Source organism: Miscanthus floridulus, chromosome 4 (assembly GCF_019320115.1).
Source record: "Miscanthus floridulus cultivar M001 chromosome 4, ASM1932011v1, whole genome shotgun sequence".
In the NCBI taxonomy this organism is placed as follows: Eukaryota; Viridiplantae; Streptophyta; class Magnoliopsida; order Poales; family Poaceae; genus Miscanthus; species Miscanthus floridulus.
In genome coordinates this window covers 71351547-71423635 of record NC_089583.1, presented here as the reverse complement: position 1 = coordinate 71423635, position 72089 = coordinate 71351547, and the positions used below count along the sequence as shown (strand labels likewise).

Genomic DNA, 72089 nt, shown 5'->3' with positions numbered 1-72089 from the left:
ACGCAGGAACCAAGGTGGACTACGCTAGGACCACTGACCGCTCTACCATTACAAGAAGGGTCTGGCCTAGCCATTGGTACCACCACTAAGTGCACTCTAGCTCACCTAGCCCTTCCTCTTGAGCTAGCTTTTCACTCAATCCTCCCTTGCAACCACCCACCAGGGATGGCAGGAGCCTGGGTTAGCAGTTGATGTCTGAACACTAAGGGTTTTCCCAAAATCCTGTATGCCACCCTACAAAAACTTGGAATCAAGGTTCATCCTGAGTATGAGGGCCATGAGTATGAGAAACTTGGCACTAAGCAGTGTGAAGTTACCATCTACATTGGGAAGAGTGAGGAGTTCCCCGACATCACTGAGGCCTAGAATGTGACCGCAACCGGGTTTTGCTTCATCGACACCTACCAAGTTGTAGCCCACAAAGCCTTGTGGCATCTTTGCTAGATCTATGAAGAGCCCATTACTCGTACCCCCATGAGGTTCTTTCCACCTTTGGAAAAGAATCAACGAGTATGGAGGGCTCACATGGAGGCTTTGCAAGGGTGGGATGCGCAAGAAGATAGTCCAACTATGGTGCACTTGACCACGTACCTACTTGCTCTAGATGAGCAGTATGACTAGCAAGCCTTAGATCTAAGGAAGTGCCTTCGGTGAGCCGAGGAAGCCAAGATCTTCTCTAGGATGCTCTAGCTGCAGCTCGCTAAAGCGCATGCCAGTGTGGCAGCCATAGAGAGTCATGAGACTGCCATGTCAGAAGCCCTAATGGAGGCCAAACATCGGTATGCCCATTAGCTAGGAGAGTCCTACCTTGTCACTAGGGCCAAGCATAGGACGCTGGCCGCTGAAAGGCAAAATCCCTTGAGCTTAGAGGGAATCCCTGTCCACCGGTCGAAAAGAAGGAGAACCAGTGTTATAGTACCACCAGCACCCCCACCCTTGGAAGTGTTAGAAGTAGAGTCCTTGCTTCCCCTCACTCAGCCACTGCCAAGAGAGGAGGTAGATCCATAGCTAGGGTAGTTGCCTTGGGAAGATATACCCATAGTTAGTGGTGTCTTTTGTCGCTGTCCTCCAGTATTGTAATCTTTCCATTGTATTTCGTTCGTAGTTGTTGAGATTGTCTAGTCGTAGGGAAGGTGAAGATGTGTCGACAATGGGAGAGTGAGTGCATGTATGTTGTACCGGCATAAGGACATTTGGAATGTGCATTTCATTTATTTCATTATGTTTATTGCGTCCATCTACCCTTAGGTGTCGTTAGACGTGCTTAGGGTTTTCATGGACAACGTTAAGTGGGTTACAAGAGAAGTTACTATTCAGGTGCGAGCAGACCAGCCATGATTGGATAACAGAGGGTATTGTATCAACTAATTGTGGATGTCCTAGCAGAACACTTGAATCTCTTTAAATCATATCCGTTGTGGGATTTGAATTCCTTGTCTCTTGTTGTGAAAGGAACCCTTGTTGTCTAAATCTTTCCTTGCAATACTCCTCTGATTCTGTGGTCTATGACCCCACCATCTTCATTGTGTGTAAGTTGGTAATAGTTGCCTGGTTAATAGCTTGTGGTGCCATGACGAAACCGAGGGCCCCTATGGAACAGCTGCCACATGGTGACGCTGCTCGGCATGTGCTGGTATCAAAGTTGTTGACCAAGTACCTTTGCCAAGTTACACCACCGTACCGCTCTTGATACAAAATATTCTTCTTGGAAATATTCGGGTGTTCGAACAGGAAATCCATAATAGGTTGATGAAATAGTGTTCCCTCAAAGTAACTAAGAGGATGTGGTTTTGGAGGAAGCATGTATGTCGCAATCTCAGTTCATACAAAAGGTTGGCGCATATTGTGAACAAGGAAGGGAAGAAAAAGGAGAACAACAAGGAAAAGTTAGCCCTCGGGTAGTAGGGAGTGATTGGAAAAGCCTGAGTGGACGTCATGTCCCAAGCCCTATATCTAGCTCGACCACGTTATGCAAGCCAGTCACTAATGCCGCGTGCCCTGCGGACGCCATCAGTGTTAGGTACCATTAGCACCCTGCCCTCACTCCGGTACTGGACCCCACCTTTACCCCTCTCCTTTTCTTCTCTTGGGAACATGGCCGCCTACATGCCTCCCCGTCGAGCAAATTCCATCCCCTCTCCCTTATCCTCCATTCGCTCAAGCTCACGCAGGGAGTGCACCATGGCTGACTTTTTTCCCACCCCCATTCACTAGTATAGGATGCCCTTGCTCTCCTCTTGCATCCCCATCCCCCTCGAATCTGAAGTAGAGCTACGAGATCCAGTCGTCGTTCATGGAACTAGGGTCACAAGTCAGAGGTGATTGTGTAATCTGAGAAGAAAAAGGGATTTGGTTTTTGTTGAAGAAGTTCAAGTCCACTATTGGTCAGTTTGGTCTTAGGGTTCATGATGTTTGAGTTCTCAGTCTACTATTTATGGATCAGTTGGACATACGCCATGTTTTGGATAATCATTTTCCTGTTGTTTCTCCATTGTCCCCATCTATCTTGACTCCTAGATTAAGCTTTTGGTTGTACTAGGTTTATTCTTAATCGTGTATCCCTAAATCCTTGCATGGTTTAATGGGTGAAGCCGTGTAACCTCCTATGTACCTTTAGGTCTATGAAATGTAATCATGTTTTCATTTTTAGTTCTTGGTCCGAATCTCAGGATGAGATTCTTTTAAGGGTGGAAGGTTGTAACACCTCAGGTGGTATGAGCTAACTTAGCACCTAAGTTAAGGTCTTGGGGAAATCAAGCCGAATGGATTTTCGAATTTTTAACAAGTTAGAACACGTATGAAACAGGAAAGCGATCTCGGTAAACAAAAATAAGATATAACTTGTGTCTAGTGTTTATGTAAAATGATGAGCGAATAGGGTAGATAAGAATGCAACTGTAATTTTTAGAAGTGAATATTGTAACTAGGGTTTTTCAGAGCTCAAACATCGAATCCATGATTTAAATGCAACTTTTCGTTGAATCAGCAAGAAGTTGAAATTGTAGTTAAAGTGTCATTTTTGGCAAATTATATTAAGCAAAATAGTTAAATAGTGCCTAAGCATTATGCTCCTATGGGTTAGTATGAAGTATGGACTATTGCATGAAATACTTGTTGGTTGGAATTGATAGGGTTTAGGCCTCTTAAAAATTGTGACAAAAGTGTTAGTCGTTGTTTAGTTCTAACTAAACCCTTGCCCTTTTCTAAATCCGAAAAGGATTGTAGACAATGATATTTTAGCAATTGAATTCTAGCTAAAACACTTAAGCACTAGCTCCATGATTTTATATTGTTAGTTGCCTCTAAGTGAGTACTTTAACATGGTGAAGTCCATGGATGAGTTGGAGTTGTCGTGGCATTGCAAAAATTGCCCTAACTTTGTTAGAACGCGCTGTCGATCTTGTTTCGGGCTTCGATCGTGAACTGGCATTCAGCGCGATGAGCTCTTGTTGACACCTCTCTATCTCAATCAATGCTCACTCTCTAGCCATGCTCGTTGCTCGGATGAGAAGCCCTTAGTGGCTACTAGAATCTTGAACTCTTATTTTAATCTCAACCAGGCTCTAAGCGGTTGGTTTTGATGCTTTAAAATTCATGCTTAGCACATGTCTGGTCGTTCGGCCGGGAGTGCATGGTCACTGCATTCGGTGCGCGCCGTGGTTGCCTCTGGCCGTGCACGTGCCTGTGAGTCAGAGGCGAGGGACAACACCACGAGTAGTGGCGTAGCTCGAGACAAGGAGGGCAACGAGTGGGGTAGCCACGCAGCAGGGCAACAGCGGCGGCCGAGGGGCGAGTGTCGAGGCCATCGGCCAGTAGTAGGCATCATAGTCAAAGGTGGCCAAGCCACGACCACGCTATAGCTAGGCCGAGGGCAGCCACCCTTAGCCTGCACAGGCACGCACACGGCCAGAGCAGCCACGACACGCACCGAACGTGGTGACCACACACTCCCGACCGAACGGCCAGACACGTGCTAAGCACAAATTTTGAAGCATCAAAACCAACCGCTTAGAGCCTGGTTGAGATTAGGTGGCGAGGGATAGCACCATGAGTAGTGGCATGGCTTGAGACAAGGAGGGCAGCGGGTGGGGTAGCTACGCAGTAGGGCGGCAGCGGCGGCTGAGGGGTGAGTGCCAAGGCCATGGCCACCCTCGGCGTGGCTGCAGCGTGGTCGTGGCTTGGCCACCTTCGACTGCGATGCCTACTACTGGCCGATGGCCTTGGCACTCACCCCTTGGCCACCGCTGCCGCCCTGCTACGTGGCTACCCCACCCGCTACCCTCCTTGTCTCGAGCCGCGCCACTGCTCGTGGCGCTATCCCTCACCCTCCGACTCACTCAGCCACGATAGCATTTGTTCCTAGCCGCATAACCCACCTACCAAGCCCGAGCTCGACGTCGTACATAGTCTACTACATCACGACGTCGTGCTGCTGCGTGCGCGTGGCCACATGCGGGCACACCTTCAATGGCTCTATCTAAGCGCTAATAGACGCGTCGCCTGCCCCTAACTCGTGCGGTCATATCCCCGCACTGCCATCCCTCGTCGGGTCATGGCCGGTGACCACTGGGATTCTAGGGACCTATCCGTGGTGAGGACAAAAACAACCGAGGGCTTGGTTGCAAAGCCACTGCCGATGGGAACGGTACATATGGTAGTCGTACTATTACCTCAAAGCTCAAGGGCTTCTCTGCAAAACCATCATCGCACGTGGACTCACTAGCCTTGGCCCGCGTTGGGCCGTTGCGACACGCCCGTGCTGGGCTACTGGGCCGAATCGATGGCCACCGGCCCTTTTCCTTTTCTAAGCATTTTTTAATTTAGTTTCTAAGATAAACTTGTAAATTCAATATAAAATTGTGTAGTTAACCAAAAATTGTGAAACTAATTTTGTTAAGTTCCTAAAATCATGATCTATCTGCTAGTATATTTTTTTACATAGTTTTATAATATTTTTAGGAGTTATATAATTAAATTGAGATGCTTAATATTGTAAGAAATAAACTTATAGGTTTTTTTGTGATAAAATGGTAATAGTGTTGGCTCTAAAACTTTCACAGTAAATTCCTCACATTATTAGGTATTCACTGTAATTTTTGTAGCTCCATAATAATTAGTTTGCTAAGGTAGCTAAATGAGCCCTAGTTCGAAAATATATATTTAATCAATAAAATGCCAAAACACCTTGGGATTTTAAAACTAGAACATTTTCCAGAGACGAAGCATTGCTCGACAATGTGGTACGTAGCCTAGTACGTTAGTCGTTAGAGCTAGCTCATTGGCTTGAGAGGCATAATCGTAGAGTTGCGGTTATCGTTGATTAATTACGTCTCTGCGTTGCATCCACGTATATCATAATAGGAACAACGATGGATCATGGAGTCGACCAGAGTAGCAGAAAGGATGGTGCCTTGATGATCATGTCACCATGATGGAGTGCTAACTTTTGGTTATATCTTACCCAAGCAAGCCCCGGTGCATAACCCCTATTATTCTGCGCTTTTATTTTATGCTTGTGCATTAAATTTTAAGGAGTTGAATGAAAACCACTTGCATATATATATCCTTATCCTATGAGTCCTACTAATATGTCAGGATCGTGTAGATTGTTATGCTATAGGATCCGGTAGAAGTCGAGTGATTACCTGTCATTCACGAGAGATAGGAAAGATATTATTGTTGTTATTATCATATTACTATCACATGGAATATATATATCAGGATGATAATTGGAGACCGTGCAGAATGGTACTTAGAATCTAGACTTGGTTAGGCATTCGAGCGAGGCTCGGGTTGTATTTGTTCCTCCTATGTCGATTGAGGACCGTTTGTTGCTGTGGATGGTAATCAGGTCACAGACTTATTATCCTGAACACATACTTGCTTATGGGAGTGGGAAGGCTCGTTACGCTCTTGTCATGGGTTCCAGCTCTTTTCGGACCGACTGATTGGAGGCGAGGAAAGGTGGAGGTCTAAGCACCATATTGAGACCGGGTCTCAAGTGTGGGGGCTTGGAGTCCATGTTTTAATGGGGACCTAGACCCCATGATAGGAGTGGAATGGGTTAGTCTTGCTTGTGCCTAGGCGCAAGTGGGGCGTGTGTTTTGGGGTACCCAGCTGGGATACATTGATTCACGAATCATCATTTTTGTGAGACGATACGACTTGGCTATGGTCTAGCACCGTAGTAAGAACTAGAACTTGAAAGGTGATAAAATAGTTCTGATTGCTTACCACCTGCTTGAAATTAGTAGTGGTGCTTACAAAGAATGGTTAGTTAATGAACTAATGATGACTGCTAATAAAATTGAATATAAGGACGCACGTTTAGTAATGCTTCCGCAGATGCAATAACCCACAAGCCAAATAAGCCTTGCATATCCTTAGAGTCTTTTATTTTCCTCCTGTCGGGTAAGTCTTGCTGAGTACAATCGAGTACTCAAGGTTTTATTCCCCCTGTTGTAGGTGATCGGAGGATATTTAGAGCTGACTCTTGTGTGTGGAAACCTCATGATGGGCTCAGAGAGGATTCCTTCATGCTACGACTGTAGTGTTTATTTATAACCCTCACTAAAGGTTTTTATAAGAAAATATGTAAATTCTGCTAGCATCTCTTGTATATAAATATCCACTATGTTAATGCTCCACCATGTCACTGAATTAATCTTTGCTTCCTCTGTAACTCTGATAACATTATTATATTCCGTTGTTATAATCAATTGAGGTAATATTTTGTTACTGTAATAAAGTGATGTAAGAAATAACTTAAGAATATTGTAAGCTTTATTCTCTCATTTATGATCCTGATAGAAAAATGTGGATTTTTGAGTTCTTCCTTGGGGTGTGCTCGATGGAACTGCATAGTTTAGTGTCCTCTCTTGAGTACTTAGTGTCTAATGGAAGATAAGTACTCCTAGGAGGTATTAGATTAGGCGGTTCTGCCACACAGGCCATACCTTGGGGTTGATTCTACTCACCTCATAGTTAAATATAATGGACAGCTAGCTATAGCAACAACAATTGATGGACATAATGGGATGTACCCGGTGGCGTATGGAATTTTTTACAATGAGACAAAAGCTGATTGGACATGGTTTTTGGACTCACAATACACACATATGCCTGCAAAGGCTTAGAGAAAGCAATCCATAATGTCTTCCAAGGTGACATGAGCAAAGGGAGTGTTTTAGGCTCCGTGACTTCATTTTAACGGAATGGTGATGTAGACTAGGCCCAATCTTTTGAAAGGTATGATAGCTTCGATTAGTGGAGACTCAATGTTCACGATCTAGGCTTCGAACCAAGATTGATTTAGACCCCCGCAACCATTACACCACTGCTCCGTTGGTTATCAACCACGCGAATGCGATTGACCTCGCCGAGAAGGCTTTCCTACAAGCAAATCGAGAACACTAGTAAGAACGGGATGAATGCAATCTAAAATTGCAAATAAATAAGAGGCTTATGAAAATAAGGAGTTCAAGTCTTTATTTGAAAGGACTAATTGCCACAGGCGAACAAGATCAAGAACTGGGGCCCTGGTTCATAGCAAGCGGCCTTAGCGGCGACAGTTGCAGCAAAACGATGTCTGTTTCACGAGGAAATCAAGAACTAAACAAAACCCAAACCCTAAGGAGAGCGGTGGCTGGTATTTATAGAGTCTTGGGCGTCATCCCCCCTAGACGTGCCCCCTAATGGGCCTAAACACGATACACGGTCCAACGGACCAAAAGACGGTGTCGCAGCACCCTGATATATTCTTGATGCTAACTTGTTTTGACAATTCCTATTGATTCCGAAGGGCTTTTAACGTGAAACTAATTGGGTTGGCTTCCTTATCCAATTAGCTTTCCATCCATATGTGGATCATCGAAAACGGAGTCTGGATGCATCCTGGGTGACCAGTTTAAGGCAGACTAGTCCTGGAGCCCGAGCCGGACTCGAATTTGAGTTGGACTGGCCTTCCACCATGAAAAAGATGAATTGGATGCCCATGCTGGACCTTCTCCTCTCCTTGGCTTGCATGCGATGAAGTAGTGATGTCATCATCATCCTCCCTTTCTTGAATTAAAGTCGTCCTCGACTGAAGTAGATCGCCTCCTCCATTGGATGACAGCAACGATGGTTCTAGAAGAAGACGTTCATCTAGGCACCCCATCCTTCACAAAGGCAGCTGCCATGGTGGCTTCCCTATTGGGAATTCATCCTCTTTCTCCTGCAAAAGGTTAGTACCAACAAGAGGCATAGCACTAGAAGCAGGTGTACAAGTTAAAGCATAACAAGGTTCATCATGATCAGTAAGAACAGATTTAAGAGCAAATAAAACTTCTTTCATGTTACTTGATGGTTCATTTGTTGGTTTGCTAAAGTCTTTATCATGGTCTTTCTTTTTCTTTTTAGCAAGTTCCTTTTCATATTGCACAATTTTAGTAGGAGTTAAAGGAAGTAAAGCAATGGTCTTTCCCTTAAATATAAAAGTATATCTATTTTGCCTACCATGATGTAGAGCATTATTATCATATTGCTAAGGGCGGCCTAACAAAAGTGAACAAGCTTGCATAGGCACGACCTCAAAAATAGCATAATCATGGTATGACCCGATAGAAAAATGCACACGAGTAGATTGTGTTACCTTTGCCTTACCACTATTGTTGAACCACTGAACATGGTATGAATGTAGAAGTGCACGTGTAGATAAACCAAGAGTCTTGACAAGCTCAGAACTTACCAAGTTATTGCTGCTCCCTCCATCAATTATAGCATGAACACGGAAATTATTGACAATGAGGAATATTTGAAACAAATTATGGCATTGTAGCTTGTCTACTGGCTCAACTTGTGTACTCAAAACACGTTGAACAAGGATTGATTTATAATCTGCGGTGCATGCCACACTACCAATTACCTCATCAGGATCTTCAGCACTATCCGCAAATTTATCTTCATAAAGATCAGTTGCAAGTGCAAATTCATTCTCTTCATCACTAGCACTAGCATACCCACCATCATCAGTAGCAATATATACGCGTTTGCTGGGGCATTCTTTAGCAATATGTCCCATGCCCTTGCAGCGGTGGCACACAACTTTAGAAGAGCTGCTAGAGGAAGGTGTAGCAGATCCACTAGAAGGAGGTGTGATAGGAGAACTCTTCTTTACAGGCGCTGGTGGTGTCTGCACATTAGAAAATTTACTCACCTCGATTGGACGTGAAGGAATGGATGGAGTCACGGATGGAGTCGTGGATCGCCTAGGTTGTCATCCCTGTACTTTCCTTTTAGCTTTAATAGCATAATGATATAATTGAGAAAATCTAGTCCATTCTTTATAGTCAAGAACATCCTGTATTTCACGACGTAAACCTCTAAAAATCTAGAAGACTTATCCATATCATCCTCTTGTATGTTACTACGCGCTAGACCAATTAAAAGCTCCTGATAATATTCCTCAACAGTTTTACTATCTTGATTTAAACATTGCAGTTTTAATCGTAGATCACGCTGATAGTATGGAGGAACAAATCTCGATTTCATTCGCCGTTTAAGTACAGTCCAGGTTTGAGGTATTTGAGCATTAGCATTAGCATTATTGCAAATATCATTCCACCAAAAAAGAGCAAAACTAGTAAACTCACTAGTAGCAAGTCTAACTCTATATTCTTTAGGTACTTGATGGGAGCTAAATTTTTTATCTACAGCCATCTCCCAATCTAAATATGCTTCAGGATCAGCAAAACCAGAAAAAGGAGGTATCTTAAACTTGGTTTTAGAGAAAGGATCATTATTACCTTGGTTGTTACCTCCCATACCGCGTCGGTTAAAGTTCAACCGATTATGGTTACGTGCATCCTCAGCACGTCATTGAGCTTCGGCTTCAGCCTCCACGTCGCCAACGTCCTCCTTAGAGAGATCATCATCATCATCTTCAGGACATGGTTCAGGATGTCGTTGTTCAACATCTTCAATCCTCTTGGCCAAATTGGTGATTTGTTGAAGGATCTCATTGAACTTGTCATCAAGAACAGCACGAAGCTCATTCTTAGAAACACAGTCATTGAAATTTGTAGGTGCGTCCTCGTTTCCTTGGCCGCTACCTCCGGCTTTTCCTGACATGGTTAGTAGAAAGGAAAAGACAACACAAATAGTATTATCCCTACCAACTACTTAGGTTGTGGACAAGGAAAAATAAGGCACTCAACTCTCAAGCGTCTTACCACGGTCTTACAAGTGTTCTTACCAAAGCAACAGGCGGTGCAATCGGTCGATGATTGTGATACCATTGTAGCTTGAGTGTAACAGTTGCAAGACGAACCTATACTTGGTTAGAAGAAAGTGAAGCTTGGACAGGCATAATATAGTAGCAAGGAAAAACAATATTCGCAACTGAATAGCAAAGCTGAATAAGTATCCCAAGTACTTGTCTTAGTTGCTGGCCTACTCACGTTCCAAGTACCAGATGTACCAAGTGATGTGAACAACAAGAATATGATTAGGAACAAGGTAGAAATCAGCACACGCAAACACAGCTCAAATGGCGCTCTCTATGTGCTCCTCTAGATATTGTTCCACTTTTGCCCCTCTCTTTTTTTCTATACTTTTGGGCTGTCGTTGTTTTTTTTGGATTCTTTGACTTTCTCTTTTTATTTTTTTTATTTTTTTCTTCACTTAGAGCACAAAAGAAGTAACCACAGAAAATATAAGCTTAAACAAGTGAAAGACGTGGCATGTGGAATTTTCAGAAGACGTGCTCGAAATCGACAAAGACCTTGTGACCACGAAAAGAGGATCTTGTGACCACTTTTTGATCAAAATAAAAATCTTCGACCCTGACAAGACAGGGATGAACGGATCCGAAATTTTTTTCTGATCAATTTTGATATATGGAACGTCGAAATCTGAGTTCGTATGCGAAAACTAGATCAGTTTTACGAACGCACTCCGAATTAGAGGACAAAACGGAAATAATGCGCGCAAAATTGGTCACGACAGTAAGGATTTGATGGAAACATTAAAGACAAGTGTAACAAATAAGATGGTATGGACTAGGGTTTGATGAATACAAAGGAAACTCAACAAGACTTGGAGATATTCACGAATTATGATGAAAAACAAAGGGGAAAACACAAACTGAACTCAAAAACGATCTAAAACCAGCAACAAGAACTTGACCTAGGGTATAAACTCAACAACGCAAAACAGAGACAAAATTGCACGGCACAATAAGGCTATAGGACAGAAAATATGTGGTGGTGTATATATTTTTTTTTTACTTTTTGTGGACTATAGGTAATGCAAAAACAGTAACAATCTAAAGGGGAAAATAAAGTTATACCTAATGGGCAACAAGGGCTCTGATACCACTTGACGTAAACTAGGCCCGATCTTTCGAAAGGTATGATAGCGTCGATTGGTGGAGACTCGACGTTCATGATTTAGGCTTCGAACCAAGACTGATTCGGACCCCCGCAACCGTTACACCACTACTCCGTTGGTTATCAACCACGCGAACGCGATTGACCTCGCCGAGAAGGCTTTCCTGCAATCGAATCGAGAACATAAGCAAGAACGGGATGAATGCAATCTGAAATTGCAAATAAATATGAGGCTTATGAAAATAAGGAGTTCAAGTCTTTATTCGAAAGGACTAATCGCCACAGGCGAACAAGATCAAGAACTGGGGCCCTGGTTCACAGCAAGCGGCCTTGGCGACGACAGTTGCAGCAAAACGATGTCTGTTTCATGAGGAAATCAAGAACTAAACAAAACCCAAACCCTAAGGAGAGCGACGGCTGGTATTTATAGAGTCTTGGGCGTCACCCCCTGGACGTGCCCCCTAATGGGCCCAAACACGATACACGGTCCAACGGATCAAAAGACGGTGTCGCAGCACCCTGACAGATTTGGTACGCTGACTTGTTTTGATGATTCCTGTTGATTCCGAAGGGCTTTTAATGTGAAACCAATTGGGTTGGCTTCCTTATCCGATTAGCTTTCCATCCATATGTGGATCATCGAAAATAGAGTCTGGATACGTCCTGGGTGACCAGTTTAAGGCAGACTGGTCCTGAAGCCCAAGCTGGACTCGAATTTGAGTTGGACTGGCCTTCCACCATGAAAAAGATGAATTGGACGCCCATGCTGGACCTTCTCCTCTCCTTGGCTTGTATGCGATGAAGTAGTGATGTCTTCATCAAATGGTACTTTCAATTCATAGTCCAACCTTTCAGCGGTATTTTACGGGGCGTAAACTTCCCGTGGTATTTTACGGAGATCGTGACCTTTCGATGCTACCAACCAATTTTCCCGACAACTAACCACTAACCGTTACACAAAACAGTGTCCACATCCACAATTGCGACGAATGCTAGCTACGACGACGACATGACACACTGGCACACCTATCCCGAGCACAGGTACGTACAGTTAATTACATGTCTAGCACGCTGCTGATGCCACCACATGCATATGTATGCGCATATTGCATATGGCATTCCCTGGTGACAGAACGGTGCGTGCACGGCAGTTGCAGAAGACGAAGCACTAGCTAGTACGCCGCTTCAGCTCGTCGGCGTACGGCGTATCCACGGAACCGACCCAGATCGCGCCGCCCCGCTCGGCCACCTCGTTCACGGACACGAAGCTGAACCCGTCCAGCGCCTCCGTCACGTTGCCCTCGCTGGAGACCCTGACGGCGACCGCTTCGCCCCGCCGACCACGACGCCGTTGCTCAGCGCCACCCAGTACCCGCCGCGGCCGTCGGCGCGCAGGTTTTCTGGGTGCCCCGGCAGCTTCGCGAATGTCTCGGACGTGTGTCTGGGAGCCGCAGACCCCGTACCTCCGCAGCTTGCCTAGCGTCGTGTGTGCCACACTACCATAGAATTGAACATCATTGTTGGTCTCATCACTCCCAGATTTTTAAAAAACGATAGTGATAGCCCATCACTGTTGGTTTTTGACTAAAACCGGCAGTGATAGGACCAACCATATTAAGGTGTTCACTGTCGATTCATATCACTGTCGGGTTTAACCAAGAACCGACAGTGATATTGGGTCATCACTGTCGGTTTTAGCCAAGAACCGACACTGATACTATCACTGTCGGTTCGTGGCTTGAACCGAAAGTGATATGCTGCAAGAAAACTTTATAAGTTTCTCATATGATATTTGATGAAGACAAACTTTATATCAAAGTTGTTGTACTCGACGAGATCTACAGCTTTGTAGTTCAAACTTTTTTAATTTGAGATCGTTTGGATGTTCAAATATTTTTATTTGAAATAATCTATCTAACGAAAATTACGTTTGATTTCTAAAATTTAAAATTTAAATTTTTTAAACGGCCTCGGATGGAGAAACGTCCAAAACAAAAGTTGTTGATCTCGAAAAGTTATGCAACTTTGTAGTTGAAAACTTTTTCATTTGAGATCATTTACTACTTAAAAATATTATTTGAAATTAAAATTTTAAATTATTAAATAAATCCAATTTCTCTTTTTAATATATAGTTAAAACTTGTAACTAGTCTTTCTCCTTCGTAGTAACTTCAAATTTGATGATTGTTTTTCTAAAAAATTTTAAAATTATGCTCTATCAATTTATTGTGTTATTACCGCTATTATTTTATCATTTTTTCATGTGATTATGTTTTATCTATTTGAATTTTGAATTTCAAAAAATGACAACTTCAAACGTCATTTTGGAACACTAAATGATTTTAGCTGAAAAAATCATGAACATAGAAGTTGTAGAACTTATCGAAGATCTACAACTTTTACTTTGATCATTTCTTCATCCGATAAAGTAATAATAACATCGTGAACAAAATTTACATCTCTCTCTTACAATTTCATAAACAATAAGAGGGATATGTAACATTTGTGAACAATATTACTATCACTATGTCGGATGAATAAATGATCAAATGACTAAAATAGAAGTTGTAGATCTTGAAAAGTTATGAAACTCTGTAGTTGATAACTTTTTGATTTGAAAATAATCTTGTCAAGGAAAATTACGTTTGAATTTCTAAAATTTGAAATTTAAATTTTATAAACGATCTCGGATGGAGAAACTACCAAAATAAAAGTTGTAGATCCCAAAGAGTTATGAAACTTTGTAGTTGACAACTTTTTGATTTGAAACCATCTTCTCAAGAAAAACTACGTTTGAATTAAAAAAATGATATTTGAATTTTTAAACGACCTTGGATGGACAAACAACAAAAACAAAATTTGTAGATCTCAAAAAGTTATGATACTTTGTAGCTGATAACTTTTTAATTTGAAATCATCTTGTCATGAAAAACTACGTTTTAATTTCTCAAATTTAAAATTTAAATTTTGTAAACGACCTCGGAGGGAGAAACTACCAAAATGAAAATTGTAGATCTCTAAAAGTTATAAAACTTTGTAGTTGACAACTTTTTCATTTGAATTCATTTAGGGTCCCAAATACTTATTTTAAAATTAGATGAACATAAATTGGTTAGGACGAAAATTTCATTGGGACACAAACAACTTGCATGTAGAGTGGTTCAGGGCCGAAGACGCGAAGTAGGACGACAGGGGTTCGAGTGCCGGTGGCCGCGAAGCACGTGTTTTTTGAGCAAAAAATCGCTTGACTTGTGACTTGCGACGCGCGATTGTGTGGCTGTCCAGTAGGGCCTCTCCTGGTATTAAAAAAATTCCTTATTTTTTCAATGAATTTTTTAGCTTTCCTAGAAACCACGTCACTGCTGGTTCACATCACTGTCGGTTCATAAGAACCGACAGTGATGTCAATCCCACATCACTGTCGGTATACCACTGTCGGTTCAAAATCCGGCAGTGAATGGGGTTTTTGAACCGACAGTGATGTCATGATCTAATTAGACTATGGATGCATGTGTTGAACTACTGTATGTGTTAGCAGACATGTCCCTTTGCTGTCTTAGGACCTGTTTGGCAGGGCTCCTCTCCGGCTCCGGCTCCTGCTCCTCCAGAGGAGCCCTGCCAAACGTTTTCTTAGAAGAGCCGTTTTTCAATAAAAAACAGAGGAGCCGAAGCCGTTTTGGAGGAGCCACAATTTGTGGCTCCTCCAAAACGGCTCCGGCTCCTCCGGAGGAGCCCCTCAGGAGGAGCCGTGCCAAACAGGTCCTTAACTAATACTATTCCACGACCTTATCTGAGATGCTGCAGGTCAAGAATAATAATCAAAATAAAATTAATTGAGTTGATATGACCTTCTTAACGAAAATTGGAGGGGCGGCAGGGGAATAGATATTTTGGGAAAAAAATTGTGAACAAGCCTTTTTTGGAACAAAAAATCTACTAAACAACTCCCATATTTGCTTCCGAAATGTTTTTCATACATCATCACTTTACCGAATATAGGTAAACAAAGAATATTAGCATCTATCGAATGTTGGTGTTGTTATATCCATGCTACGGTGTTGAACGTAACTTTGAGTCATTATCACACAAAGTCGTTGGAGGACCTACGAGGCTACTACGGCACAAATGCTTTATTGATGTTTATTATATGAACTGCGTTTCTAGTTTCTTGTTGCCAGTTAGCTACGGAAATAGAGCACTACGGACTATATACTCCCACCGTCTCAAAAAATGCGTTAGGGATATGTGTAGATCAAACTTTCTTAGCTTTAACTATGTTTGTACAAAATACGTGCAACATTTATATCTTCAAATAAGTTTATTATGAAAGTATATTCAATGGTCTATCTAATGATACTAATTATGTATTATAAATATTAATATTTTTTATATATAATTAGTTAAAGTAAAAAAAAAATTAACTTCTCCAGAAGCGAGAATGACTCCTGTTTTGAGATAGACGGAGTACCTACATTGATGAATAATGGCCCCTTTCACCTTGCTGCAAATAGATTATTTTATAATGTAAAGTCCATTTTCTAACCTCTAGCTTGCGTGGCAATCAATTTTTAACGCTAAACTATGAAATCGGATACTGGACACCCTTCAACTCTTGAAACCAGACAAAAATTGGTTCCGTAGTTGGTTTCAAAGGTGATTCTATATTTCTAAAAATAATAAAAATCTAGTTAATCTCTAAAAAAGTATAACGAATTTATCTTAAATTAGAAAAAATGAAACTAATACCATTTTTCTAAAACTGCTTTACTTATTTTTAATATATTGACAATTAGGTAATTTAGATAGAATTTAGGGGTTGTGGCATTCTATTTTCATTATGGAGGAGGTGGGTAGATTAAAAACAAATTAAATCGAATTGTTACTATTGATAATGATGATTAATGTATACAAAGTTGGTGGTCGGTTATTTGTGTTTTCATAAGAAACTATATTTTTTTCTAGTGCACCTATCGAGGATTAGTGTGAAGGCTCTAAAAATCTTCAATTAGAATGAAACTGGGAGATTTTGTGAAAACTTGAGAACACACTAGCCATTCCATTACCCCCATCCTTATCTATGAGTACCCTTTTTGCATGAGGCTGGCCAGCATGCCCAATTCCCTAAGCAAAAATGTCATTTTTCAGCTACCCATTTGTTAGATAACTTGCACATAATCTTTCAGCAGCCGATAGAAAAGAAACTGATAAAATGTCAACAACAATATGTTAAATTATTATTGAAAATAATAGAATAGCCCAATAAATCACTACTATGTAAAAGATTTGCAGAGGCAGTTGAGAAGCCTCTGTAGAAACGGCTGACCCAACCACCTCTGCTAATCCTCCACAATTGATTTCTAGGAGGGGAATCACGTGATTTTTTTACGCGAAATACGCGCGTGTGCAGCAGTGCGGGGTTCGAACCCAAAATGTCGCATTGTGCATAATCACTCAAGTCACTTGTGACTAGATGGCAACGGGTATATGCCCGTTGGATAGTACCGTCCCATAGCCGCGTCTACCACATGAAATTCTATCTACTAAAATACCCATACCCAGATGGACGTGGCTCAGCATCGAGTGCCCTCTACGTAGATTCCTTGTAGGGAGACGTCAGCATCGGTTCCAATCTTCTCGTCCGCCCCGCCTTCGTCAACACCTCGCCGCCGCCAGACATCCGGACCGACCAGCGACGTGGTACCGCTCGCACTCCCCTCTGACCCCAATATACCGGCATGCGTTTGCATTCCCTTTGTATTTGCCTTGGCCGGTGGATCTTGCCAGATGCGAGCGCTAGTCTTGGACCTATTTTGTTATTGTGCGAACTGGCCCCTCCCTCAAGGGTGTGGGTTGGCTGTTTAGGGTTCTATTTCCAGTTTCTTCGTCATTTGCGTGAGTTTCAATTGATCTTGACGCATATTAGATTCTGTTAAGGCTAGCGCCTTAACTTCTTGCTTATTGTTCTTGCTCGCCCTTTAGTCTTCGTGAGATTGGAGAGCACAAGGAAATGATCGCATTCTGTTTGCTGCTGCAATTGTCGATAATTATGATTGATATATAGATTTGTGGTGTGGCCAGGTACGGCGAACCATTGGAAGAATCATTCGCCATGTCTATGGCACTCAAGGCTTTCCTCAACAGCCCTGTCGGCCCTTTGAGGTAACCGTCGGGCCAGAAACGGTCTCTGTTGTATTTCAAACTTCTACCTTCTTAATACAATGATACGCAATATGCTCTTGCGAAAAAACAGCCCTGTCGGCCCCAAAACCACCCACTTCTGAGGCCCCGTTGCAAACTGGGGTTTCATCATTGCGGTAAGCTGTAATCATATCCTAGTTTGCGTTCCCGTTTCATTACTATGTACTTTCAACATCCCGTGTTTCTGCATTGTAGCTGCAACAACGGTCTCACTTTGCATCAGAGTACTGCTTCTAGTGCTGTGGTAGTTTATCCAACTAAGGAATTCCAATGAATAGTTTTCTCCTAGTTAGATAATGAAATTTAATGATAAATGTCATTAATTTCATGTTTTGTATTCTGATGCCATTGTGATAAATGATAACCTGAAAAATGCTGATTTTGGGACCATCTTCCTTATAGAATATGTGGCTGTGACAGGACTAGTTGTGTCTACATGTGATTATTTTATCTTGTATTAAAAGTGCAATATTGCTGTTAGTTACTTGAGAGCTGAGTCTCGAGAGAGTTCTGCCTTCTTACAAAGATATGTTCTCGATGGAGCAATTTTATCTGATCACAACTATTGGGTCATTCAATGTACAGGATAAAGTATATTAGGTCACTGCTAGACTGATAGTACTTGAATTGAATCAGTGAGGCACAATATCTTCTCCTAAACTAGAGCCACTTCAGATAAAGACATTACTTCTGTAATTGTTCTGCAGTTGGCTGGTTATTGCCTGCTAGGAACGAAATGGATGCAAGTTCCTGTATTCGCAAAACATAATGTAGTGAATTACATGTTCTCCCGCAAAAACAGTGGCACATATTCCATTGGGTACCATACTTTCTTCTATGCACTAGTGACATAATTCTCTTGGGAGTTCACCTTATTGGGTTATTCGTTTAATAGAGCTTTACTAAGGATCACACTCACTGGTAGAGAACCGAGCTTTACTCCCGGTGGGGAACCCCCTCTAGTCCCGGTTCCCCACCCGGGAGCAAGCATCCGGGACTAAAGGGGGGGTCCTTTAGTCCCGGGTCAAGAACCGGGACTAAAGGAGGACCTTTAGTCCCGGTGGGTAACACCAACCGGGACTAAAGGTGCCTCCTGACATGCCACGATGGCCGGCACCTTTAGTCCCGGTTGGTAATACGAACCGGGACTAAAGGTTTTTTTCTTTTTTCTTTTCTTTTCATTTTTTTGTTTTCTTTTCAAAATAGGTTTTCGAAGTCGTATTGTACGCTGCTAATTATACATTTATATGCGCATATAGTATGTTTCGGTTCAAGCACAATGAACGTATTAAATCACACAATTCAAGCATAGAAATATATATATATATATATATATATATATATATATATATATATATATATATATATATATATATATGCATGCATCATATATATATTTACATGCATGCATGCATATGTGTATTTTACATTATATTATTTCATGTGCATATATTACAAAAGATTGCATTATAGTTGTTGTGACATAACAAGTTTCTTGTCATCCTCTAGCTTGGCTTCAATGGCAGTGTTGGGTCGAAGTAGAACTCGCCCTTGGAATCGATGACCTGCTCATTAAAAAATCCGGCTATAGACTCTTGAATTGCTTTGATTTGGTCTTGCCGTATGACCTTTTTCTCGAACCATCGAGTCTACAAGTTTGAATTAAAGGAAAATAAATTAATATATGTACATATATATATATATAAAGACATAGTAACACAATCAATAATAATAATTAAATGAATATATAGTGTATTTTTAACGTACTTTGAGTCTCTCTGTAGGAGTTCTTTGGGAGAGCACCTTGATAAACTTGCAAACATAGTAACCACAGTAGTTGTTCCCCTGTTCCTGCCTCAGACACCACTTTACGAGAAAAAGATTTGTCATCCAATCTGGTGATCCGGTGAAAGCTATATGTTTAATTAATAAAGATGATGCGATTCAGGGGACTTACTTTCAATGGGATTACATTCAGTGGCGCTTTGCATTTTTCCATGTGTTGCTTCTCAATAAAGGTTTTCCAAACACTGCCCAATAAAAAATTTGCCACGTCATCAGATATAGTTAATCATCATGTTTGTGTGTATATATAGTTGCTAGAGATCCCGAAATTACCTCTGGATAATATCTATCATATCTTGGTAGTCTTGTTGTGGTTTTCTCATCGAGTCATAGATTATCAAGTGACTTTTCACCAGATCGATGTCCATCAATATCCAGTGATTGCTGCATGTGTTTATAGGATATAACGCATAACACTCATTAATTAACTAGAATCAACATATGAGCCATTAAGGCTATGATCGACATGATTAACACTCACTTGAAGTTATAGGGAAAGAGTATATCCTTCTTGTGGCGTTGGTTCACTAAGAAGTTCATGATGTTACTCTCTGACTCAGACTTCCAATTAGTCATTGGAGTAATTGGGTCTTTGAATACTATATGGGGATCAACAAAACCAATTTCATTGCAGCCTTCCTTTCTGAGCTCTGTCATTGTAAATCTGCATATATATAGTACTTGTTAGGATAATTTATATGCATATGCACACATATGATGAGTTTAATAATAGATCGAAAGAATTATTACTTACAGGCAATAGCAGCTAATGATAACTTTGTCCAGAGAGGTAAGGTGGCATAGTTGATGAAATTCTGCAAAGTCAACATACATAACATCATCGCCACGGAACCAATGTTCGTCTCTAATTCTGACACCAACGCAGAAGTCTCCACTGGTAGACGCCTGCATGTATCACTTGTTTAGCAGGTACATTTGCGTCCCCAGATCAGATAAGGCTTGAGGGTTGTATAGACTCTGGCCTAGTACAAATTTTTTCTTCCAAATATCAACCTCCGCCGCACTCTCAATTTTTCCATCACCAAACATCTGGTAAAGGTCGAGACCAGTCTCATCAAGAAATTCACCAAGGTGATCCAAATCGACATCCGGAGGTATGTTTGCCTGATGCATTAATCCTAAATTCGAACCATATTCATTACCAACAACTAGCGGGGGGATTGATTGGTGCGCTTGTTGTCCGAGTTGGGCAACTCCTTTCCCTGCCCGCTTCTTTTTCTGTGCCGCCTCAATTGACTTGGTGAGAGTGCGGTCATAGTCTGATAACGTTGATTTGGACGGCTTACGAGATTCCCGCTGTTGATGCTGGTAAGAAGTCACCTTTTTTCTTAAAATATCCGGAGCTACGAAGAAGTACGGTTTCTCTGGGTTTCTCCTTGCTTCTTGATTCATTTTAAGTTTGTCATAGAATCTAGACATGTCTTTTTTATATGCATCAGTTCCTTCTTCCTTCTCTTCAGATATTATTTTGGGAATAGCCCTTGGTTTCACGGTGGCTTTCTTTGCAGGCGGGGACTGATTCTTCGTTTGAGGGGCTGGCCTCTTGCTAGGCTTCTTGGTAGGCGGGGGCGGGGGAGGCGTTGGAGACCTCCTTGGAGGTGTTGGCAGCGGCGTTGGAGACCTCCTTGGAGGTGGCGGCTGTGGCGTTGGAGACCTCCTTGGAGAGGGTGTGGATGCAGCCTCGTCTTCCAACACAATGTCATCGTACAGAGCACTATGATGATCTGGCGATTGAACAATTGGATTTAGGTTGGGGGAGGATCTGCTACAAAAAAAGGAATGACATATTATTATGAGCAGATTGTTAATTATTTAAGCCAATACAAATTAATGATGTAGTGTTTTCATCCGCACGTACCTATGGTGAGGTAGTTCAGAAGGAGGTGGAGCCGACATCCCTGGAATGATGATGTAGCGCTTGCGCCATAGAATGAATGTCTTCTCCGCTTCTCCTAGAGTCTTCTCGCCATCACCTCCAGGAATGTCAAGAGGCAAATCACTAAAACCTTTTTCAGCTTTATCTACCGAGATGGTGGCATATCCTTCTTGGATTATATTCCCATGAATCCTTGGTGTCTTGGTTCGGTCGATATGATTAACAAGACCGATAGCCACCTTGATTGTGGAATTCTCCTTCGGAATGTGTAGCTCACACGTTGTACAAGGTTCAGTGACGTCATCCACAGGGAAGCGCAGTCCTGTGTCCCCTTGATTTGGTATCTCCGTGGAAGCGCAGCTGCTTTTCAACTGAACAGATTGGCTAATGTTGATTCCTGGCTCTGATGCCTGCTTGCTTGCACTCACTGCTATTTGCACTTGCCTTTTGATTTCCTCCTGCATTCTCGCTTCAAGGTTTTTTTCCCGCTCCTGTGCTTCACGCACCGCTTCCTCCAACCTCTGGAGCCGGTGTGCCTCTTCTTCCTTCTTTCTCTGGCGACTTCTGTAGGAAGGTCTGTCCTGAGGGAATCCATGCTCCCACGAGACACTTCCTTTGCCTCTAGTTCGGCCACCATGTTCAATAGTCCCGATGGCGTATGTCAGCTCATCCTTCTCTCTGTTGGGCCTGAACTCACCACTAGCAGCAGCTCTCTGAGCATAAAACAATCTTTCTGCTGCTTCTTGCAGTCTTGCGCCATAAACGCACTTCCCTGTCTCCTGGTCTAGTGTTCCCCCATGAGCGAAAAACCAATTCTTTGCACGTTCTCCCCACTCGAGTGATTCTGGTCTGATACCCTTGGCAAGAAGGTCTGCTTCCATTTTGTTCCACTTCTTAATGGCAGTCGGGTAGCCACCTGATCCCAAGGTATGGTGGTATGTCTTCTGTTGGGCATTACGTTGGTTCTTTATCACCCGACTCACACCCTCTTCTGAAGTCTTGTACTGTACAAACTCATCCCAATAGGGCCTCTGCTTTGAGATCGGGCCTGGGACAGTAAAATCTGGTGCTATGTTCTTCTTGACATACGTCGTGTATAGGTGTTTCTTCCAAGTCTGAAACTGGGTGGCCATCTTCTTCATTGCCCAATCCCTAACTCGCTCCTTCAATTCATCACCATCTATTATATCATCATAATCATCTGTTTGGAGCGTGAAATGTACCAAGACATCATTCCAAATTAACGCCTTGTCACGATCAGAGACAAAACTGATATGAGGAGCATTGGTCTTCTTCTTCCATTCACGGGTACTAATCGGGAGCCGGTCCCGTACAAGGTAACCACAGTGGTGCACAAATTTCATTTTATTCGGCCCCCCCGGTTCTCCTGTATCCACATTGAACTCCGAGATGATGAAGCGACCCTCCAATGGCTTTTTGGGACCTCGAACATTTTTACTCTTCGTTGTAGTTGTTGATGTCGATCCAGAGGGCTACAAAACATAAACATTATTTTTAATGTCATGAGCACACATAAGACATATGATAATATATATATATAGCTAATAATAAAAAATATATACTTGGCCAATATGTTGTTGCTCATTTTGTTCAAGAGCTAAGTACTGACTCCCGTCATCTACATCCTCTTGCACGTTATTTTTAGCACCATCATCGCCGGCAACTTGAGTGCCAGTGTTGATCAAATTCATCATCAACTCCTCCTCATCCATATTTCTCGGGTCGGCCATCTAGCTTCAAAAAACAAAACCAATATATAGTACGTCAAATCTTTGCTTATTACATGCGTAAAATCTACAAACAATATGCATTATTAAATCTTGCCCCTCGATCACGGACGCAATTCGCCACACTAGGACGAACTACGTCGGTACTAGGGCGAATTAGGGCACGAGAAAGGGCGGTGTGACAAGAGTGGCGGTGCTCCACTCCGCCGTATATATGTCTGTACACATGGGTGAACGAGGGCGGCGGTGCTCCGCCGTATACATAGAAACGCATGGACGAAATGCATATGAATACAAATGACGTATATATACGTGTCGGCGCGGTGGCCGGTGTGCTGACGACGATGACGTGAGGCGGGCCGGCGTGCTGACGATGACGACGACGTGAGGCGGGCCGGGGCGGTGTCGGTGCGTGATGTTGTGATCCTATGTACCATGTGATCAACCATGTAGTCATTCATCATATGAGAAAATTCTATGTTAATAATATAAGTATAAGCCATTATGAAATGTAAGTATACGTGTCTTATTGCTCATATAACCATTACTATTTCCGAAATGATAAGAATTTATTTTCTTCTTCTACAGGCGATCTCTGATGCTATGATATAAAGTTTGAAGATAGTCTTCCTGGAAAAAAATATGTAATGCTCATATTACTTTAGCAACATTAATATATTATATATGTATATTCAAAGTTCACAAATGAAGAAACATGTGATATTTTTGATAAACTAAAAAACGCTTAGTTTATAAACTGGGTATCAAAATTGAGTTCCTATTTGACCATTATATATCCTACAACAAATCCTTCAAAAAAAAAGACCCTACATGAATATATTTGGATAAAATTTCGTTAACAAACATTGATCTATGAAGATAGAAAAAATTCTTCTATTGAAACTGCATCTTGAAATAATGGCATATCATATAGTGATGAATATATGGCGGTTGATGGGCTGGATCATTAGCGGATGGTTCGTAGCGTTGTTTCCAAATAATATATAGCGTGTTTATTATACAAGCCATGGATTTACATCGATCTAATTAATTTCTAAAGTAATTTCATTGGTGATCCTTAATTATACTTGTCATTTAGAGTTCCAAATATTCAAAACTTGCCTTAAGATATATTTTTATTTAAAATCATTTAGAGTTCCAAATATTCATTTTTAGTTTCTATAGATTTTGTGATTCAAAATTTGGAATTTTCAATCGACCTCGACCGTTGACATGGCTTACACCAAAGTTGTAGTTTTCGACGTGATCTATAACTCGGCAGTGGAGGGCTCGGACGAATGTACAAAGAGATCGACGAATATATCACCTCGAAGCTCGGCAGTGTACGTACTGGAGGGCCTCGGGCCGGCGCGGTGGGGCAACGCGCGGTGGAGGGCCTCGGGCGCGGAGGAGGGCGCGGTGGAGGGCCACGGGCAAGCGCGGAGGAGGGGCACGGGCTCGCGCGGTGGAGGCCGCACGAGGAAGAAGACGGCGGCGCCGGTGTCACGGAAGGCGAACGGACGCGGCGCGAGGTCGAAGAAGAGGCCGGGCGGCGGTGTTCGACGAGGAAGAAGACGAGCAGATCGATCTGCCAGGCGCTGGAGGTTATATAGCAGAGGAGAATTACTCCCGGTGCCAGCCACCAACCGGGAGTAAAAACCCTTTACTCCCGGTGCGTATTACCAACCGGGAGTAAAGGTTCCTTTACTCCCGGTGCGTGTTACCAACCGGGAGTAAAGGTATACCTTTACTCCCGGTTGGTAACACGCACCGGGAGTAAAGGCTTTTTTTTGGCGGGCCACGAAACTGCAGGCCACCTTTACTCCCGGGTGGGCTTCCCACCCGGGAGTAAAGGTGGCCTGCAGTTTCGTTTCCCGCCTGTTTTAAGCAATAGTCTTGTTAAATACAATAGAAATGCAATAGTTTTTATTAAATACATAGTAAATTAAATAAAAGGCATAAAATTATTTTGTTAAAAATATGAATTTTATTTTTGTTTATTGCACATAGGAAAAATCGATAACCTAACTTTTTTTATTTTTTGTTAGAATTATAAAACATAATGTAACTAATATTTATTATTTCGTTAATGCAAAAATGTAGTGTTTAATTAAAATTATTAAAATTATTGGTTTTGGACAGGAAATTTGTTTTCACATCATTTTAACGTTAATATTTTAATTTTTCATCACTCAGTATCCTAATTTACCTTTTTGAGAGAGAAATCCCACCAAATCAAACATTGATTTAATTTGAAATATGACATAATAAACATCTGAATTCACAATTATTACATAATATCTCAAACACACACTATATTAAATCACTATATCATCAAGTGGGCACAGCAGTGAACTTCTTCTTTACGTATGTCCCTTGGTTATGATCGCTTCGTAACCATGGAGTGTCCTCATCATTTACCAAGATGCTAGGGTCTTTGTTCACTTTGAAGGGCGGAATTCGGTCATCCTTTTCATATTCTTCTGACATGTCCGACTTGTCCTCAATTCCCACGATGACTCTTTTCCCTGAAAGAACTATGTGGCGCTTTGGCTCTTTGGTTGAGTCATTATCGTTTTTCCCTCTTTTTGGTTTGGTAGACATATCATTGACATAGAACACCTGATTCACATCCTTGGCAAGGACGAATGGTTCGTCTTTGTACCCAATATTACTAAGGTCTACTGTTGTCATTCCATACTCGTTGTCTACTGTTACTCCGCCTCCGGTCACCTTGACCCATTGGCACTTGAACAATGGGATCTTCAAAGTAGGTGCATATTCTAGTTCCCATATTTCATCTATGCGTCCATAATATGTCTGCTTATTCCCATTCGGGTCTGTGGCATCTATGCGGACACCACTGTTTTGGTTGGTACTCCTTTTATCTTGGGCTACTGTGTAGAATATGTTCCCATTTATCTCGTACCCTTTGTATGTGACGATATGCCATGATGGTTGCATAGCCAATAAATACAGTTGCTCATGGATGCTCTCATCACCTTGACATTTTTTTCGCAACCAACCGCCGAAAGTTTCCATGTGCTTATGCGTAATCCAAGCTTCAGTCTTGCCTGGAAACTCGGATCGTAAGAGATCCTTGTGTGTCTCAATATACGGATCTACCAAAGAGGAGTTCTGTAGAACTGTGTAGTGCGCTTTATTGAAATAATCATCATCCGTACCAATATATGTTTTCCTCCCTAGTGTCCCCTTTCCGCTTAGTCTCCCCTCATGTCTCGATTCAGGAACACCAATCGAGTCAAGGTCGGGAATAAAGTCAACACAGAACTCAATGACCTCTTCTGTTCCATAGCCCTTGGCGATGCTTCCTTCTGGGCGAGCACGGTTGTGAACATATTTCTTTAGGACTCCCATGAATCTCTCTAAGGGGAACATGTTGTGTAGGAACACAGGACCGAGAGTGAAAATCTCCTTGACTAGGTGAACTAGGAGGTGTGTCATAATATCAAAGAAGGAAGGAGGGAACACTAACTCAAAGCTGACGAGACATTGAACCACATCATTCTGTAGTTTAGCTAGATCAGTTGGATCAATTGCCTTCTGAGAAATTGCATTGAGGAATGCACATAGCTTTACGGTGGCTAGACGTACATTTGGAGGTAGAATTCCTCTTAATGCAACTGGAAGTAATTGCGTCATGAGAACGTGACAGTCATGGGACTTTAAGTTACAGAATTTCTTCTCTGTCACATTTATAATACCCTTTATATTCGAGGAGAATCCAGATGGTACCTTGATGTTGTTTAAGCATTCAAACATGATTTCCTTCTCCTCTTTGCTTAGAGTGTAGCTAGCAGGACGTAAGTAATGGCGTCCATCATCTGTCTTCTCTGGATGCAGGTTGTCTCTTTCTCTCAAACAACGCAGGTCCTGTCGTGCTTCAAATGTGTCCTTAGGCTTTCCATACACACCCATAAAGCCTAGCAGGTTCACACAAAGATTCTTCGTCAGGTGCATCACGTCGATCGAGCTACGGACCTCCAGGACTTGCCAATAGGGTAGGTCCCAAAATATGGACTTTTTCTTCCACATGGGTGCGTGACCGTTAGCGTCTTTCGGAATAGGTTGGCTTCCATGTCCTTTTCCAAAGACGACTTTCACATCATTGACCATATCGAGTACATCCTCACCGGTTCGGTTGCGAGGCTTGGTCAGGTGGTCTGCTTTCCCTTTAAAATGCTTACCTTTCTTTCTTACGGGGTGATTTGCAGGAAGAAATCGACGATGGCCAAGGTACACGACCTTTCGACATTTTTTCAAGAATACACCTCTAATATCACCGAAGCAGTGTGTGCATGCATTATATCCCTTGTTTGACTGTCCTGAAAGATTACTTAGAGCAGGCCAATCATTGATTGTTACGAACAACAATGCTCGCAGATCAAAGTGTTCCTGTTTGTACTCATCCCACACACGTACACCTTCTTTATTCCACAAAATGAGAAGTTCATCAATAAGTGGTCTCAGGTACACATCGATGTCATTGCCAGGTTGCTTCGGGCCTTGGATGAGCACAGGCATCATAATGAACTTCCGCTTCATGCATAACCAAGGAGGAATGTTGTAGATACTTAGAGTAACAGGCCAAGTGCTATGACTACTGTTCTGCTCTCCAAAAGGATTGATACCATCTGTACTTAAAGCAAACCTTAAGTTTCTTGCGTCATTTGCAAACTTCGGGAATTCTCTATCGATTGCTCTCCACTGGGACCCATCAGCAGTGTGTCTCAACATATTGTCTACCTTACGGTCTTCTTTGTGCCATCGTAACAATTTTGCATGTTCTTTGTTTCTGAACAGACGTTTCAAGCGTGGTATTATAGGAGCATACCACATAACCTTGGCAGGGATTTTCTTACGTGGACGTTCGCCCTCAACATCACCAGGGTCATCTCGCCTGATCTTATACCGCGACGCATGGCATACCGGGCATGCATCCAATTTCTCGTACTCTTTGCCACGGTATAGGATGCAGTCATTAGGACATGCATGTATCTTCTCTATTTCTAGCCCCATAGGACAGACAACTTGTTTTGCTTCGTAGGTAGTGGCGGGAAATTCATTGTACTTCGGAAGCATCTTCTTTTGGATTTTTAGTAACTCTCCAAATCCCTTGTCAGATACACCATTCTTTGCCTTCCATTGCAGCAATTCTAGTGTGGTTCCCAACTTTTTCTGCCCTGCATCACAAGTTGGGTACAACAATTTCTTGTGATCTTCTAGCATCCGCTCGAACTTGATCTTCTCCTTTTCACTTTCACATTCTCTTTGTGCATCACGAATGACCTGACAAAGATCATCAGCCGGCTCATCTTCTGCGGCTACCTCTTCTTCAGCTTCTCCCATTGCAGTATCATTGAAGCACGCACCATCAGGAATAATATCATTGTCGTCCCATTGTTCTTCTTCATCTTCTTCCATTACAACACCGGTTTCTCCGTGCTTTGTCCAACAAATATAGTTTGGCATGAAACCCGACTTGAACAAGTGTGAATGAAGAGTCCTTGAGCAAGGATATTCCACCGTATTCTTACATATGGCACATGGGCAGCACATGAAACCGTCGCGTTTGTTTGTCTCGGCCGCACGTAATAAAGAATGCACGCCGTCAATGAACTCTTGTGAGCGGCGATCAGCATTATACATCCAATGACGGCTCATCTGCATTACATGACATAAATATCATATTAAAACCTAGATCATAATTAATTATTTATACAACATGCGTGCCACCACAAAAGATACAAATTTATGAAAGCATCGCTACAATGTAGACAATCCCAACTACCACTAAAAGAACTAAAGCTAAAATACATTTCAGGAGCACAAGGATTTCGCGACCAATCTCAACTAAAACAGACAGATCCCCCGATTGTGCAACATCTTTGGGCTTCTTCGACTGGATCACTGCCTCATTAGCCGCCGTATCTGCCTGTTGTGCAAGATATTTTTGCACGAGTTCAACATACTCTTCCTCCCAGTAGAAGCCTAAACATCGTCCACTGCCATCCCACTGAAATTAAAACAAAAAACTAGAACTTTAATCACAACCATCATGAAAATAGGTATAAACTAACCATAATCATTAAATACGATAAAATAACTCACATTGCGATCCGGACACTTGTAGAAGATACGATCCTTGTTGGGACCCTCCTTCTTCACTCGGTACTCCATCACAATCTTCATCTCATCACGACACTTGCCGCATGGAATGAGAGGAAGGCCCGGCCTAAGTCGCTTTGGAAACCCATGAGAGGCCGAGGACCCGGAAGCAGTTACCATCTACTCTCTATACTCATTTTTTAATACACTATAAATTTCTTCTTTTATAAACAAATAAAATTAACAAACTATAAAATTATCTAGATCTCTAAACAATGATATTTTTAATGGTCATTGTGTTCTCGTCTTTTACTGCGGCAGGTAAGTAATTCATATGATATTTCCGCAAATTAACAGAAGAATGGGAATGTACACACATAACAGACTACTACGACGATATCGGGACGTGTGAATAAATAACCATCCGTACTAGTTGACCTTGCTTACGTGATCATCTCGGCGAGCATTTCTCCACCGGACAGCACCGTACTTGGTCAAGGAAGAGCTCCGATTCTATGAGGAAGGGAACACGGTCTCCCACGACCGTTGTCGCTCTCCCTCGTAGAATCAAAGCTCCTCCTTGATGTCCGTTACCGCTCGACAGAGAACATGCTTGCCGAGCTGAACACGGTCCGCAAGTTCAACTAGTACGGATTTTCTATAATTTTCTAACTATTTTCTAAGTTTTTATTTATATATACTACGTTTAGGTACGGTGATTGACAGACTACTACGACGATATCGGGACATGTGAATAAATAACCATCCGTACTAGTTGACCTTGCTTACGTGATCAGCTCGGCGAGGATTTCTCCACCGGACGGCACCGTACTTGGTCAAGGAAGAGCTCCGATTCTATGAGGAAGGGAACACGGTCTTCCACGACCGTTATCGCTCTCCCTCGTAGAATCAAAGCTCCTCCTTGACGTCCGTTACCGCTCGGCAGAGAACATCCTCGCCGACCTGAACACGGTCCGCAAGTTCAACTAGTAAGGATTTGCTATAATTTTCTAACTATTTTCTAACTTTATATTTATATATACTTTAACCTTCTTTCATGTAAATATGCAAGCTTAAAGTGATTTTGAGCTCAAATTGCTTACAAATGAAAAAAAACCACAATAAAGAACCATAAATATATATAGTGAATAAAATGGTATAAGAAAATGGTAAAAAATGAGAGTATGAGATTGGTAACCTTTACAACTGAAGAATCGACGGAGGAATCGAAGAATGGATGGAGGAACAATGGAGGGAGGGAGGAAGCAAGAACACTACTGCAGTGAGCTTCAAAATGTGCTGAGCTCGGGCTCGGGGAGGAAGGAGGAGACGGCCGATTTATAAAGGGAGAACATTTAGTCCCGGTTGATAGATCCAATCGGGACTAAAGGTAACTTTCCAACCCCGGGCGCAGCCACGGCCCGGGAGTAGACCTTTACTCCCGGTTGGAGCCACCAACCGGGAGTAAAAGTATACCTTTAGTCCCGGTTGGTGGCTCCAACCGGGACTAAAGGTCCCTGCCACCTCTGTCTGGCGCAGTAGCCGTTGGGCAGGAACCTTTAGTCCCGGTTGGAGCCACCAACCGGGACTAAAGGTATTTCTAGTCCCGGGGGCAAAAAATTCCGGGACTAGAGCCCATTTTGGCCGAGGATCAAAGGTCTGTTCTCTACTAGTGACTGAAATGACATTAGTGGTCAAGGGATCATGCATGTATTCATGTCCATTCTAAATAGAGTAGAACTACATGTGCTCTTTCATGTAGTAATTAGTAAATACATGGACCAATGGACATGGCACCAGGATTGATCATTTCAAGAATGCTCTTTAGAGTTCTCTTTATTCAATAAAAGAAAATAATTATTCGGCACATTTCAGATGTACTTGCCCTGTTCGCTTGGCTGATAAGCCATGGCTGAAAGTACTGTTGGCTGATTTGTTGTGAGAGAAAAATACTATTCGTTGGTCGAAAAAGTACGGCTTATAAGCCAAGCGAACAGGGCGATGCCTGCTGGTTACTAGTCTTTTAGACATGGTAGCTTCGTGCTCTCTTGTGTTGGGGGCAAACACATGCTTTTAACTTCCATGTTACCTGTTGATGACCTGTGTACCCTTTAACTCTTGGATGATATCACTTGGTGAAGTATATAACATTATCAGTCAAGTGGACATATGCTCACTCTTAAAAAAAAACTCCGCGTGCTGTGGCTTGAAGGAAGTCACTAATTACGTGGCAGAAACGTATCCTGTTCGGAGTTATTATTCTACTGAATAGAAGGAAAGAGCATTGAACCCAACTCATACACTCTTCTAGGTTGACCGTTTGTCTTGTAGTCCTAACTAACAGTTTATGTGGGCCCAAACAAATTTCTGCACCTAGTATTTTCAGAAGGAAAATTATGATGGGATCACACAAATCTAAGTTCTATAATTTTTTTTTGTGAATGTCAACTAGATAAATGTTTTGCATGTAGCTTCAATATCCTGTCTGAGTTGAATATGTAAGTACCTTGATCTTTTGTACTCTCATGACCCATCCTCGGCCATGTTGTTAAGTGTTCAGCACAGCAGTATTGCCCTCTGATGAGCTATATTTGTTGCATTACCAGGGTTTGGTTGACATGAACAAACCTCCTGAAATGATATCTGGCAATATGACAGCAGGTAGATGAAAATAAAATAATTGAAAGTTTTCAATTACAGCAGCCATATGTGATGTATATACTAATCAAACAGTTCCATTTGGTGCAGCCATGTGCGTGTATTCAGGCCTTGTTTAGATGCCAAAAAAATTGGCAAAATGCACTGTAACAGTTTTCGTTGTTATTTGGCAATTAGTGTCCAATCATAGTCTAATTAGGCTTAAAAGATTCGTCTCGTGGATTTCGTCTAAACTGTGTAATTAGTTTTATTTTTTATTTATATTTAATGCTTCATGTATACGTCTAAAAATTCGATGTGACAGAAAATCTTAAAAACTTTGGCGAAATTTTGGGAACTAAACTGGCCCTCAGGCCTCTTTATGAGGTTCGCATGGATGGTACAGCCACGGAACTACTTGCTTCTCGCATGCCATGCCTCCAATGAATCAGTCCAGCTCTACCAGTTATCTCGGTGGGCCAGGGCGCAGGGGTAAGCTTATCATTTTTGTAATATAAATAATATTTCTTCCCCTCTAGCCACAGTAAAACAATTGTAACTGAACATATCTCTTTGTGATGATGGATTTGTATGCTAATCATATCATATTAGGCCCATCCCTTTATGCAATACTGAATGTAATACAAAGCATGGCTTCCATCTTGCAGGTACCTGGAGAAGAAAGAACCAGAGGCTCAGCAATCAAAAGAGTGGAGTGTATAGGCCTGCATTCACCTTCTCAATCAATGACAATAAGAGTGATCTGCCGCTGCAGTTTTTTTTTTTTTTTTTGAAACGAAGCCGCTGCAGTTTTGAATCCTCACTCTGGCAGACAAATCCCAGAAAACCTCTTCTATAGTTATATACGCCATATATGCCGTGTTACAGTGCTTTCCCCCATCATGCTATGGTCGGTGCTCCTATTGCAGAATCTCACTTCACTTATGATCAGAGTTCGTGTCTCGTTTTTCTTTCTAATTTGATGGTTGTAAAACACACACATCACATGCGTTTGAAAATGGTGATCCCAGATTCTGTACCCTCATATCGATGTTCGCCACTCCTTCCCTGCAGCCCATACCACACATATATATCTCCATTTGGCTGGCAGAATTTTGGCTGAAACTGACTGAAAAACACTGTTCTGGCTGAATTATTATGAGAGAAAAATACTGCTCCGACTAAAAAAAAAAAAGAAATCGAATAAACCGAATATGGGGTAAGCTGAATGGGGACACAAGTGATGAGTTTTGCTGTTAAACAGTTCATCATCCTGTATGCAGCCTGTATCTCTGCCAGCCGAACGGGGATACAAGTGATGCGGTGCGAGGCTGTAGCTCTGGATCCATTGGGCGCCCCGTCCGTTTCAGGCTGTGCGGCCACTCCTGCCCTTGCAGTTGCAGCTCGTCTCCGTTTCTCACGAAAGGGACAGGACCCGGGCCCCTGTGATGTGAAAGCGTTGTGAGCGGCGGTGCCAGCCGAGCCGATTCGTGTGTGATGGCCCAACCCAACTTGTGTGCTGCCTTGCGAGTTGCGACGTTGTCACGTTGCTTCGGTGTCGGCGCTTGGGGGTGACTATCTGTAGATAAGTAGATCCTATGCCCATTCGCATTCATCGTCGACCCACATGGAGGTCGGTGTCCCTAGCAAAGTTGCAGGAGCAACCTGGGAGTGAGGAGGTGACAGCTGTGGCACCGGCTGTTGCCTGTTGGTGTTGGACTGTTGGTCCAAGCATGTAACGGGCCTTTTTGTGTCTCCGAAAATTTGATGAAATCTACGTGAAGTTGAGGGTCTTTGTGATTGGAAGCCTATGCCAGAGAAGCCAAATGAAAGAGGACAATATATTTTTCTTATGCAATGTAGAGGTAAGTGGATAGTTTTTATTTTCATAATCGCTGAAATTTAGCTTATGTTGATTCGTTGTGAGAGTAAAACACTATTTGTTTGCTGAAAAGTATCGCTGAAGTAGTTCAAGCGAACAGAGAAACACCTTTGATTTAATAAATAATACGAGGATAAAATATTGTTTCAATAAGCAATATAAAAAGAGTCATAATCTAGATTCCAAAGTGAACTTTAATATAGATGAATGGTAAACGATCATTTCCCTGCCCTGGCGAACTTTGTTTGTGGGCAGTAAAAACAGTACATCAACTACGATAAAAGAATCAGTACAGAGCAGTGAATTTTATACAAATCAGCACAATTCATCATTACATGCTCAGACAACCTTCACAGCCATCCAAGAGTATACTCTATTCATTCAAAAAATATATATATATATAGGATTTATACCGGTCAAACATTTTAAGTTTAACTAACTTTATAAAATAAACTAGCAATATTTGTATCTTAAAATAAGTTTATATTATAAAAATATGTTAATTAGTTCATCTAATAATACTAAATACGCATTATAAATACCAATATTTTATTATATTTTTATCGAAATTGAAAATGTTTTGATTTCTTCCTCCTCGGTCCCATTCTACGAGGAAGAACTTGTCACGGTCACAGCCGAGCACAGCACGTCGGCATCACCGCTATGGCGCTGTCGCGACGCCCCTCTCCGAGTCTCCGAGACGTCGTCAGGACCTCTCCTTCTCTCGCTACGGCGACGACAGCGACGCAGCGGGCCCGGACCCAAGCGCGCACCCACAGGCCACAGACCCCACATCCGTCCGCCGGCCTCGCGATTCGTGTCCCGCGCCACGCTCCCTCCTCCTCTCCTACCGCGTCGACACGGCGATACCCCCGCGGCAGTCGGCACCCACCTCACCCAAATTTCCGTTTCTCGTTCTCTCCCCCCACCCCGACCCCTTCCAAAACCAACCGAACCGAAGCCGGCTAACGCGACCGAGGATGCGGAAACGGGTGGAGGAAAAGGGCAAAGTCGCCCCCCGCCGCCCGCCGCCGCCGATTGGTCGGTGAGCCCGATGCACTGTCCCGCTCGGCGCCGTCGTGTACCTCCGCGTTGATCTCCGCCTCGCGCCACGCCCGATTCGAGAGGAATCGCTTCGGTTTGGCCGGCCGGTAGGTTGGTCGGTTGGGATTCATATCATTTCTTTTCATACTTGCCAACAAGAACTCGACACCGAGTCGCCCGCACCTACCATGTGCTGCTGAGTTCGTTGGGGCCGTGTGGAGCCGCTGTTAATTTCGCTGCTCCTGGCAGGCAGGTGCGGGGGTTCAGGAGGCGCGGGGTCTCGGCGGCTGCAATGCAGGTTCGCATCTCGTGCCGGCGTTTCATCGGTTCGGTTCGTTTGTTTTCCGGCTTGTTGCGCTGAAATTGTGCGATTTGTTTCTTGATTCAAGGACTACTAGGGGCCGGTGCATTCCTGCGAGGTGGCTGTGGCTGTCTGGGCTGTATGATAGGTATGGGATTCTTTTAGTTCCCACACATAAGGACCATAGTTCCTTGCGGATTTCTATTGTTGCTGTATGAAAGTAGTGATTTTTTGTGCAGAAACTGGAATCTTGGGCGGTTGTTTCGTGGATGCAAAAACCAGCGGGCGCTGGCGGTTGTACCGTCTCAGCTAGCTCCGGACCTGTCTTGGCCTAGCGGGGAATTGATGGAGCACAAGAAAGCTAGAGCAGTGGAGGATCCTGCCTGGTTGATTTGCGACGATGCCCTCGCTGAGGTCTTCCGCAGGCTGCCTGCCCGTGCGCTCGCGGCTTGCAGACTGGTGTGCAAGTCATGGATGTCCGTGCTCACAGATCCACACTTCATCCATGAGCACCTGAGCCGCGGCCAGCAGAAGCTGCTGCTCTTTGCGAACGACCGGGCAAATGACAGGTCGCTCGCCATGGTGCTCGCAGACGACAACAAGTCCATGTACCAGCTGTCGAGGCCCGTGGTGTCTCGGAGCGTCTTTATGCACAATTCTTGCAATGGTCTGCTGTGCCTAGGTGACAGCACAGGAGCTGTGGAGGTTCTGAACCCGACGACCGGTGAATCTTTAATGTTGCCGATGCCAATGTACACGGCAGGGAGCAGCCAGTTCTCATCCTGTAATTGGCACTGCTTGGGGTTTTGCCCACAAAAAAGGGAACACAAGGTTGTGCATTTCTATCCAGGAGCTCACATTGATTTGTTCAAGGTACAATGTGAGATCTACACAATTGGAGCTGGTGTCTGGAGACAAGTTGGGAGCTTTCATGGGGCTCCGACGGACAGAGGGGTGCATGTTAATGGGATGGTGTACTATCTGACAAAGTTCCGCTACATTGCTTCATCGCGTATCAACTGCTTGAATCTTGAGAGTGAAAAATTTGATGTGATGATGCTTCCCCCGCGCAAATCTTATGGAGGCCATTGCTCTTTGACAGAGCTTGAGGGGAGGCTATGCTTGTTGATTGTGGATGGTGCACTGGAAGGCCCTCCTCGTACAATGGACATCCTGATGCTCAATAGCCATGATAAGCAGGACTGGACTCCCAGATACCACTTCACCTTGCCTTGGTTGATGCCTTCATGTTATTTTACTCCGAAACACACACTCTTCCATGACGGAAAAATTTGGGTGCAGTTGTTGGCTAGGAATCTATACTGTTTTGACCCAAGTTCATGTTCAGAAGAACTGACAAAAGCCTGGCCAGAGCTTGACTTTTCATTTAGCACACATACTTTCATTGAGAGCATAGTTCCACTGCGTAAATACTACTACTTCAAGCAGATACAATGACAGACTGACAGTGGTGTTCTGCCCCTTGCTTTCAAGGTGGTTTTCAGTTTACATCATTACATTGTCTTATTATTTCTTTTTTCTTATATGAACGACCAAGCTGTTACATGTTAGTCAGCTTAAGATGGTGTGTGTTCTGGATTCTAATTAGTTATAATAATTGCAATTTCCAAACATCTTAACTACTCATTCTTCTAGATTCTAATTGATCTCTTTATGCTGAGAAGTTGATAGGCCAAGTTCAGAGGAGCATTTCATTAGTTCTTATTTCATAGCTTAGGTGATTATTGATGTAAACACTGAACCTGTTTTTGTACTGCCTCCAAAAAGTTTCTTATAATCTGGTGGTTTGTAAATTAAAAATTCTATGAATACCGTGTGATGTTTTCTGCTACACTTCAACAATTCGTGTTGATAACAAATTTTCTAGCTGTGCGTGTTAAAAAGTTTATGAATACCATGCTTCTGATGAAATTAGTATTTGCATGGAAATATTTCCATTCTAGGTAGATGAAGTCCAGTACCCGTAAATAGTATCTGAAGAATTGTGAAAGGATCCAGGTGCCCAAGCGGAGGTGAATTGGGCTAATTCTAAAATTCTTTGTAATAATTAAACCCTACGGTTAGCTCAATTAACCCATTGTGTCTAGAAAGTGTTTTTATTGATCTACCGCATAAAAGTTTAACAACATATATTCTAATCCTACTCTAGCATGACAATTCTATGAATATAAATGACAAGAATTGAATTGCTCAAAGTAAAGAGAGAAGGAGGAACGCGACGATGTTTTGCCGAGGTATCGGAGAGTCGTCACTCCCTACCAGTCCTCGTTGGAGCACCCGTGTAAGGGTGTAGCTCCCCTTTGATCCGCGCAAGGATCAAGTGCTCTCTACGGGTTGATTCTTTGACACTCCGTCGCGGTGAATCACCCACAACCGCTCACAACTTGAGTTGGGTCATCCACAAGTTCTGTCGGATTATCACCAAGCTCCCAATCACCAACAAGCCGTCTAGGTGATGGCGATCACAAAGAGTAACAAACACGAACTCTCACTTGACCACGACAAGCCTAATGAGAAGGATGGATGCACACTTTGCTACTCTTGCTTTCACTGATGAGGGCTCTCTTTGGAATTCTCAAATCTCAATCACCTCACTAGGACCTTACTCTTCTTGGCACTCTCAAGGGTGTTTCTCAGCTATTGGAATAAGTAAAAGTACCCTCTCACACAAATGAAGGAAGTATTTATATATCCATGTTCAAAACGAACCGTTATGTGCCTCTGCTGGGTGACCGGACGCTTCAGTCATGTTGACCGGACGCTCCGGTCGGTTCTCCCCGAACTTCAGTGTTTAAGTTATGACCGGATGCGTCCGGTCATGATTTTCCCTCTCTGGAACCTTACTGGAGTCGACCGGACGCTGAGACTCAGCGTCCGGTCACTCACCTCTCAGCGTTCGGTCGCGCCAAATGATTTCACCTTGATCAAATAAACTGACCGGACACTGCGCCAGCGTCCGGTCACTCCGGAACCAGCGTCTGGTCAGCATTTGACCCTCCATTCACTTCCAACTCTCGATCATACGTGAATAAAGTTTGCTCCAATGGATCTAAGGACTTTTTAGAAGCTACCTAGTGCTATATTTAGCAAGTGTGCACCACACCTAACTCACTAGACTCACCTAGGTCAAGCTACCCGTCCATACCTCCCTTAATAGTATGGCCAAAGAAAAAACAAAGTCCTAAACTACTCTAAGTGTCTCCTCAACACCAAACGACACTTAGAAATAGTATATCCTTAATCTTATCGTCCATCCTTTGAAAACCGAAACGATTTTCATCGTAGGGGCATGACCACCATGATAGCCCAATCGATCTCCATTACCGTGACCTAACTTAATTGCATCTATAAAACACACGTTAGTTACAGTAATCATGTATTGTCATTAATCACCAAAATCTAACTAGGGGCCTAGATGCTTTCAATCTTCCCCTTTTTGGTGATTGATGACAATACCACCTCAAGTATGTGAAAGAGATGAGGTTTTTAACATGCTTGGATCATATAAGCTTTTGACAATAAGAACAAAAGAGTTAGGCAAGCTTATATGACCTAAGCCAATATGATGTACTCAATAGATATAAAATAAGCATGAGTACAAGTGATAAAGCTCATTTGCATCGGAGTAAAAATACGAAAGCAAAGCAAATGAGCATAACACAAGTGATATGACATATAAATAATTCAAAGTAGAGAGCACACATGTCACATATCACATAAATATCATGATCACATTAATATCACGATTATGATCACACTTAAGTAGTTCAATGCATAATGTATCACACATAAAACTTCAAATGTAATAGATAAGTTATAAGCTAATAGATAGGATCCCCCTAAATGTATCGCTCCCCCTAAGGCTAACATACTCGATCCCTCTTCCCCTTTGGCGTCAAACACCAAAACCTAAGGGTCGGTCGGCGGGGCTGCAGCGGATAAGTCGGGCGCTGAGGTACGAGGAGCGAGCTGGAACTGTGTGCCATCATCATCTGATCCTGAGCTCTGAGCAGTCTGACCCTCTATAGCTGGAAGCGATGCTGAAGCGGTCTAGGTTGGATCTAGAACTGGCGCTGCCTGCTCTGATGATGCAACTGACGAAGGGAGCGTCTCTATAGTCCCGGTAATAGGTGCAACTGTGGAAGGACCTGGGACATGTAGCTCTGGCGGTGTAGGCTGCCCTGTCAACTCACTAAATGAAGCACCAAGGCTCCTGGAAACTGGGGTGAGCACTGACGAACTCTGAGGCGGAGTAAAGCCCATATGAAGAGGTGTGAACTACGGGGCTGGCACTGGCGAAGCAAACCACTGGGACACCTGCTCTGTAGGTGAAGAAAACTATGACGCTGGCTGTCCTTGACTCTGAAGCCCACTGGGCTGGAAAGCTGGAGTCATAAAAGTGGTGGCAGGCTGACCAAGTTGGGGTGAAGGCTGTGGCGGTGGAGCCCCAATAGCTGTAACTACATGCTGCATAAACCCAAATAGCTGCTGCTGCATGAGAAGTTGCTGCTGATGCATGACCTGCTGCTGCTGTTGTATAGCTTACTATTGCTGCTGGATCGCCTGCTGCTGTCGCTGGAACTCATCCTGGCTAGTCTGAAACAGTGCAAATGTAGCAGCTATCTCCTGAGCCTGGCGAGCCTAATCCTGCCTCATCCGCTCAAGTATGGCAAGTAGAGCGGGGTCTGTCTGCGGTGCAGGCGGAGCTGAACTGGAGCTACCGGCTTCATGGTCATGTTGTCGTGGAAGCATCTAAGGGATATCGCGGTAGTCATCATCTGAGCTATCACTGGGGTCGCTCTCGACCATCCCCTCCTACTGAGTATCTAACTGCTCCTCCTCAGTAGCTGCTATGCCTCTAATGGTCTCATCCTACTGGGCTGTAGTCTCTGCCACCTTTGGACGACGGCGCGGCTGGCTGGGTGTCCTCACTGCACTATGGTGGATCATCTGAGTCATGTTGTATGCAGGGAACTCTGTAGTAGCACCACTATACTCTGTTAGCATCTCAGATGGCCTCATAGTAACTGCCCTATGGATCAAGAATGTAATCCAGTGAGCATATGGCAGCTGCCTCTGACCCCTGAACCCCTCTACAATAGTATCCTACATCTCTGATATAAGGAGATCCCAAATGTCAAACACAGTCTGTTGCATCAGAGAGTTCAGTAGCCATAACTGTATACGAGTCAAGCCCTCGTGATACCCCATCCTCAGAAGCAGGGTCCTCCTCATAATAGCATCAAGCACTCTAGCAGGAGTGAGATCATTGGATGTCCTGCTCGACCCCTCATCGAAAGGCTCTGTGAAGTACTGGCGGACTAGATCTGTAGGGGGCACAAGACCGCCGTGAGGGCATCTGAGAGGCGCTGTCTGTCCATAGCATACCTCATGTAGCCGGATGGACTGCTCCTGAAGTCTGAGTATCTCTCTGACCCTAGAGCTCATCAACCTATAATCTCTGTCTCTGAAAGCAAAGTGAATGAATATGTGCAGCAGGTCAATCCAAAGTGTAGCATAGAACTCACGGACCTAAGATGGCACATATAAGCCTGTCCGTCCAAGTAAATATGTCAGCCCTAGCAAGTAAGATAGGTAAGGGTGAATATGCTCTCCAGCTACTGCTACAATGGACTCAATGTTGCACACCCTCTGAGATCTGAATACTGCCCCATTGTTAAGATATGCATTATAAAAATCTTAGTGCAGTAGTGTGTAGAAGCCCTCTGAAGCTCAGTCATCCCTCCTTGGTGGGAACCACTGCTCAAAGTCAATAAATCTGAGCTGCTGCACCTGCTTGGCTGTGGTGGCCTTCAAATCTAGATGAGTCACTGGAGGCGGACTTTGTGGTCTAGGAGGCGGACGAGAACCCCTCTGCTGTGTCTCTAGCCTCGGTGTGACTGGAGCACGGGTATGACCAGAGCGGCATAACTATGGCTGAGGTGCCTGCTCTGTCTCCTCGGCCTATTCTCCCTCCTGAGTCTGCTCTGTTGGCTGTGCCTGCTACTGTGGCACCCCCTGAGACTGACTCTCATCAATAACGACACGTCGTCCTCCAACCATGATAGTCCTAGCTGGACCACCATGACGGCGCTCAACCTGCTCAAGTGCAGCCCTCTATGTTGGTGAAAGCTGATCTGCAATAACAACACCACTCCTAGCACCTCCTCTCTCTGCGCGCTCTGTGGCTTCTTCAACTGTGGCTGCTCTCGCTGTATCTGCATCAGGGTACTTGCGCTTCCTCGTTGCTAGCTTCTTCGTTGCTTTGCCTTTTGTATCTATAGGCAGGCGAGGCGGGGGCCTTAGATCCTCATCACCGGGACCTCCTCCGACATTCTTGACACGAGCCATCTAATGGAGCTGAAAAGAACAACTACCGCTGACAAAGATCAACTATCAACTATCACTTCCGAGGCTTGGCCTCGATCTGTACTCGCGAGCTTGGCCTCGAGTTGACTGACAATTGTCAATGTGACCTCAGAAACACCGACTCGCTGCATGATGGAATAGATCGGATATATATGAATATTTTAAATAAACATCTAGAGACACGAAACCCTAAGAAGCAAACATTAGGTACGAAATTAGAATCGAGGGCTTGCTACCTGACGAACCGGCGATCCAAAAAGAAGAGGAACGACAATCGGGGAACCACCATAAGGCACTGTGAAGCTAGGGTTCCAGTGAGGCAATGCGGCGTGGATCGGTGATGCACTTCGGTGAAGAGGCGTGGTGAGCAGTGGCTAGGGCACCGCTGGTGCTTCTTGCTGGCATAGAGGCGGCTCTGGTGAAGGGCTCAGGCACGTCGGTGCAGGTAGGGCACGGCGGTGCGGACTTGGTGGCGAGCAGGGCGAGCGGCGATGCGCGGGCTCGGGAAGGCATGGTGCGGCGGCGCTAGCACGTCGGCGGTGCGTAGCCAAGGCGCGAGTAAGGAAGCAATGCGGGAAGCGGCGGCGTGGAGCATGGCGTGGCTAGGGTTCGATGATGTCGACGTGGATGCGGGGCTAGGTCAAGGCGGCGCTGCGGTTATATGAGGTGGCCCACCATGACAGATAAGGAAACAGAGAAAAGAGTTGGAATCCCACACGCTATCTACTGACCGGACGTTCCGGTGGCAATGACCGGACGTTGCCACCCAGAATCCGGTCGATTCCAGAGAGGTCCAAAACCCCTGTAATCATGACCGGACGCGTCCGATGAACCCCGACCGGACGCAGCCAGAGTCCGGTCCTCACTGCCTTGATCGCCTTTGCTTGATCAGACGCTGAACCACCATCTAACCGGATGCTGAACAGTAGAGTCCGGTCACTCCATCGCAGCAGGTTCACTCCTATGAACTGATCGGACGCTGGACTTTAGAGTCCGATGCAGCGTCCGGTCATTCTTTTCCAGCGAATCTTTAAAGTCTTTCGTGCTGCCTGTTCCCAATCAAGTCTCAACTTCAATAAGATTCAAATAAACACCAATTGGGACTGATGTGAGTGATCTCTCTCAAACCCTCAATTTTTTTAAAATATTTTGCCTTAGGCTATAATTTTTTTTAAGAAAATAGGCAATAAGAGCACAATTGAAGATAAATGACAAAGCAACATTCAAGCATATGCAATGCAATCCTTGAAAGTAAATCTAGTTGCTTGTCAAGTTTGATCCAAGGTTAAGCTTCTTCACACGCTTTACGGCGGTTATCTTAACCATGTTAGACAAGCCCTATATGCATTATCAAAGATTAAACATGTTGTATATTACAGTGCAATGTAAGGGACAACACAAACTCATTTTTTAGTGAAGTTACTAAAATCAAGCACATTGAGCTCATTCCGCAATCAACAAAAAGTCACCTTATCTAGCGGTTTAGTGAAGATATCTGCTAATTGATCCTTGGTCCTTACACCTTCTAATGAAATATCATTCTTTGCAACATGATCTCTAAGAAAGTGATGGCAGATATCTATGTGCTTGGTGCGAGAGTGTTGAACCAGATTATTTTCAAGTTTTACTGCACTTTCATTGTCGCACAAAAGAGGTACTTTTTCTAGAACTATACCAGAGTCTAGCAAAGTTTGTTTCATATAAAGAATTTATGCACAACAAGCACCCGCGGCAATATATTTCGCTTTGGCGGTGGGCAAAACCACACTATTTTGTTTCTTGAAGGACCAAGACACAAGTGATCTACCAAGCAAATAGCACCCTCTGGATGTGCTTTTTCTATCCACTTTGCAACCAGCATAATCCGAATCGGAATAACCAACTAATTCAAATATGGCTCCTTTGAAATACCAAAAGTCAATGCTTGGTGTGTGCTTAAGATACCTAAGGATTCTTTTAACGGCAATCAAATGAGTTTCCTTAGGTTTAGCTTAAAATCTACCACACATACACACACTAAACATGATGTCGGGCCTAGATGTGGTTAAATATAACAAACTACCAATCATAGAGCGGTAGAGAGTTTGATCAACTGTGTTACCTCCCTCATCTAGGTCGAGATGTCCATTTGTTGGCATTGATGTCTTGATTGGCTTACATTCATCCATCTTGAATCTCTTGAGAAGATCATTTGTATATTTCTCTTGAGAGTTGAAAATCCCTTCTCTCATTTGCTTGACTTGAAAACCAAGAAAGAATGTAAGCTCTTCAAACATTGACATCTCGAACTCCTTCGACATCAATTCACCAAACTCTTTGCAAGAATCTTCATTTGATGATCCAAAGATGATATCATCAACATACACTTGACAAATGAAGATATGTTCATCAAGCTTTTTGGTGAATAGTGTGGTGTCGACCTTCCTAATGGTGAAGTCCTTCTCAATGAGGAAGTCTCAAAGACGCTCATACCAAGCTCTTAGGGCTTGCTTAAGCCCACATAGCATCTTGGACAACCTATAAACATGATTAGGATATCTAGGGTCTTCAAACCTGGGAGGTTGATCAACATAGACTAGTTCATTAATAAAGCCATTTAAAAATGCATTTTTTATATCCATTTGATATAGTTTCATTTCATGATGTGATGTATATGCAAGGAGGATACGGATGGCTTCTAGTCTTGCAACTGGTGCAAAGGTCTTTCTAAAATCCAAACCATAAACTTGAGAGAACCTATTTGCAACTAGTCTTGCCTTGTTCCTCACAACAACGCCTTGATCATCTTGCTTGTTGTGGAACACCCACTTTGTTCCAATGACTCTTGCACCTTATGGTCGCTCTTCAAGAGTCCACACTTCATTGCGATGAAGTTGTTCAACTCTTCATGCATGGCGTTTATCTAATCCAGATCTTGAAGAGCTTCTTCTACCTTAGTAGACTCAAAGCAAGAGACAAAAGAGTGATGTTCAATAAATAAAGCAAGCTTTTGAGAACAAGTCATTACTCCCTTTGATAGACTTCCTATGATAAGATCTTGTGGATGAGCTTGTAGTAGAGGTGAATTTCTTCTATCAACCACTTGAGGGGGAGGTTGTGGAGCATCAACATCTTGTTCTTGTACCACCATTTGCTCATGGGGAGACATGAGTGTCTTTATTTTCTACTCTCTCATCTTTTCACCATCTTGTGGCACACTTGATGAAGAAGGTGAATTGATCTCTTGTACATTATCTTCATCATCATTAGGCTTGATGTCTCCAACCGAAATGTTCTTCATGACCTCCCTTAATGGTTTATCACCTACATCATCAAGATTCTCATGTGCTCCTTGGGAGTCATTAGATTCATCAAATTCCACATCATATGTTTCTTCAACCAAGCCAGTGTTATAATTAAATACTCTATATGCTTTGGACTTTGATAAGTAACCAACAAGAAAACTAATATCACAATGTCTTTAAAACATCCCTAGGTGTTGCCGCTTATTGTAGATGTAGTATTTGCAATCAAACACCCTAAAGAAGAAGACGTCCGGCTTCTTCCCATTGAGCAACTCATAAGGTATCTTGCCAAGAAACTTTTAAAGTAATAGGCGGTTAGATGCATAGCATGCGATGTTGATAGCTTCCGCCCATAGAGCTTCGGGAGTGTTGTACTCATCAAGCATTGTTCTTGCTAGTGTGATTAATGTCTGGTTCTTTCTCTCAACTACACTATTTTGTTGAGGAGTATATGTTGCGGAGACCTCATGCTTGATCCCAACTTTATCACAATAGGCTTCTATGTTTGTGTTGTCAAATTCTTTGTCGTTGTCACTTCTAATCTTCTTGAGCTTCACTTCAAATTCATTTTGTGCTTTCTTGGCAAACTTCTTGAAGCATGATGCAACTTTGGATTTATAATGAAGGAAGAATACCCATGTGTATCTTGAATAGTCATCAACAATCACAAGACAATAAAGATTTCCTCTCAAACTCTTATATGTTGTTGGTCCAAAAAAATCCATATGAAGGAGTTCTAGCACTCTTATGGCTGACATGAAAGCTTTTATTGGATGAGTATTTGCAACTTGCTTACCGGCTTGACATGCACTACAAAGCTTGTCCTTCTCAAACTTCACATCCTTCAACCCTCTCACTAAATCATTCTTCATTAACTTCTTGAGTGAGCTCATCTCAACATAAGCAAGTCTTCTATGCCATAGCCACCCAAGTGTTGTTTTAATGAATAGTCATGTCTTCAAGTTAGCATCTTTGGACGTGAAATCCACTGAATATAGGTTGTTGTATCTAAATCATTTGAATATCACTTAATCATTACCCTTTTTAGATACAACAACTTCCTTCTCGGTGAACAAGCATTGGAAGCCAAGATGACATAAATGTCCAACGGATAGCAAGTTGAAGCTCAATGAAGCAACATATAGCACATTTGAGATAGAATGATCATTTGATATTGCTACTTTGTCCAATCCTTTAACCTTGGCCTTTGAATTATCTCTAAATGTGATTCTTTCTTGTCCATCTACTTCTTCATCTAGTGAGGTGAACATACGAGGATCACTGGTCATATGTTGTGTGCAACCACTATCAATAACCCAATGACTTCTACCGGTCTTGTAGTTCACCTACACATAAGAGATCAAGCTTTAGGAACCCAAACTTGTTGAGGGCCCTTCACCTTCTCAACAAGTAACTTTGCTACCCAAATTTTCTTAGGACTATTCTTGTTGGGAGGTCCTAAGAACATGACTTTTATCTTTCCACTAGAATCCTTTCTAAACATGTAATGAGCATTGAAAGCAAAATGTCTAGCATACTTGGGCAAGGGTTGTGGTGGTGGAGTTTGGCACTTATGGGCAAAGTGTCCTTCTTGTCCACACTCAAAACATCTATTTGGCTTTGGCTTTAACTTGTGTTGTTATTGAGCTTGAGCCTTCTTCTCTTGGTTTGCCAAGTACCCAATACCACTTCTATCCATCTTCATGACGGTATTCATTAGTAGCTCACTTTGAAGATGCTTACCTCTTATGAACTTGCTCAATCCAATATTGAGATGCTCATTCTTCAACTTGAGCTTCTTGTTCTCTTCCTTGAGTGCATCATTGTTTTTCTCTTTCTTGAGTTTTTTGTTCTCTTCTTTGAGCTTCTCATTCTCAAGAATCAAGTCACCATCATGATCAAGAGTTTCTAGCACTATAGTGTTAGTGGTTTTGAGCTCTTCAAGATCTTTCTTTAGCTTTTCATTGTCACTCTTGAGCTTGACATACTGTCTTAACCACTTGCTTGCCCTTGCTACTAGAACTTTGCTCAATGCTCTCAATGATCAAATCATCACATGATGTAGCTATATCAATCTTAACAACATCGTTAGTAGCATTATATGGCTCATTGGATAAATATTCTTGAGCAATGACAAGATTATCATGATTAATCTTGAGAGTTGTATATTTGTCTTTTAGCATATTATGGCTAGTGATGAGCTCATTATGTATCCTTCCAAGTTTATCATGTTTTTCTTTAAGCTCTTTCTTAGAAGATTTGAGCTCTTCGAGTTTGAATGATATAGCATCATTTTCTTCTCTAAGCTCAACAATAGCCTTTTCGGCTATATCACATTTAGCTAAAAGAGAATTATTCTTAGCTTCTAGCTTGTCATTCTTAGCTCTAGTCTTTCTAATGATTCTAGTATATATGTTTAGTAATTTGACAAGTTCATCATATGAAGGTGATTCAAATTCATCACCATCACTATCACTATCACAATCATCATTGTTAGCATGATCATCACTACTACTATCATCATCATTTGATACCTTTCATTCACCCTTGGCCATAAGGCATAGGTGTGTAGAGGATGATAGCGGTGGTGTCGGTGAAGATGATGAAGAGTCAATCACAATGGCGACCACCTTCTCATTATCTCTATCATCATCGGATGAGTAACTTAATGAATCAATGTCCGTGAGCCAATCACCGATGATATAGGCCTTCCCATTCTTCTTCTTCTTCTTGTGGAAGTCCTTCTTCTTGCCATATTTCTTCTTGTATGGCTTGTTGTTCTTCTTCTTCTCATCTTCTTCTTCATTACTTAAGTCATCTTTCTTGTCCTTGTACTTGTTCTTGTACTTGTCTTTCTTAGGCTTTGTGCATTGGTGTGCTAGATGACCAAGTTCTCCACAATTCTAGCAATCCATTTTCGAGATTAGCTTCCTTCTAGAGCTAGTGAAGAACTTTTTTTTTTCTTACCATCAAACTTGATGCCACTCTTATTAAGCTTCTTTAGCATCTTGGTGGTTTTTATCACCATGAGAGCAAGACTTGCATTATCATTTTCATCATCACTTGAGCTCTCATACTCAAGCCTTGCTTTGCCCTTCTCTTGGCTAGCTTTGAATGCTAAGTCCTTATCTTTCTTCTTAGTAGAGGATGAGCCATCTTGTGGTGTGATGTGCATGTACATCTCATGAGCATTGATCTTTTCCAAGATTTGTGTTGGTGTAGCGGTGGAAAGATCACCTTGATGAAACACGGTCATAATATGTCCATATTTATCAATGGGGGGACACTCAAGATCTTTCTTATAACATCGGATGGTTGTATTTGAGTGAGTCCAAGCCCATTGACTTCCTCTACAAGAACATTCAAGCATGAGTACATTTCATTAGCACTCTCTTTAGGAAGCATTTCAAATGAATTTAGTTGTTTCATGACAAGATGATAGCGTTCCTCACGCTCGCTCTTTGTTTCCTCATGGAGTGCACAAATATCCGACCATAGTGCATGGGCGTCTTTGTGGTTCCTCACCCGGTTAAACACATCTTTGCAAAGGCCTATAAAGATGGTGTTTCAAGCCTTTGTATTCCATTTTTCGTAATTCACCTCATCGCCTGGGAAGCCTTGTGAGGTGGCTCTAAGTATTTCAATATCTAGAGCTTCTAAATACGTTTCCATGCAAATTTTCCAATAAGAAAAATCATCCCCCTCAAAGATAGGAGGAGGACCATCCCCGTGAGACATCTTTCTCTAGACGGTTAAGTCTAAAAACATGAGCACGAGGCTCCGATACTAATTAAAAGGATCAAGATACCTAAGAGGGGGAGGTGAATTGGGCTAATTCTAAAATTCTTTGCAATAATTAAACCCTATGGTTAGCCCAATTAACCCGTTGTGCCTAGAAAATATTTCTATTGATCTATCGCACAAAAGTTTAGCAACCTATATTCTAATCCTACTCTAGCATGGTAATTCTATGAATGTAAATGATAAGAATTGAATTGTTCAAAGTAAATGCTCAAAGAAAAGAGAGAAGGAGGAACACTGCGATGTTTTGCCGAGGTATCGAAGAGTCGCCACTCCGCACTAGTGCTCGTTGGAGCACCCGCACAAGGGTGTAGCTCCCCCTTGATCCGCGCAAGGATCAAGTGCTCTCTACGGGTTGATTCTTTGACACTCCGTCGTGGTGAATCACCCACAACCGCTCACAACTTGAGTTGGGTCATCCACAAGCTCCGGCGGATGATCACCAAGCTCCCAATCACCAACAAGCCGTCTAGGTGATGGCGATCACAAAGAGTAATAAGCATGAACTCTCACTTAACCACAACAAGCCTAATGAGAAGGGTAGATGCACACTTTGCTACTCTTGCTTTCACTAATGAGGGCTCTCTTTGGAATTCTCAAATCTCAATTACCTTAGTAGGACCTTACTCTTCTTGGCACTCTCAAGGGTGTTTCTCAGCCGTTGGAAGAAGCAAAAGTACCCCCTCATACGAATGGAGGAAGTATTTATATACCCGTGTTCAAAATAAACTGTTATGTGCCTCTGCGGGGTGACCGGACGCTTCAGTCAGTTCTCCCTGAACTCCAGTATTTAAGTTGTGATCGGACGCTGGACAGCGTCCGGTCAGCACTGACCGAACGCGTCCGGTCTTGATTTTCTCTCTCTAGAACCTTACTATAGTCGACCGAACGCTTGGACTCAGCGTCCGGTCACTCACCTCTCAGCGTCCAGTCACGCCAGACAATTTCATCTTGATCAAATGAACTGACCGGACACTGCGCCAGCGTCCGGTCACTCCAGAACCAGCGTCCGGTCAGCATTTAACCCTCCATTCACTTCCAACTCTCGATCATACGTGAATGAAGTTTGCTCTAATGGATCTAAGGACTTTTTAGGAGCTACCTAGTGCTAGATTTAGCAAGTGTGCACCACACCTAACTCACTAGACTCATCTAGGTCAAGCTACCCATCCATACCCCCCTTAATAGTACGGCCAAAGAAAAAACAAAGTCCTAAATTACTTTAAGTGTCTTCTCAACACCAAACGACACTTAGAACTAGTCTATCCTTAACCTTGTCGTCCATCCTTTGAATACCGAAACGATTTCCATCGTAGGGGCATGACCACCATGATAGCTCAATCGATCTCCATTACCATGACCTAACTTAATTGCATCTGTAAAACACACATTAGTCATAGTAATCATGTATTGTCATTAATCACCAAAACCCAACTAGGGGCCTAGATGCTTTCAAATTGTTGGCTGGCTGCATCATTTGTTGTGATGCACATAAAGTTACTTCATTGGAGTATTCTTTACAAACATGAAAAAAACATTTTCCGTAATTGCGGTAGGTTTGTTCTCGTTTTCCTTATGAGCTTTTGATTACCTCCTTGAGTCAGATGTGCTTTGCTTTCCAAAATTTTCTGCCCCAGATATCTTATTTAAAATAGATAGTATGGAGCACTACCATTTATTCTGTTTTTCATGTGTCGGGCCTGTTTGGAACACAGTTTTGGAGGTTTTCATTCCTCTAGAAAGAAAGCCTGTGACTGCGTTTGGAACGTAGGATTTGTAGTTTCCTTTCTGGAGGAAAGGCAACAAGTTATGTGTGTTTCACGGGAAATAAAACATCCACCGTGACTCAAGGGAAAACATCTTTCTCGTTCTTTTCTCCCATCACCTCTCTCTCTCTCTCTGACTCCTCCCTCCCACCATGGTGGTTGAACCCTAGAGAAATTTGGCGCGAACAGGCGGAGATCGCAAACCACCACCAGCGAATCAGCCAATCCCCACGAAATCCCCTTCTCCCCGCTTCGTCTCTCCCTGCAACTCCATTGGTGCAGGGGTTTGATGTCCACCAATCTGGGGGAAGTCAAGAAATCCACCAAGAACCCGGTACGATTTGATAATGATATGATTTTCCTCTTCAGAAATAGTTTTATTTTGCCCTTGTTTTGGATCTGGATCCGAATTTGTGGATCCGGCAACACATGTTCTATTTAAAGATCTGATCTATGGAGTCCTTTTATCTTTTCCCTAAGTTTCTATAATAGATGTTTTTTTAGAGAAATAATAGATGTTATTTTTTGTGTGCGTGTAACTAGGAAGCACTCTCTCCAATTACTTAGCAGTTAGCACAAGGAGATAGCACTTACGTTTTGTTATATTATGCCTCTAGATTTTTTTCTCCTAGTAGGATCTCTAATATCCGTTATTTAACTTATTTTAAAATTGGAATTTTCATCATGTTTGTCATAGGCACATCAAAGAATAGAGCTAAGTGGGATCACCAAAAGAGGCTATATCTTAATGAACTCTTAGAAATCCATGATGTGCCTAGATTTTAGACACACAATGCATGGAGTAAGGAAGCTTGGACTGGTATTGTGGCTCAGTTTAATAAGAATTTTTCTTTGTCGTTCTCTATTGCACAAGTGAAAGAAAAAGGAATATCGTACCATAAAAGATTTGGTGGCAGAAAGTGGTTTTGGCTGGGATTCCGATAGAATGATGGTGACAGCACCACCAGATGTTTGGGCAGCAATGGAGGCACGCAGGAAAAAGGACGCTCTGTTTTGGCGAGACAAGTCATTTCCGTACTATGATGATCTGTTTGCTTTATATGATGGTGAGTTGATATGAGCCTGATTAGTTATTATTTTCACTGGATGTGATTACAGTCCTTAAGACTACTCTAAAATATTGTCATATTTTTTACAAGTCGTTATGTTGAAGGAAGAGTTGTCGTGGTATGGATCATTATGCCAATAAGGCAATATTGCCTTCACAAGTTTCTCCTGATGTGCACCTGCAGTCACCTTCACCTAGTATACCTGCCCCTGGTTCTTTCAGTTTTGATGCTGAAGAGGACAGGGATGATACTAATTGGTTTGGTAATGATGCATTTACTCCATTGGGAACTTTCATGCCTCAAGAAACACCAGATGGACCATCTTCCATAAATCTAGCACCACATGTTCCTGAACAATTTGAAGAAACTCTTCGTCACAGTGCCCGGCCATCTAGTTCAACTCCGGAGGCAGTTGATGGTACGCGTAATAAAAAGCAAAAGACCAAGCACACTATTACAACTGAAGATTTTCATGAGAAGTACTTGAAGCTAAAAAAAGAAGAGATCGAACGATTCGCTGCCATAGAGGAGAAGAAGCTAGATGATCCTTTCAGTATCAACAAATGCATCACTGTACTTGAGGGGCTTAGTGAGCTACAAACCGGAGATATGCTAAAAGCAGCAGACATCTTCAAAGACAATCCGTCAAACAGGGAAGTTTTTCTCTCATTTGGTAGTGATGCATTACAGGTAGGATGGTTGCTTAGACAAATTTAGATTACCTAAGCAAACTGATATTTTGGTACACTTTTGGTTCATGTGCACATATGCTCACATGATTAGGATTAGCATCCTGTAGTGACTGGTTTACAGTACTTGTCACTGTCTTTTGTAAAGTACTAAACTGCAGTACTGATAATTATCAAGAAATTTCAGTACAAGCTAACTAGGTATTCTAATGCATACGAAGGTTAAATAACATTGTAGTACATCATTGTCGCCGAACTGTAAGTCTTGCAATGTAATATTCCCACATCCTGTTTGCTATGTCATCTCTCATCTCATTTCTAGCTTGTCGGAAGTTGTTAAATGTTGGCACATCATTACTGTATTGGTCATCTCCTTCTGGTACATCCATCATATTACTTTGATTGATATCTGTGGTAGCACCATGTACCAAACCAGCAGCTCCATTGTGTAACCGAATGAAATTGTGTGTTAAACAACAAGCTACAGAGATATTCATATGCTGAAGCAGCTCTTATTATAGGGTACCTCATTTTTAATACACCAATAGCTCTCTCTATATGATTCCGTAGTTGTGCATGCCGAAGGTTGAATAATTCCTTTTGATTTTGTGGTTTTTGACCTGCTCTTGTTCTTGTAAGTGATATCTAGTTCCACGGTATGGAGCAAGAAATTGTGGTGTATTTGCATAGCCTGCATCTACAAAGGTAGAATTTACTAGGGGGACACTAAATCCATGGTTAAGTGCATCCTGTAGAACTCTTGCATCAGAAGCAGACCCCTCCCAACCAGCATGGACATGCACAAATTTTAGATTGAAGTCACATGCAACCATCATGTTTTGTGATAGACCTTGCTTTCTATTTCTATATGGTTCTTGTTTTTCAACAGGAATAGTCGATAGCTCCAATACAGTTCTGTATATATATTAATGGTGAAGTCAATATAAAAGGCCCACTTTATATATAGTAAATATAACCAAACTGACATGAAAACGAACTATTTTTGAATTACTTGAAAGTATGGAGAAAATTTGGGCTGCCTTAATATACGATGCGGGTGTGGAGAAGGCAAGCATATACAATGGCATGTGAGTTGTGTAAGTGCATTGAGCATTGTTGCAAAGTGACGGCTAATTGTTTCCCCACTATATTGGAATTGATCTTGTAATACTCGATTGCTTGCATTTTTTGATACTGCATAAAGGAATATAGCTAATTGCTCTTCCACCGAGACATACCTTGAATCAACAAGTCCTTTTCCACGCAATCTTCAAATCAGAGCACGAAAAATATCTCTCTCCATATGGAATCGCCTTTGGCATAAGACTTCATGCCCATCTAGTGTTTCATCAATAAATGTGGCTCTATTCTAGACTGATGTATGTATGGCTTGCCTTTGTGATGATTGGGATGAACTAGCTTTTTGTAAGGTAGGAAGTACGAAGAGAAAAAGTTCCTCTTCAGTTTTTGATCTACGCTGGTAGCTTGAATCCATAGAAAGAAATGCTATTGTCTGTGATGGATGGATGGATGAGAGAATGGCAAAGCTATTATATTGTTGGACAACACACAATGCAATATGCTGCTGCCCCGACATGCTTATATATATAGCAGGAGCAGCAGGGTGCTGTAGCAATGCCATGGTACCAAAAAAATGCAGACAAGTACAACTTGCTCAACGGCTATTTCCTCATTGCATGGGAAAACATGAATACTCAATTTTCGTGCAATTCAAACAACAAACTTCAAGTATTCCTCTGTTTTAGATTCCCGTGGTTTTTTGCTTTATATTGCATCCTATTCCTATGTTTTTTCCTATTTCTCCATTTTTCATTCATGTGTTCCAAACATGCCCAGTGTTGAAGGAAAATACTTTTGTAGTTTGGGTCGTATTCGGGGATAAAGTGGCTAAGAAGCTTGAAAAAGGTATTTCTGAACCACGACTCCACAAGGTATCTGATTATCCACCGATCCACATTAGCTGGTGCTGCTTCCACTAGGATGTTGAAAACTGCTAGGTTGACTCTAGTTAAAGCCTGCTTCAGAGTTGTACTCTTTGAGTCAACTGTATCTCTGTAATACTTTAATATTTCTATTACTCTTTCAGAAGTTGAAAGTCTTCTTCTTACTTTGTTTGCACAAATATCTGGAACCTTTCTGTTCTCGTTTTGAATAAACCAAAACTAGAGCTCAGTTTTGGAAGGGTGTCAATCTGGTTTGTGCTTTTAGAAGATGTTTAACGGTTACAATAATAATGAATCAATGGCAAGAAATTATGCACATTGCTTCTTCCCTTGACTATGATGGTGGTGAGTATTGTTCAAAATGGCAGTTTACTTGTGATCTGTTTATCTCGGTGCTGTATAGTGTATAAAACTTTCAATCGTTGAATCACTCTTGAATGCTTACAACAGGATGTTTTGTTCAAAATGGTAGTTTACTTGTGATCCATCTATCACAGTGCTGTATAGTGTATAAAACTTTTAATCGTAGAATTGCACTCATGAATGCTTACAAACAGAAATTTCTTACAATAGGAAGGAATTGTCTTGTAACAGACTAAAAATTATTTATTTCAGAAATAGATAATAGAACCTGTGAATTTAGTTGAAAAGGAATTAATTTATCACTGGAAGTTTGTCTGCTATTCCTCATTGCTGATTGGTAGGCTAATTAGTTTTGAGCCAAAAGTTTCTCTGCGACCCCTGCTGCGGTCGTCAAAAGCATGCACAGGTTTCTACTTTCACGATGCAATCTGTAGATAGACAGGTATAAAGATGGCCCGGAAGACGACTATCCCGACGCCCAATTTCTGTCACTCTCAGCAATGTGTGCTTTTAGCCTGAGTATTAGTCTGGTCAATTGTTGATCCTCCTTTTATGAGCAAATAGCACGATATTAACTTGTTTGAGGTAAAGATATTTGGATTTGTGTTCGATGGATAGTTATTTGCGTGGTTATATTTGAATTGCAAGGAACCGAGGAGCAGCCATTAGCCTTAGCCAGGACAGTTGACTTGCATATACTTCCTCTATTCCAAATTATAAGTCATTCTAATTTTCTTAGAGAGTCGAAGCATCTTAAGTTTAACTATTTTATTTTCGTTTAAAAAAATATAATAAAATAATAATATTTATGATACCAAATAAGTATCATTAAATTTTTTATTAATTATATTTTCATAATATACCTATTTGATGTTATAAATCTTTGTAATTTCTTGTATAATTTTGATCAAATTTGAGATGTTTTAATTCTCTAAGAAAGTTCAAATGACTTATAATTTAGAATGGAGTAAGGACCAAACAGATTGTGCAATGCGTGCATGAATAAGTAGAAGCACATTAGCTTCAGTTTCAAGGTCCACACAATCACACGTGAACATCCTCTACACGAACCATCCACTTTCTCACTTTGAATCTCAACGGAAGTTCATAGACTGTGCTACTATTATATTTTTCTAGCAAAATCGACTCTGATTATTGATCAAAAGTGGTTGACAAAATGCTTCTACGCTGGCACTTAACGGTTGCTGCATCTACCAGAACAGGACCTGTTCGCTTGAGCTTTTCAGCCAAAATCAGTCATACTTTTCAATCATAGAGATATTATTTTTCTTTCACAACAAATCAGTCTTAAAAATCAACCGTAGCAGCAATAAGGCATCCTGAACAAGGCCTTATTATCTTTTGTAAAAAAAAATTGTGGAGTATCTTGGTGGATGTGCCAACGTTTGACTTGTGATGCTTTTGATGAGCAAGGAGTGTCAAGTTGCTAGCAGTACTACGCTCGAAGACGGAATTTCAGCATAGTCGTACAGGCCAACAAACTCCAAACGAAATTTCAAAAAGAATAATTGAGCACCTTAATTAACGTTTGCGTCTAATGTTTGTGTTTTTGACGGAACGAATCGCGTACATGCTTAGACTTCAAGCAAAACAATAAATGGCCCACTTGCAAGCTTGGACATGAAGCAAATTTAGCACCGGGACAAGTTTCACAAAAAGAACACGTTGAAATTAATGATTTAATCTGAGTTCATCGCATCATCTGTTGATGTACAACAACGTGGAGATGTTTTGTGTGTTTGTTTTTTAAACAAAATTTAAACTAATCCAATCACATAAAAAGAAATTTAGGCCATTTTTAATAAAGGACGAAAAGGCACAGTGTCCATCGCTGGCATAAGAAGCAGGAGCCTGGAGTCAGTGTCCGCGTGGACGCGGCTGACTTGCGAACCCACCGGACCAACCACATCAGGAGTCAGGACTTGGGGGCGTGCGGCGTCGGAGTTCGCCGGCGGTGAGAAGCCGAAGAGGAAGGGGGGAGCCGAAGATGGGCTGCTCCATCTCGGGGCTCAACGCGCTCTACGACGCAGCCACGGGCGGCGGCGACGTCTGGATCAACGAGCGCCGCTTCCGCGTCCTCCGCCAGATCGGCGAGGGCGGCTTCGCCTTCGTCTATCTCGTCAGGGAGCACCAGCCCGCCTCCGATGCCGCGGTCGCCAGGCGTGACACGGCCCACGTCTCAGGTCCCCTCGCGAGCTCTTGATTTCATCTCAGTGAGCGTCCTTGGTGCGCTGGATTAGTTGGTAAATAAATGAATTTTGCCCGAAAGGGAGGAAAGTAGGATTTGCGGGTGGTTTTGTAGTTCGCGAATTTCCCATTCCTTGATTTGGCTAATGTATCTCGAAGGTCTTTTCCACCACGGTTAGTAGATGGTGTGATTAAATGGGAGGAAGTTATTCAATTCCACGTCTCTTAATACAAAACTGAAGATGTTTCCGTTGGTGTGTTGTTCAGAGGATGGAACGTATGCCATGAAGAAGGTGCTGATACAGAGCAAGGAGCAGTTGGATCTGGTGAGGGAGGAGATCCGTGTGTCGTCGTTGTTCAATCACCCCAACCTTCTGCCACTTCTTGATCATGCCATAATAGCCATCAAGGTAATTTCTTCTGCCTTGTTTTTATGTTTTATATGCGCCTAGGGATGCTATAAACAACTGAGTATTGAGATGCCAAACTACACATGTATTCAATTATTGACTAATTTCATCATGACCGCCAGGCATTATAGAAGTGTCTTTTTTTTATATAAAAAAACGAGGCCTTCTTTTTGCATCTGATACATATGTGAGAGATGTAGCAATAAAAATGTATTACAAGTGGGTAAAGTCTGCTGTAATGTTGTATGGTTGAATATGTTTTTACTCAACTGATGTTTTCAATGTTTACTCATGTTGAGAAGGCGTGTTGTCTTGATATATTTAGAATCAACAGGGAGATTGGAGCCATGAAGCATACCTACTTTTCCCTGTTCATTTGGATGGTACTTTGTTCGACAACGCTAACATCATGCTGTCCAGAAAGGAATTCTATTCCGCAGCTGATGTCCTGCAAATATTCCGGCAGGTCAGTTATTTGAGGAGACCAGAAGGCTATTGTATAATTGTGCAATGTTCTAATGGGTTGCTTTCATGCAACTACAACACTATTTGCTGAGACCAATGTTTAGTTTTCACTATGAAATAGGCTATCATGCAAGTCCCTCATAATATTTCTAAACTCAAAACTTGTTGGCGGGAAAACTACGATGTAAAAGAATCATTAGAGTTGTGCTTTGCCATATTGATAGTAAATTTGTTGATTATTAGCTCGCGTGTTTCATTTTTCCTTGAGTAGAATCTTGCCCATTGGTACCAACGGGGCTGTCTGTTAATGTTAAATTGGGATGTCTCTGGATGTTGTACGATGTGTAAAGCATTTCCTCATTCCCATTGGTTCCTGCTTCTCATCATGAGAATCTCATGTCAAAGTAAAATTTGCAGCATTGCAGTTATGTTGCTGTAGTGTTACAATGGGATATCATAACTTGCATTGAAAATGGTTACCATTGTTCTTTTTTCATCCTACTACTTTTATATACTGAGGGAAGGCTAATCGCAGATGTGTGAAGGGCTGAAACACATGCACAGCTTTGATCCTCCATACGCCCATAACGATGTTAAGCCTGGTAATGTTCTTATAACCTGGCGTAAAGGACAAGCACCTGTTGCAACTTTAATGGATTTTGGGAGTGCAAGGCCTGCAAGAAAGGAAATCCGTTCTCGTTCTGAGGCATTACAGTTGCAGGTTTGTCAGTGTTACCTTCTGTTTTTTCCACATAAGAGATCTCTTTTGATAAATTGCAGTTTTCATTTCTTTTCATAATTCATAATCTTATAGAGGTGTCTCCATAGTCCATTTTTTTTTCTGTTTGCTACTTGCAGAATAATTTAAATGTTTCTGCACCAGAAAACATACTTACTTTAAGTTCTATTGTTCCCCTAGTTTTTTTCATAATCTCATAGAGAGTTTATCTTACTTTAACCTTAGTACATTAAAAGCTAAGTATTATTGATCCATATTGTGTCTGTAGGAATGGGCTGCTGAGCATTGCTCTGCGCCTTATCGGGCCCCTGAATTATGGGACTGCCCAAGCCATGCTGATATTGATGAGAGGACAGACATCTGGTCTCTAGGATGCACCCTTTTTGCTATCATGTAAGTCTATCCGTGGTTTGCATGAGAAAATTTGACAGATTCAGTTCCCTTGTTTATTGATTGTAATGCTAGTTTAGTTCTCAATAGTTACTGTGGTTCACATTTGCCTGAACCTCTTGTTCTTGGGAACATAATTTAATTTTAATTATTATGTGTGGCTGTTTGTGACAACTCTATAAGGTTCCTTCTGTCCCGTTTGGTTCATTTTCCTTCTTTTCAGCAACACTGATAACATGCTCATAAGTACTAGAAGAGTGACTGTCCCATCAAAAGCTTGAATTGGATATTTATGGACAACTGTCAATCATGTGCTTCTGCGATACTCTTTGGGTGGCTGAAGGGTTCCAGGATGAATTGTGTCTTCAAATCCAACTATGTTTCTGTGTACAGCTATACCATTTTGCAAAAGAAGAATTAGAGTTTTTAAGTGTTCGATAAATCACTGATATCATATTAACTATTTCTAGGTACAATGTTTCACCATTTGAGTATGCTCTTGGTGAGTCTGGAGGAAGTCTGCAACTTGCCATTGTCAACGGGCAATTGAAGTGGCCAGCAGGACCCATACCTCCTTATCCTGATGAGCTTCGCCAGTTTGTTATCTGGATGCTTCAACCTCAAGCTGCAATGCGCCCGCATATTTCCGATGTGGTTCTTCATGTTGACAAGCTCATTGCAAAATACTTGCCCTAGACCAGCTTGTAGTTTCGATTGTCTCATTTCTTTGTTATACACTACAGAGTGAATATGATGTAAAATTGGCTCATGTTTGACGTCATTCAGTCCTTGGATAGGTTCAATATTGATTCTTTGTAGAACTTTCAGGTTATTACATCCTTCTAATGTTTGGGTATCTTTATTACTCAGGGTGTCATGTAAAAATATGTCAATTGAACATCATCAACAACAACAACAACAACAACAAAGCCTTTTTGTCCCAAGCAATTTGGGGTAGGCTAGAGTTGAAATCTAGCAGAAGCAATCAAGGTTTAGGCACGTGAATAGCTGTTTTCCAAGCACTCTTATCTAAGGCTAAGTCTTTGGGTATATTTTATCCTTTCAAGTCTTCTTTTATTGCCTCTACCCAAGTCAACTTCGGTCTTTCTCTGTCTCTCTTCACGTTACTATCCTGATTTAGGATTCCACTACACATCGGTGTCTCTGGAGGTCTCCGTTGGACATGTCCAAACCATCTCAACCGGTGTTCGATAAATTTTTCTTTAATTGGTGCTACCCCTAATCTATCACGTATATCATCGTTTCGAACTCGATCTCTTCTTGTATGACCGCAAATCCAACGTAACGTACGCATTTCCGTGACACTTATCTGTTGAACATGTCATCTTTTCGTATGCCAACATTCTGCATCATATAACATAGCAGGTCTAATCGTCGTCCTATAAAACTTGCCTTTTAGCTTCTGTAGTACCCTTTTGTCACATAGGACACCAGATGCTTGGCGCCACTTCATCCACCCTACTTTGATTCTATGGCTAACATCTTCATCAATATCCCCGTCTCTCTGTAGTATTGATCCTAAATATCGAAAGGTATCCTTCCTAGGCACTACTTGACATTCCAAACTAATATCTTCCTTCTCCCGAGTAGTAGTGCTGAAGTCACATCTCATATACTCAGTTTTAGTTCTACTGAGTCTAAAACCTTTGGACTCTAAAGTCTTCCGCCATAACTCCAGTTTCTGATTCACTCCTGTCCGACTTTCATCAACTAGCACATACATCCTCTGCGAAAAGCATACACCAAGGGATGTCCCCTTGTATGTCCCTTGTGACCTCATCCATCACTAAGGCAAATAGATAAGGGCTCAAAGCTGATCCTTGATGTAGTTTATCCTAATCGGAAAGTCATCCATATCTCCATCACTTGTTCGAACACTAGTCACCACATTGTTGTACATGTCCTTAATGAGCCCGACGTACTTCTTTGTGACTTTATGTTTGTCCAAAGCCCACCACATAACGTTCCTTGGTATTTTATCATAAGTCTTCTCCAAGTCAATAAAACCATGTGTAGGTCCTTCTTCTTCCTATACCGCTCCATAACTTGTCTTATTAAGAAAATAGCTTTCATGGTTGACCTTCCGGGTATGAAACCAAATTGGTTCATAGAGACCCGCGTTATTGCTCTCAAACGATGCTCGATAACTCTCTCCCATAACTTTATAGTATAGCTCATCAACTTAATTTTCTGGTAATTAGTACAACTTTGAATATCCCCTTTATTCTTGTAGATCGATACCAATATACTTCTCCTTTACTCGTCAGACATCTTGTTCGATCGAAAAATATGGTTGAATAGCTTGGTTAGCCATGCTATAGCTATGTCCCCGAGGCATGTCCACTCTTCGATTGGGATACCATCCGGTCCCATCGCCTTACCTCCTTTCACCCTTTTCAACGCCTCTCAGACCTCAGATTCTTGGATTCTCCACACAAAACGCCTATTGATGTCATAAAAAAAGTCATCCAACTGATAGGTTGTGTCCATATTCTCACAATTGAACAATTTGTCAAAATACTCTTGCCATCGATGTCGGATCTCATCCTCCTTCACCAAAAGATACTCCCTTTCATCCTTAATGCACTTAACTTGGTTGAAGACCATTGTCTTTCTTTCACGAACCCTAGCCATCCTATAAATGTCCTTCTCTCCTTCCTTCGTACCCAAATGTCAATTGAACATCAAAGCTGCTATATGATATATGTTATTGCCTTTGCACTTGGGCTCCTTCTCTATGCTCTTATTAGAATAATTAGGAGCTTACCTGTGTTGGACAATTGTAGCAGAAAAACAGGGTCGTCAAGAAATAAAAGTACATAATGTTACATTCTTGTTGGGAACTTCTTCCCAGGACTTCCATTTCCATCATAATGGATGATACACCAAGTAATCAACTAAGCTGCTGTAGCAAATTACATGATTTGAAATCAAATCAACTGTCTAGTTACAAGAATGGATGAACAAGCGATTATTCTGTATCTTTTACAAATGACGGTTGAGTGAAAAAATACAATGGACTTCTGTTTTCATACAAGCATCCGAGAGCACAGGTGGCTTAAGTGGCAACTCCCAAATGATGGTTGTCATCTTTGATGCTGAAAGAATGAAATCTAATATCTGCATATCTTCTGTAAAAGGAAAAAGGGGTTTCAGAAGGTGTGCCTTGCTGTAGGTACCACACAACATAGTTCTTCAGTTAAGCATTCAACCTAAAATGTTAATCTTCATGCTCATCTTCGCCTTCAGAATCTGTGCAACAGTATATTGTTTTTAGCAAATAAGATGCAGCTGACATAAAACATCTAACATCATGAAGGAAAAAGAGACAAAGGTCACTGACCAGATCGAACATCATCACCAACATGCCCTTTTGATTGAATCTGTTTAACTAGCATCCGCCATATCAGTACCCACCAATATATGTGAAGAACTAGGAGTGAGAACAGAAGACAGTTGAAAACATAGTAGTATATGGGGCCGTAAAATCGATGCTTCTCCTTGTCCAGGGTCAGCAGTACTTCATAACTGAACAAAAGAAAGAAGAAAAGATAAATCAAATCATCAATGACAGAATATGCCAGTGATTTTAGTGGAGTAACGCTTCTTTAAGGTACAGTGACAAATGGCTAGAAGTAGCACTGGATGCCAGAAAGCCTACAAGATATAATTGATGTTTACCTTGTGCTTCTTAGGATCCAGAAAGGGAATATAATGAGCCGAAGAAGTATCCACGATGCCACAAAAAGAAGAAATGCCACAACTGCTAGCCACTCGCAGCTACTGTACTTGGCCATCTTCCCAATCTCTAGGAATATATCACTTGCGTCATGAAGGGCTAAAACAACAGAGCCAACACGAGCAAATCTGTTTGATAGGCACAATAACAATACAGCTAGGTCATGATGCTGGTATCAGTTTGCAAAAGAATGGCAATCACCCTCTCCTAGGATTTTTATTAAAAAATACCTGAAAATGTAGGAAAGAACAATCAGAACAACAGTTGCTATATGGTGGGACATTGATACTCCAAAGTCTGAACGTCTTGTTTCCCAGAACAGGAGAGCGAAAATTGAATATGTGTAAAATCCAGCAGCATACATGTAGACAGCTTTGAGCTTCAGTCTGGAAGAAGGAAAATTCAACGTTGAGGATGGATCTTCTTGGGGGAAAACAAAATTTGAACGAGGAAGAGAAGGCCTGCTTTCTTACTTTATCATTTGATCAGGCCAGATCTGGTCACCAGGGCCTATCCAAAAGTATCTGGTGTTCTTAAACCATGGCTCATTGTATGTTACAGATAGTGAAAGGAGTTCGCCAGAAAGAAAATAAACAAACTTCCATGCTGATTCCTTAAATTTATTGATTTTCTTTCTACTATCATCTGTTTCAGCAAGCTTGTCATGTCCCTTTCCAAATATAAGTTTTCGTGCTAAAACCTGCAAATATTATGAGAAAGTACTATGAGATTTTGATGCAAGGAAATAATGGTATAGCACAGATATTGCACAACAATTATAGCCATGATTGTATTTAGCTAATTTGAAATAATTTTGTCAGATTTTATAGTTGTAATCTGATATCACAATAAATGGATGACACATAGCTAACAACTAACAAGGCAGGTACTCAGTGCAAAATTAATTTGTTTTGGCTTCTTATTTAATATACCACAACAACACTGATTGTGCAATAGAGGATGTAAAATCAAAACAATGCTTAGACCCCCTCAAAAAAAAAAAAAATCGAGGCATGCAAAAGAAGTCATGGTTCAGTCCTTTTAACAAGTTACTCAATTATTCCTCCTTCATCCTCCCCTCCTACTGATTTCCCAACCATCTTATTTTTTTATAGATGATAAATATCCTTTTAACAAGTTCCATCCTTGTTCTATAATAAGATCCACAGCCAGATTTTTTACTCACCCCACATTTGGTCAGTAATAACCAGTAAGCAGGAAGTTTCCATAAAAGCACAACACATGATGTCTAGATTCTACATCCAAAGGATAACACACTTTACAGCAGAAAAATGCTTAAATATGTTAACCTTATGCAAAAGAAGATGCAAATGGCATCTAAAAACGGGACTCCTAACAACCAAAGGCAGGTGGAACATATCGAAAGGAAGACATCGTTGGTGCACCAAAGGAAGTCAATACTACAGGAAAACAAAATCTAACACATTGTGAGCATACATTTCCCAAACCCACTCAAGCACAAATCTAATAACAAAAGGTAGACCATGCAGTACTTTTCAGTTTCTACTACTTAATTGATCCACAAATAATTTGGTATAACCTCCCTCAAAAAGAAAAAAAAAAGGTATAACGGTGGCATGTCACTTGCACAATTGCAGAAATGAATGCAAAAGCAAATTCTTTTATGATATGGAAATCAATGCAAAAGCAAATTCTTTTATGGTCTGATTCAATCTAACTGATCTATGAACAGTTCCAGAAGCACCCGTACCAAACCAAGTTAACCCAAAAGAATGCCGTTCATCCGCAACAAACAATCCGAGACAGTGGATGGCGCAACCTGCACGGGCATTTCGGATCCAAGAACCTCTAAAATGCAAGAAAGCAGCTGATTACCTCGAAGACGAGTCGGTCGAGGAGGAACCGGACGGCGGGGAAGAAGGCGACGAGTAAGGGGAGCACGGCGAAGTCCCCGTACGCCGGGTAGGCCTCTGCCTCCCAGTCCACCGGCGCGGACGAGGAGCCCAGGAACAGCTCCAGGAGCGCCGCCATTGCGGGAGGAGATCCAGCCAAGAAGGCCTACTACTTTCTTGGATCCAAACCACTGCTCCGGGGCAACAGTAGCGCGAAATGGGCGCAAGATTCGGCGCCGACACGATCCACTGGTGTGTGTCCCTGAGCCGATCCAAGAAGCCAATGAATGGAGGAAGGGGCGTGTCAACGCGACAGCGGTAGCTGGAACTGGAAGGAGGTGAGATTTGGGATAGGAGGAAGGGAACAAAGAGGTCGACTTCTGGCTTCTCGGTGGCGACGGGTGAGAACTAGGAACGGAAGCGGATGAACTGGCGCCTTTTTCTGTGGGGGCGGCAAACAAAACAACGCAACAAATGGGAGGAGGATCTGGATGGGGTATGGGACTGTGCAAGGTAAGATCTCGGAGCCCATCTATTGTAGCATTACACTTGTGTCGTAGCAAGCTAACTTTTTTTTTATGCGGTAAATGCTTCAATGCGAGCGGGCGAAAATTGGTACTACAGTAGTATACAAGATTACAAGTATGCACTTGCATTGTAGCTAAATTTATAAGGAAGTAAAGTACTGGTTAAAAGTCTAGAACAGCTCGAAGCAAAACTTTTTTCTTTGACAATTCGTAGAGTTTCTAGAAAGAGTAAATTTTACCCGTGGCCTTTAAATTTTTTTTTCAAGTTGTCATCCAGATTTTGGTACTTATAGATTCCATATTCGGCTTCCTAAATTTGTATCAAGTTTTCACCCCGGTCCCCATATTTGCAGATGGCACATATGGCTCCGTAAATTTACACATGCGTCACCCTAAACTTGTCTTAAGTTTTCAACCAGGTCCTAGTCTACAGAATACATATTTAATTTCTTAAACTTATATTATTGTACCATCTCGATCCACCCCCTCTCTTACATTGTGTTGCACGCGCCCACCACACCCATACTGTTGTGCAATGCTACCACATTCATCCACCCACAGTAGTCTAGCGCACTAATGACGGGACGTGTGGTGGGGCTTAGGCGGGACGTGTAGACCTAGCATTCTAAGACCTGCCACGCTGCTTGGCCCACCGACGTCTCGGACGAGAGTTCATTGTCATGGCCCTCCTTGCTCCTACTCCATCTCACCACGACGCTGGCCTCGCCTTGCGACAGTCGCACTCGATCGACACTGGCACCGTCACAGTCCTTCCTCTCCCCCGTTGCATCGGAGCTCATATTGTTCTCGTTATCTCCTCGCACCCGTTCCCTACCCTCTTAATTCTCAAACGATAGCCTCCCTCTGCAAGGGCAAGGCCACGGTTGCGGTGTGTTAGGGCGAATGTAGAACACAACAATCAACAGGGCCTATTGCGGCAACGTGGGTGTGGCACCGTGCCAACCGCATGCAAGTTTAGGGAGTCAAATTTATAATTTTGCATGTATCAAAACCAAGATGAGACCTCGGAACAAGTTTAGGAACCTAAACATACAATTTGCATGTACTAGACATGGATAAGAAATCGGGACAAATTTAATGATCGTTAGTGAAATTTACTCTTTCATAAAAGTGATTATTCATTTTATACGCCAAACTTCCCAAACATGAGAAGTATTTTTCTTTTTTTTGAGAGGTGACAATATTTACTTATTGTTACTGATTTAATGGCGGTTCTATTGCTTATGCCAAGCGATTCAATAGCCATAGAAACTCAACGGTCCCACATGGTTTAGCGATTCAGTAGCGGTCTATTTCTTACAGTTACATGGTCATTCACGTGGATCAGACCGATACAAGTTACCCCCTAGCTTTTCCGGTCTCACTACAAGTCCAAGCCGGTATCAATAACTATAGTAATGTCCCCTCTAGTATCAAGGTGATGGTTGACAAGCCTCAAGATGGTTTGTGATGTTACTTGTTGCCTCTGGCTTGCACACTATCTATCACCTATATAAGCGACATACTAATCAATCACACCGCAGATGCTTGGTGGCTACGCTGACTCTGCCGAACACACGAGAAGAGTGAGACATGCAAGAGGTAACAACAGAGGGTATCGTGTGTGTGTGTGTGTCTGTCATGTGGGGTCCATGGGACCAGTGGTTGTAAACTTGTAAGGCATACTTCATATATTGCTAGAACTTGTGTGCTGGAACGATAAGACATTTTCTATTCAGAAGAATGCATTTAGAGGCTCGGAAGAATCCTTCCTCCTCGTTACCTAGATATAATCGTTGAATTCTATATGCTCTTGCTCACCTTGGTGAATCGATCTCTTCACCAGCAACAAGTGTGACACACACACACCATGGAATCCAGTGGCGGTATCTTGTGCATGGAATCCAGCGGCGGTATGCTACCCTGTGGTGGATTATGACGTCTAGGCGACGCGAATTTCCGTGGTTGTTGCTCATGGAACAACATGGTGTGGCTTCGACGGTGTATGAGGAGCTTCACATTGCGGCGCACGCCGTAATCGTGGGGTGATGGCCGGATACATTTTTGATCAATTTGTTATTCGACTGAACATCTTTGCTCTTTGCAATTGTTCTAAGGACAACGAGGGTTGTGGGGCATTTATTCTCATGTAAAATTCCGTAGTCACACACTCATGAGAGTTGTGGGGCATTTATTCTCGTGTAAAATTCCATAGTCACACACTCAGAATCAATCACGGTGGCATTGGAGGGGAAGTATTTGTGATGACCCGACTTTGCATTTGGGTTTAGCATGTGCATCATATACTTAAGTTGCATTAAAGTTCATATTTTAGGACTTAGCTCAACAAAAACTTCATAATCTAGGCTCTATATCGTTTGTTGGACAGTCCATCCAATCCTACCAAACAATCTGTCAAAGTGGTTTGCACAACTAAGCACCACAAGCAATCCATCATTGCACGGCGGACAGTCCGACCATGCATGGATTTTGAGCTGTTGAAGCTCTAGTCTCTCTTGGCCCCACATGTAAGTCACATTTGGCATTTCCCGGCGACCCTAAAGGCCACCCAGACAACCATCTCTCTCACTCTCATTCTATCTCCCACTCTCTCTGTAGTTCTTGCCTTCACCACCCCATATAGAGCATCTCTCAAGCAAGGTGGGAAGGAGGAGAGGAGAAGGAGACAGCAAGGAGGCCCAAGGAGATCCCCAAGGCCAACCCGAACCAGCCCTTGCTACTAGTGATTGAGCTAGGAGAAGCTCAACTTCACTTGCAAGAGAGGGTCTTTCAAGAAGGATGAATAAGGGGGTGACCAAAGACGAGATCGAGAAGGCGATTTAAGTCCATAAGACCATCACCCTGCTTCTTCATCTCTTGTGTGAGTTGAATCTCGAGCTTACCTTCTTTTACATTAGAGCTTGCCAACTCATAGAGTCAGACAATATATATATATATATATATATATATATATATATATATATATATATATATATATATATATATATATATATATATATATATATATATATATATATATACCCAGGAAATCTAAAAATACACGTGAAGACAAAGCGTGATAGAGGACAGCCCAAAAGAAATATACAGTCACTCCACTATAGCCAGGACAATTATTGAAGACCGCAGCACCGTCCAGCTGTCCAGGTAACAGTAAAGAAGAATAATTGAAGACACTGGACGCTTCCTTAAGCACGAAGGCTCCTCCAGAAGATAAGTGAAAGGATCAAGATGTCTAAGCAGAAGGATGAATTGGGCTAATTCTAAATTTCTTTCAATAATTAAGCCTTACACTTAGCCCATTTCACCCCCTTGTGCCTATAAATATTTCTATTATTCTACCGCACAAAAGTTTTGCACCCTAGGTTCCAATCCTACTCTAGCATGACAATTCTAAGAATGTAAAGACATGAATTGAATTGCTCAAATGTAAATGCTCAAAGTAAAGAGAAAGAGAGGAACGCGGCGATATTTTTCTGAGGTATCGGAGAGTTGCCACTCCCCACTAGTCCTCATTAGAGCACCCGCGCAAGGGTGTAGCTCCCCGTTTATTCGCGCAAGGATCAAGTGCTCTCTACGGGCTAATTTTTTGACACTCCATCGCGGTGAATCACCTACAATCACTCACACCATGACTTGGGTCATCCACAAGCTCCATCAGATGATCACTAAGCTTCCAATCACCACCGAGCCGTCTAGGTGATGACGATCACCAAGAGTAACAAGCACAAACTCTCACTTGACCAAGACAAGCCTAATGAGAAAGGTGAATGCACACTTGCTACTCCATATGCTCTAATGAGGCCCTTAATCTTGGATTATCAAATCTCAATCGCCCCACTAGGCTCTTGCTCTCCCTTGCACTCTAAAGATGTTTCTCAGCTAAACAAATGTGCAAGAGTGCTAAGTTGGACGAGTGGGAGAAGTATTTATAGTCCTCACTTCAAAACATACCCGCTAGGGTCCAACTTAGCACATTTCGGGTGACCGGACGCTCAGGTCAAAGTGACTGGACACACCCGGTCAGTAGACAATGGACGCTAGCACAGTCATCAGAGACTGGACTCTGACCAGCGTCCAATCGCACCCATCTAACGTGTCCGGTCAGCAATTTTCTTCTCTGGATGCTTACTGTTGTTGACTGGACGTGGCCTCTAGTGCGTTAGGTCATAGCATCTAGTCCTTCATGAGTGCTGCTCGCTCTACAGTTGCGCACATGTGTGCGTCCGATCCTAACTAGGAGCCAGCGTTTGGTCATCATCCAAGTCTCCATTCACCTCAAATTCTACCAACTTTGTGAACAACATCGACTTCAACTGATCTATGGGCTGTTCTTGAGCTACCAAGTGCTAAGTTTGACAAGTGTGCACCACACCTAAACCATTAGACTCACCTAGGCCAAACTACTAGTTCATACTCCCTTAATAGTACGGCCAAAGAAAAAATAAAGTCCTAAACTACTCTAAGTGTCTCTCCAATGTCAAACGACACTTAGAACTAGTCTGTCCTTAACCTTGTTGTCCATCCTTTGAAAACCGAAATGATTTCCATCGACAAGTGCATGAAAACCATAATTGCCCAATCAATCACCATTACCATGACCTAACTCAAGTTGTCTCTACAAAACACACATTAGTCACAGTAATCTTGTGTCGTCATTAATCACCGAAACCAAACTAGGGGCCTAGATGCTTTAATCTCCCCCTTTTTGGTGATTGATGACAACACAACCTCTAGTATGTATAAAAGATGAGTGAGGTTTTCAACATGCTTGGCTCATATAAGCAATTGATAATAAGAACAAAGGAGGGTTAGTCATGCTTATATGATCCAAGCCAACACAATGTACTCACAAGGTATAAAATAAGCATAAGTACACAAAGTAAAACTCATTTGTATCGGAGTGAAACGCAGAAGCAAAGCAAATGAGCATAATCAAGTGACATGACATATATATCAAGATAGAGAGCACACATGTCACATAAGTCTCACAATCACACATATATTACATATAACATAATGCATGAGAGTAAACATGAATGCATGAAGTATCACACACAAAAGAACGAGTCCATCTCACTCGCTTCCCTTAAATCTAACATACTCGCTCCCTCTCTCCTTTTGGCATCAAGCACCAAAACCTAAGGCTCAGACAGTGGGGTAGCAGCAAATGAGTCGAGCACTGAGGTGCGATGAGAGATATGAAACTGAGCTGCATCATCCTTGGACCCTGAACTCTGAGCGATTAGACCCTCTGTCACTGGAAGTGGAGGTGAAGCGGTCTGGGTCTGCTCAGTGGACTTGATAGCTAGGATGGCCTATGGTAACGCTGAATCTGTGGTAGTAGCCTGACTCTGTGGCTCAGAAGGTGTCACTAGAGGAACTGGAGCTACAACTGCCACTGTTGCTATCACTAAAACCTCAGGGGTGGGAGTGACTGTCAGAGGCAGCTCGGATGAAGCAGCAGAGGATAGGATCGTCTCAGTAGTCCCTATGGCTAGAGCAGCTATGGTAGGAGCAAGAACTCAGAACTTAGGCGGTGTAGGCTGTCCTATAAGCTCACTGAAAGTAGCACCCAAACTCCTAGAGACAAAGGTGTCTGTCATGAGCACTGATGTGGACTGAGTAGGAGTGAAGCCTATGACTATAGGAGTGAAGTGTCGAGCCTGCTCTGTCCCTAGTGAAGTAAACCACTGAGACACCTACTCTGTGGGTAAGGCAAACTATGTAGCCAGTTGTCCCTAACTCTAAAGCCCACTGGGCTATATAGCTGGAGTCACTGGGGTAGTAGTAGCAGGCTTTCCAAGCTACAACATGGGCTGGTGAGGAGCTATCCATGTAGCCAAAAAGACATGCTACATGAAACCAAGAAGCTGCTGCTGAATGACTAGCTGCTGCTGCTGCATGGCCTACTGCTGCTGCTGGAACTGATCCTGATGGGTCTACAGCTGAGCGAGAGTGGCAGCTGTGGCCTGTGCCTGGCGAGTCTGCTCCTGCTGCTTCCTATCAAGTATGGCTATCAAAGTAGGGTCTGTCTGTGGTGGCTGGGGTGTAGCTGAGGTGGAGCCACCGGCCTCGCTGTCGTGAGTCCATGGGGGCATCCATGGAATAGGCTGGTAGTCCTCATCTAAGCTGTCAGACAGGTCACTCTCGACCATGTCCTCCTGCTATACCTCTAGCTGCTCGAGCTTAGTCTTAGCAATGGCCCTGATGGCTTCATCCTGCTTAGTTGTAGTCTCTTGCACCTCTAGCCTCTAGTGATGGCTCGACGTCAATGTCCTACTCTCAGTACTAGAACCCATCAGCTGGTGCATGTCATACTCGAGGAGCTCAGTAGTAATGCCAGTTAACTCAGACACTACCTTAGGAGGTATATGTGAACATGCCTGGAGTATAAGAAAATAGATCCAGTGGGCATATGGTAGCTGACGGTGGCTCTTGAATCCCTCTGTAAGAGTGTCCTCCATCTCTAAAAGTAGCAAGTCCCAAATATCAAATGGTGTCTGAGAGATCAGGTGGTGGACTAGCCAAAGCTGAATACGAGTCAAACCCTCATGGTAGCCACCTTTTGGAAGCAAGGTCCTCCTCATAACGACATCTAAAAGACGAGCCATAGGTGTAAGGGCACCTAGAGTCCATCTCGAACCCTCATCGAACAACTCTCGAAAGTAGGCCCTAACTAGGTCGGTGGGTGGCACTGCTTCATCATGAGGACATCTTGGTGGCTGAGTCTATCCATAACAAATCTGGTGAATCTTGGTGGCTGACTCCAGAATCCTTAGTATCTCTCGGACCCTGTTGATGTATAACCTACGATCACATCCTCTGAAGGTGAAGTGAATGAACCTATGACCGAGGTCAATCCACAGAGAGGCGTAGAACTCTCTGACCCAACTAGCAACGTACCTACCGATCTACCATAAGAGATCTACCAATCCAGGTAGGAAAGTGAGGTGGGGACGAACCTACTCTCCTCCAGCTACCACTATAGCCTCTAACCAACACACCCTCTGAGATCGAAAGGCTACACCACTGTTCAGATATGCATTATAGAAATCCTCCTATAGCACAGTGTAGAAGCCCTCTCGTCATGCTGAGGTGGGAACCACTGCTTAACCTCCACAAAGTGAAGCTGTTGCACCTGTCAAGCTATGGCAGCCCTCAAGTCCAAGTGCTCTACTGGCGGCGGGTCTCATTGTGGTAGAACCACCTAATCTAATATCTCCCAGGAGTACTTGTCTTCCATTAGACCCTAAGTACTCAAAGGGGGACACCAAATTACGCAGTTTCGTCGAGCACACCCCAAGGGAGAACTCAAAAA

At 42.5% G+C, this 72089-nt stretch overlaps 3 protein-coding genes and 2 pseudogenes across 5 annotated transcripts; 4 read left to right on the top strand and 1 right to left on the bottom strand.

Annotated features, from left to right (window-relative positions):
- Positions 1-17001: 17001 nt before the first annotated feature.
- LOC136548629 (mitochondrial pyruvate carrier 1-like) lies at positions 17002-33288 on the top strand (annotated as a pseudogene).
- Positions 33289-34607: 1319 nt separating this feature from the next.
- On the top strand, positions 34608-36916 carry LOC136551698 (putative F-box protein At2g02030). Its single transcript, XM_066543243.1, has 4 exons — positions 34608-34856; positions 34999-35047; positions 35139-35198; positions 35290-36916. Exon 4 carries the CDS (start codon positions 35396-35398, stop codon positions 36506-36508), a length of 1113 nt encoding a protein of 370 aa, XP_066399340.1. The 5' UTR covers positions 34608-34856; positions 34999-35047; positions 35139-35198; positions 35290-35395; the 3' UTR covers positions 36509-36916.
- A 5015-nt stretch (positions 36917-41931) lies between these two features.
- On the top strand, positions 41932-52207 carry LOC136548628 (uncharacterized; annotated as a pseudogene).
- Positions 52208-56250: 4043 nt separating this feature from the next.
- LOC136551697 (uncharacterized) lies at positions 56251-59358 on the top strand. Of its 2 annotated transcripts, none has more exons than XM_066543242.1 (6): positions 56251-56581; positions 56853-56995; positions 57330-57461; positions 57996-58181; positions 58468-58592; positions 59060-59358. In XM_066543242.1, exons 1-6 carry the CDS (start codon positions 56386-56388, stop codon positions 59283-59285), a joined length of 1008 nt encoding a protein of 335 aa, XP_066399339.1. In that variant the 5' UTR covers positions 56251-56385; the 3' UTR covers positions 59286-59358. The 2 variants fall into 2 exon arrangements, with proteins under 2 accessions (XP_066399339.1, XP_066399338.1); XM_066543241.1 differs by having other exon boundaries at positions 57321-57461.
- Positions 59359-61484: 2126 nt separating this feature from the next.
- LOC136551696 (ASC1-like protein 1) lies at positions 61485-64670 on the bottom strand. Of its 2 annotated transcripts, XM_066543240.1 has the most exons (7): positions 64207-64670; positions 62823-63049; positions 62580-62735; positions 62292-62477; positions 61954-62138; positions 61823-61862; positions 61485-61741 (listed from the first exon to the last, which is right to left on the bottom strand). In XM_066543240.1, the coding sequence occupies exons 1-6, from the start codon at positions 64360-64362 to the stop codon at positions 61831-61833; spliced, it is 942 nt and encodes a 313-aa protein (XP_066399337.1). In that variant the 5' UTR covers positions 64363-64670; the 3' UTR covers positions 61485-61741; positions 61823-61830. The 2 variants fall into 2 exon arrangements, with proteins under 2 accessions (XP_066399337.1, XP_066399336.1); XM_066543239.1 differs by having other exon boundaries at positions 61485-61862.
- Positions 64671-72089: the final 7419 nt, after the last annotated feature.

Coding starts and splice junctions, on each gene's coding strand:
- LOC136551698 (XM_066543243.1), top strand. CDS start 35,396: ATGGAGCACAAGAAAGCTAGAGCAGTGGAGGATCCTGCCTGGTTGATT.
- LOC136551697 (XM_066543241.1), top strand. CDS start 56,386: ATGGGCTGCTCCATCTCGGGGCTCAACGCGCTCTACGACGCAGCCACG. Junction 56,996..57,320: donor ATGCCATAATAGCCATCAAG/GTAATTTCTTCT, acceptor TGATATATTTAG/AATCAACAGGGAGATTGGAG. Junction 57,462..57,995: donor TCCTGCAAATATTCCGGCAG/GTCAGTTATTTG, acceptor GGCTAATCGCAG/ATGTGTGAAGGGCTGAAACA.
- LOC136551696 (XM_066543239.1), bottom strand. CDS start 64,362: ATGGCGGCGCTCCTGGAGCTGTTCCTGGGCTCCTCGTCCGCGCCGGTG. Junction 62,736..62,822: donor TGGCCTGATCAAATGATAAA/GTAAGAAAGCAG, acceptor TCCTTCTTCCAG/ACTGAAGCTCAAAGCTGTCT. Junction 62,139..62,291: donor TGGATCCTAAGAAGCACAAG/GTAAACATCAAT, acceptor TCTTTTGTTCAG/TTATGAAGTACTGCTGACCC.